The sequence below is a fragment of the Grampus griseus genome (assembly GCF_964374135.1).
Source record: "Grampus griseus genome assembly, chromosome: 19".
In the NCBI taxonomy this organism is placed as follows: domain Eukaryota; kingdom Metazoa; phylum Chordata; class Mammalia; order Artiodactyla; family Delphinidae; genus Grampus; species Grampus griseus.
Window position 1 is genome coordinate 15,940,496 of NC_139013.1, and position 60,948 is coordinate 16,001,443.

The window sequence follows — 60,948 nt, forward strand, 5'->3', positions numbered from 1 at the left end:
AACATGAACGGACAGTGATTAATTTTTTAAAAATCCTTTCATTCAATACTGCGCCACTGGTACTGTTGTGACAGTGTTGCGGGAACGCTGACACCCTGTTGCATGTGCTCAGCATCTTTGCAGCATTGCCGGCAGCCTCGCGACCTATGAAACCCTGATTGACACTAGATAAGCCCTAGGTCCCACAAAGGATGGGGAGTTTGGGGTGAGACAGCTTTGGCTTGAATCTCAGCTCTGCCATCTACTGGCCGGTCGCCCCGATCAGGCCACTCAGCTTCCTGGGCCTCCGAGATGAACTTCTCATGTGTGCAAAGAGGGGTAATGGTCCTTGACTTGCCAGGGGCTACGGGACTCTGTTCTGAAGTGGGCACATGAGCTTGTTGAAAAGAAAGCTTAGGGACTTCTCTGGTGGTGCAGTGGTTAAGAATCTGCCTTCCAATGCAGGGGACATGGGATCGATCCCTGGTCTGGGAAGATCCCACGTGCCACGGAGCAACTAAACCCGTGCGCCACAACTATTGAGCCCGCGCTCTAGAGCCCAAGAGCCACAACTACTGAAGTCTGTGCGCCTAGAGCCCGTGCTCTGCAACAAGAGAAGCCACCGCAATGAGAAGCCTGCACACTGCAACGAAGAATAGCCCCCGCTCGCCACAACTAGAGAAAGCCCGCGCGCAGCAACAAAGACCCCATGCAGCGGAAAAAAAAAGAAAAGAAAAGAAAAGAAAAAGAAAGCTTAACATCCCATGCAGGGATCGAACCATTCCAGCAGAGGAAGCAAGTGAGCAAAGCCTTGGCAGCAGGAAGGCAGGCGGATACCCAGCCAGGAGTTCAAAGGAGAGATGAGTGGGAAGCTAAGAGGTTGTCTAAGACTTACGGGGCACATGGGACATGTCGGGCACTATGGGCGCTCACCATAATTTCCTTATACTGTCATATCCGTTTTTCAGAGAAGAGAATCGGGGCTCAGCAAAGGTGAACTCACTTGTCTGGGATCACACAGCACATCTCCATCACAAGATGGAGATAGAGCTGGGATTCGGACCCAGGTCGATTCAGCTCTGTCGGGTACTGGGCACCAGTAACATTTCCATTTCCTCCTATTAAACGGGTGAAGGGCAGTCCCTGCCCCCAATCACGTTGTTGTGAGAATGAAATAGGTCAATATGCACAAAGGGCTGAAACCAGTCTTCTAGTCATCACAGGGTCTCAGTGAGGAGAGTGCCCTGCAGGTCCCATGCTGTGCTGGGACCCAACAGCCCCCCCCCGCCCCCTCCCCGCTCAGGAGCACCCACCATCGTCAGCGAGCATGGAAGCCCCGTTGCTAGGGGACGCAGACTTTGGGGACAGAGAGGGACCTGAAGCCCAACGCCCAGAGGGTAAGCACAGCGACACAGGCCTTGGAGCCCGGTGACCGGCTCAGCAGGGGTGGGGTGGGAGGCACAGCTGCTCCTCCCCTCCGGCCGACTGAAGGCCTTGAGTACCTTGGGTACCAAGGACTGCAGGGGAGATGAAGCAGCCAGAGGTTTAAGAACTGGGTCGACAGGAGTCCAGAAGAATCCTGGCACTGGCCAGCCTTCCAGCTGCATGGCCTTGGGGAATTCTGACCTTCAGTTTCTCCTCAAAGGGGACGACGATAACACGTAGCTGCTTCAAGGGGCGACCACAAGGGCTCAGCAAAATAACACGCGCAGGGGATGCAATCCTGGCCCAGAGTAGGCCCTTAATGATCATTTGCTGCCACCGCTCTTATTATACAGGAGGGTCTGTGACTGAAAACGTTCGTGAGCTGGAGGTATGTGTATGATCAGACATTTCCACCAGATCCGCAGGGGGTTCTCTGACTCTACACCTAAGAACCCCTGGCTTGGGATATAGGTTTAACGGGGAAAAGCGTGAGTCAGAAGGGTGGGCATGTATGGAGAAGGCGGGGTGCCCGCACAACCCATATGCGTGATCACGTTGGATGCCGCGAGCGAGCAGAGACTGGGAAGGAAGGTGCCCAAAGAGGAAGGGTTAGCAGGTGGCCACCACCTTGCCCTGGAAGATGGTACTCCAGGAATAATCTGTCTCTGCTGACTACGGCCACACGCCATATTGAATATACGGACTGTGCCCAAAACCTTCTGGCAAGCTTGTGTGGTAGGGACCATTGTAGGTGGAATCATTTGGAGACAAGTGCCAGAGGCCAGGCTGGAGCTGGGGAGGAAGCAGGGGCAATGGAACTACAAAGGTGACATTCCAGAGGGAGTTGCTGGAGGAGGGGGAGTGGAAACTGCGACTTGGGAGCTATGACCCGAGTGACGGCCGGGTGGGGGTGGGGTGTTGGCGGTGATGTCCACAGAAGGTTGGGAAGGGCTCTGGTTGGCAGTGGAACAATGGGCTTCATTCCCAAGACAGTTGGCTTTTTATATGCATCCGTCTCATCTCTCTGGCTGTACCATTATCTGTTAATACGCTTGGTGTCCTCTCGGTCCTACCCCCCGCCTCCCACTGAGCCACACGGCCGTGCATGTAACAACGGCTTGATCAATGTATTCTGATGTCATAACATAGGATGAGGTCAATGGGCAGCACAGAAGAGTGGAACCAGACCACTGTATTTGAATCTCAGTTCTGCCGTTTTCTGGCTGTGTGACTTTGGGCAAGTGACATAACCTCTCAGGACCTCAGTTTCCTTCTCTGGAAACTGGAGACAGTAAGAGAACCTCCCTCATCGGATGTAACAAAAACGAAAGAGTGGGTCCCTGTACAGAGCTTCCAACATTGCTTGGTGCCTAGCGACGCTCCATAAGGGTCGGAGGTCATGGTTATTCTTTTAGTTAATGCAAAGGGGCTGTGGCCACAGGATTCAGAAATCTCCTTGGTCACAAGCCCACACCAGGATGTGGGGATACCGTATTCTCAGGTGGGGCTTTTATTTTCTTGCTGTGGGTTCCGCTTTCCTCCCTTCCTCATCCTTATCTGACCCCTGGCTGGGATGCGTGGGTACCTCCCGGTCACCTGGGTGTCCCCCATTGAGCCGTCTATCACAGGGGTGGGTGGACAGGAGTCAAGCCCGGCCGCCCTCCGCAGGGGCAGCGGATGCAGGAGAGTACTCACACTCCACGGATAGGTTGAAGGCGGTGGCCCTCTGACCGTACTGGTTCTCGGCCACACACCAATATTCTCCATCATCCTCGGGCACGACGGCGGGCAGCTCCAGCTGCAGCTCGCTCTCATAGATGACCGTGGCCAGAATCTGCTTCTCCTTGAAGATGGTAAGAATGGGATCCGGGTTGCTCTGTGTGGAGCACAAGATGGAGACTGTCTCCCCCTCCACGGCCACCACTGTCCCGTTCACCGTCGGCTTCCAGGGTGCATCTGGGGGGCAGGACAGGGGGCCGATGGTCAGAAGCTCCCACCCCCAAATGTGACCCCCGACGCCCTAATCAGGGCACACCAGCTCAGGATGGCTCAGGTAACCCCAGGCCTGGGCGTCTCGTTTACAAAGACAGGGGTTCTGCAGCGACAGCGCTTGTGTTTGAATCCCGGCTCTACCCCTTCCCAGCTGTGTGTGGACCCATGTCGAAACCCCTCTGGGCCCCATTTTTCTTATCTGGAAAATGGGCTTAATAATATTCCCAACCTCATAGGGGTCACTGAGAACCAACTGTGACAAGCACTGTTTTAGCCTGAACAAGGTTAGATGAAGATCCCTGCCCGTGTGGACAGATGCTGTATAAGGAAATCAAACATATAGTTGGCAAGACGGGGATAAGTGCTTTGCAGAAAAATAAAGGTGGGATGGGAAATCGGGGTAGTTGACGGTTTTCACTAGGATGGTGAGGGAGGGCTGCAGTGAGCCTAGAAGGAGGTGAGTAGGAGCCAGCCGTGGGGAGGCCCCAGGGGAAGAGTATTTCTGGAAGGCACTCAGAAACTGCTGAGTAAATGTTGGCCGGTGCTGTCATTTTTATTATCCCCAGCCCTGGGCACTTTGCCTCAATAAATATTTGTGAATGAATGAATGAATGAATGACCTCTCCTTGGCTCCTAGTTAAGAATCCTGTCTGACGGGCCCCCTCTCCCTGGGGCCCCATAATGTTCGGGGGCTGGGAGAGGCCTGGGTTCTCCTCAGCCCTCCCATCAGAACTGCAATGGGGCTTATTTTAAAATGCAGATTCCCGGAGCCAGGCCCAGCTCTACCCGCAGGAAACTGAATTTAACAGGCTTTCCTGGGTGGCAGGGATTGCCTCTGCCTCTTCCCATCTTGTCCTAGCGAGGAGAGTGGTGCAGAGTAGGTGTTCACCAGATACTCGTGGGGAAAATGAAGGAACTCCTTAACCTGCAACTTCCTCTCCATCTCCACCTCAACCACGGGCATGGTCCCGACCGCGCCCCCACTGGGCCCCCAGCTCCGCCCCGGGAAGGGGCGGCGACTCACACATGACGCTGAGCCCCACGGTGCGGTTGTCCTGGCCATAAGCGTTCTCGGCCAGGCAGGCGTAGACGCCGTCCTCCGCGGGCGTCACCTCGTCCAGTTCCAGGGACAGGCTCTGCGTCACCGCCTCCCGGAGCACCGTGCCGTCCCGCATCCAGGTCAGCAGCGGCGGCGGGTTGCTGTCGGCCCCACAGAGCAGGCTGACGTGGGAGCCCTCGATGGCCTCCACCGAGGAGTTCATCTCCACAATCACCGGGGGGTCTGCGGCACCGGAGACACAGGACGTCAGCGGGCACGTGCCGCAGACCCCGCCCCCGGCCCGCACCCCGGCCCGCACCCAAGCTCACACTTGACGTCCAGGCTGGCGTAGCCTTCGAACTGCAGGGTGGTGTTGGGGAAGGAGGCCTGGCAGCCCAGCCGGTAGCCGTTGGCCTCCCTGGTGGGCACGAAGTGCAGCAGCGACACCTGCACCCAGGTGCCCTCGTCCTCGCGGAGCCGCCCCAGCACAGCCGGCTCCCCGAGCCCCTCGTGGCCCAGCCAGCTCAGCTCCGGGTGCATCTCGGGGCAGTTGTCAGGCACCATGCAGCTGACCTCCACTTCTGTGCCTGCCACAACCTCTGGGGGGACCATGATGTTGGGGGTGTCTAAGTGAGACGGGGAGATGGAGGGTGAAGGAAGCAGCATCGGACCCCCACGTTGTCCGACTCCAGTCCTGGTACCCGCTCCCCTCCCCATCCTTGGATGCAGAATTCCCTACAACCTTCTCTCCTCCTGGGTACCCTTCACCCAGAAGCCCTCCGCAGATCCAACCGCAGATGTAATAATAACGGAAACAACAATATAGTGGTCTGAGTACTTTACTGTGTGTAACTTGCCCGTCCTTCCAGCCATGCCGAAAGTAGAAAGTGGGTAATGTTATTTTGCCCATTTTGCGGATGAGGAAACTGAGGCCACAGCGCGCATGGGATAAAACTGAGCTTCAATTCCTGTCGCTCTGGCTTCATCGTCTCTGCTCTGGACACTACGTTATATTCCTCAAGAAACCTCTCTCCTTCCCACGTTTGCTTTGGTTTAGCTTCCACGTGCGTGCGTGCGTGCGTGCGTGCGTGCGTGTGTGTGTGGTGTGTCCTGGAGCTGTCTGGCTGTGCCTAGCGGCGGAAGCGGGGCCTCTCTGTGCATCAGGGCTGTAATCTGGCCCCTCATGTAGACTCAGAGCTGATGGCAAACCTGAGTCTAAGGGTTCCATGCCTCTCGGGGCCTCTCAGAAATGAGGCAGTAGACCCTACTCTAATTGCCCAAACTGGCCCGGAGCTGCATTTTATTTGACCTAAATTTAGGGTATTTTTTTAAAAAAATATCTGAATCAGCAGCTGATGCTGAAAAAACATAGAAAAATACAGTTCCCTTTGAAAATTCGGGAATTCCCTGGCGTTTCAGTGGTTGGGACTCTGTGCTTCCACTGCAGGGGGCACGGGTTCGGTCCCTAGGATCCCGCATGCCGTGTAGCACAGCCAAAACCAAAACAAAACAAACAAACAAACAAATGGAAAACTCAGAATGCTTGACAGCAATGACCCTGCCTTCTCACCCAGCACCACTTAGACGGAGCTGGGCGTCATGTACCAGGCACTGCTTTGCCCGCTTGACAACTGTTCCCTCATTGAACTTTGAGTGCTGTTCTTAACCCTATTTTACAGAAGAGGAAAACAAGGCCCAGAGAAGTTAAGTAACTTGCCCTCAGTAGCCCAGCTAACATAGGAATCCAGAGGCCTGGCTCCAACCCCTGGGCCCGCTGCCTTTACCCCAGGTGTTTCTGGAAGAGTAAGACCACTGCTTTCCTCTGAGAGCCCTGCTTTGCCTGTTTCAGTCATCTGCCTGGGCCGTGTGGGCGGGGGGGGGGGGGGGTTGCACCCCTCCCCCCAGCCAAACCAGCAAGTCCCTGGTCCTGCCAGCTAGACCTCCCTGGAAAGGTGCCAGGAGGACTTCCTGCTCCCCCTGCGCCCCCTGCATGGACCCAGCCCCACGGCATCTGCACAGCCCCCGGGAACTCACTGATGATGTCCAGGACGCTGTGCTCGGAGAAGGTGTACTGGTTGTAGCCCCCCAGGTCCCCGCGGAAGTAGTACTTGCCGCCCAGCTCGGGGCTGAGGTTGCTGAGCAAGAGGGTGCAGTTGCGCAGGCCCAGGGCCCCCAGGAGGCGGCTGCGGCCCTGGAAGCTCTCGTGGACGACTTGGGTGCGTGACTTGAAGACCACCGGCGGGTAGTTTTTCGGGTAGGGGCTATTGAAGTACCAGACGCCGTGCACAACGGCCGGCCGCAGCTCGTCGGGGAAGTCGAAGCGGCAGGGGATGGAGACACACGTGCCCTCGAAGGCCGAGATGGACGAGGGCATCCAGGCCCCCCAGTGACCCCCGCGAGAGGCTGTGGGCAAGCAGGACCGCTGAGGCTGAGGGACACGTCCTGCCCGGATGCCCCCAATCCCCCCGCTCCCATCACCTTCCACTGCCCTGTGGGGCGGGGGCGGGGTCCAGGGACCCACAAAATCAACCCCAGCCTGCTCAGGGGCCAAGACCCCAGGAGCCCCAGACCCCCAGGCATTACCTGAAATCATGATCCAAAACAGAGGCAGTGCCGTGAGGAATATCATTTTGTACAGCAAGTGAGCAACAGCTGGATGGGGGAGAAGAGAGGAGAGGGTTAAAGGCCAGGGGAAGTGAAAAGGGTGCTTCTAGTAAGGCTTTAGGAAGCAGCCTGTTCAGATGTTAGCCACTGCTGCTATTATTATGTATAATCACAAACACATCTATGGGCATCAACCATGAACCACCCCCAGTACTTTACGACACAGATTCATTTGATCTCTTTGAGGTAGGTGCAATTATTATCCTCACTTTGTAGCTGCGGTCCAGAGAGGTTGAGTAACTTGCCCGAGGCCACACAGCACATAAGTGGCAGAGCTAGGATTCAAGCCCTGTCTGCCTGTCCAGGTCTGCAGATTTCACCACCAAACTGTCCTGACTCTATGTGGTAGTGACGTGCTAATAATTGTCTTCATCACCATCCTGCCCTTGGGGATCTCCAAAGAGTAAGGATAGAGCCAAGTCTGGACCAGCATCAGGAAGCAGGGCAAGCCAGGAGGAAGGGGAATTTGGAACCCTCCCCCTCACCTCCGTCTCCCTGAGTTGGGAATGTCTTCTGGTCCCACTTGAAGCTGTCAGCCGGCCAACCTGGAACAAGAGTCAGACAGGCGCAAGGAGGTGGGGGCCTGAGGGTCCCCTGCCCCTCCCCGTCCACTTTCCGGATCTACTGTGAGTAGATCCTGCAGGCTGCCCACACGGTCTCTGTGGCCCATGGACGCTTGGGACCCTCCCACACAGCCTGAAAGCTACTCTGTGGTCACCTCCCGAGGCAAACTGCGATGGAGGAGAACTCTCGGGAAGGAAAGGGAAGCAGCAGAGCTCTGGGGGTGGGGGGAGGCAGGGGCAGTGAACGCGGTGAGGGAGCACATGTCCCACGGCTGAGGCCTGGGGGTGGGAGGCAGGGACCCAGCCCCATCAATGACTGGGTTTCACATCATCAGCATTCCCAACATGCCACGTGAATTCCTGCCGCCCTCTCCCACCCTACAGATGGCCCCTGGCGTCCCCACCCTCCAGAGGCGAGAGCCCGGTACAAAAGAGCCCTGTTCCCTCAGGGTGAGGGTGCCTCGTCCTGGGGGGCTTCTGGGGTAGATGGGGGTGAGGGAAGAGCTGGGCGAGCCTGGCTGGGCTCTGAGTGGAGCCAGGAAGGACCAGGGATTGGGGTTAGTGACTCCCTGGCACCCAGCTCCTCTGTGGGTCGCCTCAGGGCTGGACCCAGTGTTTCCAAGTGGCTGCTCTTCCTGGCCTTTGACACTCTCTTCCCACGGACAGACGCATGCGGTCAGACACATGCAAATGCCCCCATGAAACGTGACGGATCTGGACGCAGCCAGAAGAAGCAGCCTCGCACCGTAACACCCGTCAGGGCTCTGCACACGCCGACAGGCACCGAGACCCCCGTGCGGCAGACACACACACACCTGCGTCCTCCTGCCCACCACACACCGGGACGGGCATAGGCATGGCAATCGGGCATACACACGGACCTGCCTGCGTGCCATGCTCGCAAAGACACTCGGACCGGCTATGGACAGACCCACTCAGACACATGCGGATGGACACGCGGCAGATGCCACCTTTGCACCTGCGACGGGAAGGTACAGGAGGTAGACACAGGTGAGGGCCACGGGGCCTGGGCAGACGTGTGAAACAAGTGTGTAGACCATGCAATCTGAATGGGGGTGAAAATTGGTTCTTGGGGTGGGGTCCAGAAAAATCTTAGTTATTACAGTGGTTTGTGGCTCTCTAAAGGACCACGGTATATAAACATATACAGTCTATCCGTAATATTAAGATCTCACGGGGGGAGCTGGATTAGGAAAAACAGGTCTAAAAGCTTTCCTTAGTGGGGTGTAAATAAAGGTGGAGAAACACGGATGTGGATTACGACTCACTAAGAGACGTGCACGTGCATGTGCACACGCGCCCCCGTCAGGTGCTCAGGTGCTGGAACTTGCTCACTCACAGCCCCCTGTGCCCGCACCCTCCCAGATGGCAGGAGGCAGACGTCTGATCACCTGGGCATCCCTCCACTCTTCACCTGTCCCTGGATGACTTCCACCCATCTGCCACAGACTTAGGAGCCCCAGGGCAGAACGTCCACCAGAGGGGTGCTGAGGAGGGCTCTTCATTCTTTCTCTCTGTGGTTTCTTCCCAAGGCCCCGTCACTGTCCCTGCCGCGGTCCCAGCCCACGCCCAGAGCAATCCTAAGCAGCACCCTCCCCCACCCTAAATTAGCGGCAGCTCCCAGCCACCATCCACGGCCCAGACCGCTTCGTACTGCACATGCCCCAGGCGGCCCTGCCCAGTGCTCTCAGCCCCAGTCCTCTGTTCTCCTCCCCGTCCCACAGCCCTCTCGGCTGCAGTACTCACCTGATGCTCTTGCTTCTGCACCCTCTGCTCCGCAGGCCCCGCTCGCAGTCCCCTGGCCTCCCAGGGTCTAGGCCCCCACTGACCAGCCCCTCCCCTCCCCCTGGGTGCCAGGGGCCGCCTGCCTCCAAGGCCCAGCTCCTCCCTGCCCCCGGGGGAGGGGGGCACAAAGGGCCCTTGTCACCGCTGCTTGAACTGGGCAGCCTGATGCCTGGGTTCTACGAGCTCCTTCCTGGAGGGGCTGGGGGCGGCTGCCTCACTCATTCCCCCCTCCATCACTGCGTACCCTGGTTCTGGGTCCCTGGGAGGATGCTCTAAGATCTCTGGAGTCTCAGGCTGAGAAGCAGAAGGCATTGTCCTCAGCGTCTAGGGGATCTTGGTGGCAGTGTTAGGGATAACCCCGGGCCTGAGAGGCCACAGAGGCCGGTGTGGCCAGGAGGAGGAGGCAGGACATCTCACCCTCGGCTCCAGTCACATCCACCCTCTCTAGAGGGTGTCGCGTTTGGTACCCACATCCTGGTCTATTGTCTTCCAGCCACTTCTTGCCATCGGAAACAACCTTATGTGTTGACTCTCTCCTCCCGTGATAACATGATCTCCAGGAGGACAGGCCATGGGCTGCTTATGCCCAACCTAGCCTGCCGGGAGGCTGGCTCCTGGCAGAGTTAAGATTCGTCAGCACAGAGTGGGTGCACGGGTGTGATCCTCAAATGCCCTGAGCGGAGGCCTTGACGCCTCTTCCTTCCTCCTAGAAAGCTCCCCTGCCCTGTCCCACTCCCCGCTCCGCTGCTGGCCGTAGCCTGTGCGGCCTGTTGGCTCCCAGCTTGGACGCTGCTTCCTCTGGAAGCCTGCCCGGCCCCTCTCACCAAGCCAAGTTCCTCTGTTTAAATGCTGCCCGGTCCCTCTGTGGCCCTCAGCACGCCATTTGCCAACCTGCACCCTCAGTGAGCTGCTTCCCCACTGGCATCTGAGCTCAGGTCTCCGCCTGTCTGTCTGTCTGTCTTGTTCACCACTGTATCCCCTAGAACAGTGCCTGGTGCACAGAGGGTGCTCAGCCAGGGCTGTGCTGACTCTCTGAGCTGGGTAGGGACCCTCTGTGTGCAGAGTCCACGGTGATCCTCCTGCCACCCCAGCCCCTCCCATTGGTCATGACCTTTGCATGGTGATGGTGGTGTGATGAAGCGGAGTAGTGGTTTGATCATGAGCTGTTTAGTCACACTGGGGCATCTTCTGTCCTCCTTCAGGCCAGGGCAGTAGGGAGGGAGGCGGGGAGGGTCCTTTCTCCCAAGGGAGAGCCCGGCCCCGGGGGTGAGGGGGGGAGATGCAGAGGGTGATGGGTGGGGAAATCCCTCAGACTGGGGATGGAGGGGGATGGGGAGTCCCACCCCCACCTCGGGCTTCATGATGTCAGACTCTGCCCGTGCCTTTCCCAGTCAGGGACAAAGGCCCACTGAGAGTGGGCTGGGGCTTGAACGCCAGGGTTCCAGACCAGAGCGTGGCGTGGTGCTTGGGCTCTGGGAGAGGACACGGAGATCCTAGGGGACTCATGTCACAGCCTTCAGCATCAACGCCAACCGCCTTGGGGTCTTGTGCCTGAGCATTTTAGGGGGGCGGGTCTATCGTCTTTCCGGGTGTGAACTGAATGACGGCTGTCCCTGGGGGCGGGATGTACACATGAGTGAGTCCCACAGAGGGCTCTATCGCTGGGATCTGCACTCGGGTCTCCAGCCCAAGGGAGGACTGGGGGACCGGAGAGCATGTGCCAGGAGAAAGGAGAGGTGCTACTCAGATCCCGCTACCAGTGCTGCCTGATCACCGGGCCCTTCCAGGCGAGGCAGGTGTGTTAGTTTGCTAGGACTACTGTGACAAAGTCTTACGAACTGGGTGGCTGAAGAAACAGAGTTTATTGTCTCACAGTGCTGGAGGATAGAAGTCTCCATGTCCACATGGTATTTTCCCTATATGCGGGTCTCTGTGTCCAAATTTCCACTTTTTATAATCATACCGGTCCTATTGTATTAGGACCCAACGTAATGACCTCCTTTTAATGTGATTATCTCTGTAAAGACCCTAGCACCAAATGCCACACAATCGCACTGCGGATTAAGACTTCAGCATATAGATCATTCTAGTCTATTCTATTCTATTTGATTCTATTCTATTCTATTCTTTCTATTCTATTCTATTCTATTCTATTCTATTCTATTCTATTCTATTTGATTCTATTCTATTCTATTCTATTTTGCCATGCGGCTTGTGGGATCTTAGTTCCCCGACCAGGAATTGAACTCAGGCCACCACAGTGAAAGCACCTAGTCCTAAACACTGGACCACCAGGGAATTCCCAACGTATAAATTTTAGAGGGACATAGTTCAGCCCATAACAGCAGGAGTTCAGATTTTTATGTGAAATACCTCTATCTTTAGATATTAGCCCAATTTTTGTCTAAAACATTGTGCAGACCAAGCAAAATTGATCTCAGGGCAGAATCAAGCCTTCCCAGGCCCACTCGTTGCACGTGCTCTTGAGGGGTAGTGGGTGGTTGGTCCAACCCAGAGGCGCTCTCTGCCCTCAGCCAGAGTTGGCAGCTTCAACAGCAGGAGTCTTCAAACTGTGGCCCCCAGGCCAGCAGCAGCAGTATCAGCTGGGAGCTCGTTAGAAATGCACATTCTAAGGCCCCACCCCAGACCTGCCAAATCTGCATTTTACCAGGCCCTCCAGGAGAGTCGGGTGCACGCTAATGTTTGGGTGCCTCCGCCTCACATCACTAGGACCACCTGAAGGACCGGCTAAGGTGAGAGAAGAGCACTGGTATCATCAAGTGCAATTAGCAATTTTGGGTTTCCCACCTCCCGGTGTTTATTCATCAGGAGGGTCTGAGAGGCCTCCACCTCCTCTGTCAATACGAATCCTTTGCATTGATGAGGTATTTGACAGTTTCCACTCACACTCCTCCCTCTCTGAGCATCTCAACAGCCCAACGATCTGAGTACTGTAGAGGCTTCTGTCCTTTTACAGATGAGGAAGTGGGGTTTCAGAGCAAGAGGAGGATGCCTGTGAGATCCCGCAGCTAAAAGGACGCCAAGCTCCCCACGTCTTCCTCTCCCCATCCTTCGGTCTCTGTTCAGGAAAACCTCTCCCAGAGAACCAACCTCTCGCGGCTTCCGAGGCAGAAGTCGGTAGTGTACGGGGCTGATCTGGCTACCAGCTGGGTTTGGTTTGGCTCCTAGGGTGTTGATTTTTAAAAAATCAGATTCCTTTCATCAGTTGTCAATATTTTAAAGATCAGGAAATTTCACATAAAATAAGGATTGCCACCTTCTCTTTTTTTTTTTTTTTGCGGTATGCGGGCCTTTCAGTGTTGTGGCCTCTCCCGTTGTGGATCACAGGCTCCGGACGCGCAGGCTCAGCGGCCATGGCTCACGGGCCCAGCCGCTCCGCAGCATGTGGGACCTTCCCGGACCGGGGCACAAACCCGCGTTCCCTGCATCGGCAGGCGGACTCTCAACCACTGCGCCACCAGGGAAGCCCGCCACCTTCTCTTGAAAAGGCGCTCTAGCCATGTGTCGCCTGCCTGTGGGCACGGCAGCTATGTCTGGCAGCCCTCTTTAGATGGGGCCCCAGGCCTCCTCACTCCCTATCTTTATGCAACATTGAGGCCAAATGGCCGAGGCCCTTTATCGTCACGCTAGCGCAGAGGTGTTCTCATGGGCTAAGATGATAGTGAAATGCATCTTGCATTTCTTCTATCAAAAGTGGGGAAATCAGATAAATTGAGAGGGATACAGTTTTCAAGAAGCAAGGGAGGGAATTCAACCGCTTGTGGAGATGAACAGTATTGTCCTACGTATCTCCTATGCAAAGTATGTTGTTATTGAGAGAATATAAGTGAAGATGCTCCTGTGAAACAAATCCATCACATCTCACTCATTTGTGTCACCTAGTGGTCCCTGAAGGCCAGTGGTTCTCAAGTGTTTTGGTCTCAGGACCCCTTTATACTCTGAAAACTTACTGAGAACTTCAAAAACCTTGTGTTCTAGTGAGTTATACCTATAGGTGCTTAATCTATTAGAAATTGAAACAGAAATTTTTAAAGCACAAGATACACAAGCACACAATCTACCAGACGTCAGAAGGATGACGTCCTCACACGTCATGGGGCCTCGCTGTCCACTCACGAGGGAATGAGAGTGAGAAAGACGGGAAACATCTTAGTAGTTTCCACCTTGTGGAGCCCTGGAGCAGTCCCCAGACCTTACTCTGAGAACCCTTGCTAGGCATGTGAATTTACCCCTGTAAATTGCAGAAGATTGTAAGGAGGAAACTTTAACTTTCATTCCCTGCTGTTGCAACATAAATTCGACGTTTTCTGAAGTGGGGAAAGATGGGAAGAACAGAAACCAACTATCCCTCAACAAGCTTCCTTGCAAGCCCCAGTACACACCAACCCCGCACACCCCACCGAGCACTGGCCCTCCCAAGACAGGGGCCACAACGAGCCTCTGGCATAGGCCTTTGGCAGGGAGAAAAGACAATGGACTCTGGTTTGGAAAATAAGAGCTAGAACCGGACATTTTATTCCAAGACCGTTCACTGAGGGTTGGAGGGTAGCAGGAATAAATAAGGGACTGGGGGCAGGGCAGCAGGGGCTGCTCTATGTTCTGCAGCATAACCCACATGTTGCTTTAAAACAGCAGCCGCAGCAGAACATGCAGATGGGGATGTGGGTGTCTCGTCTCAGCCTCTGGAGCACGGGCTGTGGGAAAGAAGGGCAGTGAGCGGGGCGTAGGCATGGGAAGGCGTGGGAGGCTCTGAAGGGAGTGCCAGGGGACCTCACCGTCAAGCCAGCTGCAGCTCCTGCTGTGTCCTGGGTCTGGAGGTCTGCGAGCTGTCTTGTCTGTGAAAGCAAAAGGGGAATTGAGGACGGCAGGGCCCCGGCAGAGCTCTCAGTCTCGCTCCTACCGACCAGCTCCTCCCCAGGGGTTGGGTCCGCTGGTTCAGCTGGAATCCTAGGAGTGGCCTTACGTTGTGGCCTTTCCGCACCTTCCCACGGGTGGTTCTCCTGCCTACAAACATCCCAGATCTGTCTTCTCTCTCCACAGCTGCTCACTCTTCCGTAGCACTCTCCGTGGCCTGGAGGCCAGTCCCTGCCTGTATCTTGTCCCTTACAACCCGTTCCGCATGGGTTATCCGTCAGATCTCGGCTTAAAAGCCTGCAGGGCTTCCCCTGTGCTTAGAGGAAGATCAGCGTTTGCACAGTTGCCCACGAGACGTGGCATGGCCACCCCTTGGTCTCCTCTCGAAGCACCATCTCCTTCCCTTACCAAGCCCTCTAGTCCTCAGGTACACCATGCTTGCCCCACCTTGGTCTTGGCTGGCTGCCCCCTTCTCTTCTCCTCCCTGTCATAGGTCAAATAACATTTTCTCACAAAAGAGCCAGCCCTTGATGCCAGCTAAAGAAGCCAACCCACATCACCACTCTTCCACCATCTTTTATGTTATTCACGAATAGCATTTACTGAACACAAGTGTTCACTTGTTTTAAGTTCACTGACTAATTTCCCTGACCAGGATGTAAGCTCCACGAGAGTCTTCTCTCATCTACCTTGTTCACTGCTTGGTCACCACTGTCTAGAAGAGGACTTAACACAGAGTAGGCCCTCAATAAATAACTGTGGAATTAGATCAGGGCCCCCAGTCCCTGCTACTCAGTACCCCATCTCTGCACTTCGAGCAGCTGTCTGTCCCCCTTTGCTTGCCCTGAGCTCTGGCCCGTGCTGGGGTCTCCTGCTGCCCTCCGCTGTCCCCTCCCAGGGGCCTGGCTCTCCGTTGCGATTCTGGCTGCCCTCCTGGGCCCAGACCCTGTGGGCTCTCACCTGGGGTGGGAGAACGAAGCCACTGGTCAGGCTGACCAGGAGAAGCAGGAGGCAGGTGGCCCGGATCTGCGCGTTCAGTGCCATTGTGCCGTCCGTCTGGCTGTCCTTCTGTTACGTCTAGGACTTGCTCTGGTGTCTGGGAGCCCAGTTACAGTTGCTTTTATGGGGCCTCCTGGGGGAGGGGGGGCGGGGATGCTAAGCCCCCTCCCCTTTGGCCCAACTCATTTCCAAGAAGGTGGTGGCGCCGAAAAGGCGGGAGAGATAAGCGGGAACAGAGTGACAGGGAACAGGGTTGTGTCACCCTCAGCCAGCAGAGGTGTGTCCAGGAGGTGGGACAGACGCGACCACAGACACACGCCTCTTGCCAGCCACCTGGGAAACACTTTCCCCAACATGACATCACCCTGTTGATTTCAGAAAAAATTCCACCTTTTGCCCCAGCAGCTGAACTGGTCGATGAGCAGGAGTGAGGCACCCTCCTTCCCCACCCTTCCCCGGCCTCCTCATTCACATGCCATATGGCTGTCACTTGCCGGGCAGGGAACACCGTGACGGCCACGTGCAGGAGTCTGTGTCGACAGGAGCCCCCAGAACACGTATGGGGTCTTTTTTTTTTTTCTTTGATGTGGACCACTTTTAAAGTCTTTATTGAATTTGTTACAATATTGCTTCTGTTTTGTTTTGGTTTTTGGCCATGAGGCCTGTGGGATCTTAGCTCCCCGACCAGAGATGGAACCCGCACCCGCTGCATTGGAAGGCAAAGTCTTAACCACTGGACCTCCAGGGAAGCCCCACCTGTAGGGTTTTTCAAGTGTCAGAAACTTAAGATGTGGCCCTGGTATCTGGGAAATGTTCCTGCGAACTTTGGGCCAAAAAAGACAGTGGTGACGGTAATAGCTAACATCTGACTGCACCTCATGAGCCGGCAGGTGTATTGCCTCACTTTTGGGTTAACTCGGCCTGTGCCACCTATCCTCTGGGCAGCTCCTACCTGACCCATCCTGGGCTCTGCTCTGTATTCCGGGTGCTAGCTGCCTTCTCAGCCACTGACCCCAGGGGCCAGGCTTCCTAGATCCTGCTCCTGAGAGAGGAGTCCACCATGCCCACCTGAGACTTACTTTCTTCACTTTTCAGGAGAGGAGCTGCAGGCAAAGGTGAGGGCGCTGCCCAAGCTCGGCCAGCCAGAGGCAGTCGGGACTTCAGCCCGGGCAGCCTGACTGGGGCCTGTGCCCTCATCCCCAGGCTTTCCTGCCTCCCAGAAAACACAGGAGGGCACGGTGGGTCTGCCGGACCTGGCCCATATGGCTCAACGAGCAGCTTGTGCGCGTCCCATCCCAACTCCAAAGTTAGGGGCATCGTGTTGGCACCTTGAAACCCACTGATGTGGGAGTCCTTACGCCACAGACGTCGGCAAACACTAACCACCCAGGCTTTCCTTCAGAGGGCCGGCTCCCTGCCCACCACGCGAAGGGGAGCTGAGCTGAGGCTGCCCGACTGCAGCAACCTCACTGCTACCCATGACCTGAACCATCTTAGAGCGCACACGGCCCAGGAGAACAGCAAACCTTGACTCCAGAGATGGCCCCTTGGCCATTTTCCCTCTCCGACTCACTCTAGGGCCATCCAGTGTTAACCCTACGAACCTGGGGATGGTGCTGTCAAGGAATGAACTCTTCTTCCTGGCCCCAAACTGCTGCCAGGGCCCACTCAAAAAGAGCACAAAAGTGGGGGGCCCTTGGGAAGTAATGCTGTTCCCTGCCATTTGCCTCCCCACTCACTCTGTTAGGCCCCTCCAGCTGCACACAACCTCACTCTCAGACAGAGGAGGAGAGGAGACGGGGCCCTTGGAAGGAAGAAACCAGCTGGGGGCATCTGGGATGGGCGCAGCGTGGCGAGCTCAGTCAGGTGACCAGGCCTAGATGCTGGGAGTGGCTGGAGTTGCACGGGGAGACACAGCAGCATCACCCAGCACTGCCAGGCATCACTGCATCTCAACTCAGGCCAGGTTTCATCATCAACCAGGGGCAGGGGTCACAGCACAGGCGCCAGAGTTGCAGCGCAAGGCGACAGGCTGACGGGCCAAGCCTGGCTTCCTGGCCATCTGCCCTCCCTGGGGGTGGGGGTGCTCAAGGCCAGGCCCCACCATTGGCTGATGCAGAGGGGAGGGCGTCAGCCCAGAAGAGCAGGGCCAGGAGCCAGTCCTGTTTAGGAACTGGTGACACGAAGACCCCAGCCTCTCCTCCAAACACATGGGACATGTCCTTGACCCTGGCTCCCCCTGTCCCCCACACCACATATGCAACACCTGGGGCCTCCACGAGGCCATTCATTCCTTAATTCCTTCATCCACACAACCAACAGACTGGGTACCAGGCGGTACTGGATGGCAGGGACCAGCACACAGCCACCAACACAAGAGGGAAGCCCTGCCCTCAGGAGCCCTGCACAGACCCCAGACTCCCTCCCCACACCTGAGATGGACAGATACACAGACAGACAAGGCGGGGCCACATGGGGCCAGTTTATTGCAGTTAAATACCTCTCTCTCTCTCTATTTTTTTTTGTCCATTTTTTTCCATAAAGAAAATTAGAACACACTCACACACCCAAAGGGGAGCAGGGTTCCAGAAACAAGAGGTGGGGTGGGACATGGCCTCCCTGCTTAGGTCCAGGCCCCAGGGCTGGCCCCCCAAAGGCTCCCCTCCTTCCCATAAGCACCCTGTCTCAGTACCTCTAGAGTCCAAGGAGGCAGTGGGGTATGGCAGGGGCTCTGTCCTCCTTCCTCTTGCCTCCAGGTGAGGCCACTAGAAGTGCCAGGGCTGAGTAGGGGCCGGGAGAAGGGAGACAGACAGACGGGCAGGGAGGATATTGTTTCCAAGTTGAGGAGAGCAGTGGGTGCTTATCCACAGAAATTCATTATTTCTCCCCGTTTTTTGTTAAAAATCTACTATAAAAAACGCAGCTGGGGGAGGGGCGTCTGTCCCTCTCTGTGCTAAGGGCTGGGGAAAGGGACGGCAGGGGCCCGGAGGCGGCCCGCGCCGCACGCTGCGGACGGCGTCACTGCCGGGCGCTCTCGCCCACCATCTCCAGGTTGTGCTGCTGCAGCTGGGCGCGGAGCACGGCGTTCTCGTTCTTCAGCTCCTCGATCTGCCAGACACGACGGGGCACAGGCAGCCGGGGCTGGCTCCCCGCGTCCTGGGGTTCCTGGGCGCGCCTCGCCACCCGCCCAGGCCTGCCGCTCACCTGCTGCCTCAGGAGCTCACTGTCCATCTGCAGCCGCTCGGCCTCCTTGAAGGCCTCCTGCATGCGCTGGTTGGTCTGGCGCAGCTCCCGGATGTAGTCGCAGGCCTTCGACAGGATCCCTCCTTTACTCTGGGGGGTGGGCATGAGCGTCAGCACCGCCCGCTGGCCGCCGCCCGCCGCCCACTGGCTCGGCCCCGGGCGGCTCCCGCCTCTGGTGGCCAGGCAGACTCTCCGCAAGGGGTCGGGGATAGGCCGCAACAGCACTGAGGGCCGGAGGGCACTCACCGCTCCTGTCTTGCTATTATCTGCATTACAATCTGGAATGATTTTTGAAAGCTGGACGATCCAGTTGTTGATCTTGTCCCTCCGCCTCCGCTCCACTGCAGCAAGAACAGCAAGAACGAGGCTACGTTCACAGCACTCCCTCTGTGCCCAGGCGATTCACCTCCTAAGGCAGGTGCCATGAGAGCCGAGGCCACCCAAGGTCACACCGCCAGCAAGTGCGGGGCTCCGATCTGAACCCAGGCAGCTGGCTCCAGCCCACTCCACATCGCTCCTCAAGAGGAACCCTCAAGTGCCACACGTACCTCAAGGCAGAATCGACAGCTGGGGGGCTGCAGGGTTCGCTTTACCCGTCCAGCGTGTTTTCAAAAATCTGATTCAACATTTAAAAATTAGGAAACTTCACCTAACAATTGGCCTCTTTTGAAAACTGGAGTTGTGGCCACAGTGGGCACGTGTTCTTGGCAGGCAAGAATGGGCCAGAGCCCTTAACACAGGACCCGGGCACCCTTCTCCAGTCCCCACAGCCCCTGCATTTGATTCTCCATGGTGCTCAGGTCTCCCCACAGCTCTGGGCTCCATGATCCTATTTCTCTTTTCATCTTTAAAATCACGGTCTGACCACGTCTCACCTCCACTGGAAGTCCTTTTCCAGGGCCCCCGCAGCAAGTCTCAGCTTCCCTGGCTGGCACTGCGGCTCTCAGGGGCCTGGCCCATCAGGGCACTGGGTCACCCAGGAAGAAGCGCTACGAACCCTCTCTTGAAGGCCAGGTTTGACAAACTACTGGCATATTTCACTTGAAAAGTCCAGATTTGTGATTTATTTCATAAAACACCACAACCTCACTCTGTCTGCTGAGTTGCAGGGAAGCTGCCCCCTTCAGGCAGGACTCGTATGTGTCTTTGCCCTGTCTTCTCATCTGGCCTGTCGTGACCTATTACGGCGGCCTGGGGTCTGCCTGCATGGCAGCCTGAGACCCCTGGTTTGGGGCTCACTGAACAAAGCTATCCCAGCCCTTCGTACTAGGCAATTGCTGGGGACACACAAGAAAGCCCAGCTGCCCCTGTGACTCTCACCCACACACTCTCATCCCCCTGCCAGGGCAGCCCATGGACAAATGCAGGTGGTGTCTATAGAGGAGCGGGGACCGTAGGTGGGACCTGGCAAGGAGGGCCAAGGGGTATTTTCTCAGGGTTGGGAGACTGGGGGAGGGGTCGGGTGAGCGTGAGAAAGATGGGGTGGGCCAGAAGCTTGCTCCTGACTCCTCTCCTCCGCTGAGGCCAGCCCCACCCCCCGACCCGACTCTCCCTCAAAGGGTGGGCCTGGCCACTAACAGGCACATCCAGCTGTCTTCTCCGGGCACTTGCTTTTGCCCACTCGCTGCTGACCGGTCCTTCCAAGAGCCCCCCACTTTGGCCTCGGTGACAACATCCTCCCACGTGGACTCGCTTCCTCCCTCCCTCTCCTCTCTTTCCGCCGAAACCTCCCCCTACCACGGTAAGATGATGCCCAGTATTGAGCTTCACCTGACCCTGGCCCTGGGGTCAGCGAGTGCACAGACCTGGGCCCCATCACTACCATGGTGAGTGAACTTTCCCAGCGAGGACGACCCTGTCTTACGGTCTTTGGGGACTCTGTGGTCCAAAACAGCAGCGGAGCTAAGGGCCTGCCCAGGTCTGGCAGCACTGGCCACCACGTCCCTCAGCAGCGCGCTCCACTCTAGGGGTTCAGCTGAGGAGCTCTAGAGCAGATGGCTGCCCAGTTCCTTCCTCTACCCTCCCGCAGCCCGACATTCCTGAGCCTGGGCTCCGTGCTGCAGCTGCATCCCACACACACTCCTCACTTCAAGCCACCGGGGGCAGGGATGCGGGGGCGGGGGACAGCAGTTTGCATTTGCTTCTTCAAAATTTACCGCCTGCCCTACTGTGTGCAGGGCACTCCGCGAGGCTGAAGTCCATGGTGGACTCAACCTCTGTCCTGCTGGCACTCACAGCACCAGCGTGACATGCACGTGAACAGGAGACACCGACGCCACAGGACTGTGTGTTGTAACTGAAGACTGTACCGAGTGCCTGGGGAACGATGCATTCTGCATGGAGTGAGGTGGGGCATATCTTCAGAGAAGGATTTAGAAAGGAAACATTTGGGCTGGTTTCTGAGAGGAAGGACATCAGGCCAACAGGCATCAAGAAACCCAGAAACGGTGATATGGAAACACCTTGGAGGGTGCAGGGGGTGGCGCAGGGTGGCAGGAATAGATTGCAGAAACAGGCTGAGAACCCCTGAATGCCCTGCTAGCAGGTCTGGACCTTGTCTTCTCTTCCCCTAGGGGTCTAGGCCCTCGAGTCTAGGGCCTTTCTTGGCAATGCGGTCAGGCCTGTGGCTTGGGAAGACCACTTCGGCACAACCGAAATGGAGGAAGACCAGTTAAAACCAAGGCCATGTCCGTTTCTCAGAAGTCTTAAGTCACACCCATACAACATTTAAAACACAATTTAGAAGCAAAATCTGCCAGGACTAATGGGAGAAATGGGCAAATCCACAAATGTAAGACATCAACACTCCTCAGCAATTGACAGGACAAGTAGATAAAAAAATGAGGATAGAAAACCTGAACACTGTCAGTCAACCTGACCTATACCACCGACGGAACACTCCACACAAAGCAGCACATACACTGTCTTTTCAAACACACACAGAAACTTTCACCAAAATAGACCGTATTTGGGGCCGTAAAAGTAAGTCTCAACGAATTTCAAATAACTGAAATTATATACATAGAGTATGTTCTCTGACCACAACAAAACTCACTTAAAAATCAATAACAAAAAGATAGCCAAAAAATCCATAAACATTCGTAGTTAAACAACACACTTCCAACTAAGCCATGGCTCAAAGAAATCATAAGGAGAACTAGAAATATCTTTAATTGAATGACAAGAGAGCACAACCTATCCAAATGGGATAGAGCTAAAGCAGCATTGGACTGGAATTCGCAACTGTAAAGGCTTAAATTGAGAAAAAAGGCAGGCTTAAAATCATCTTGAGAGACAGGGGAAAACCCCCAGCAAATTAAACCCATATTAAGCAGAAGAAATAAATTAGTAACAGTATGAGTGGAAACCGATGCATAGAAAAAGCAACTCAAAAATCAGACTTCATATAAAGACCTAGATTTCTGGCTCCTCAGAGGTTCTGGCAGTAGTGGGCCCAAATTCTGACACGGCAGCGATGGCTGGCACCATGCAGTCACCCTTCAGGCAGGACAGACACACAGACCCCAGTTCTCCACAGGGATCACCACTCCCCTTTCTGCCACACTAAGTATCCTGACTCCCTCAGGCCCCTGAAGCATCTGCGGCCCAGAGATGGGCCCCTGTGGTACCAAGAAATGTGGGAAAGAGGGAAAAAGGAGACAGAGCTGATTTGAAGTCCACTTCGGCACAGCGTCTCAGGGTTTGTGGATGTGAGGGAACAGGGCAGAGCCGAAATGGCCTGGCTCTCAAGTCCGGCTGCGGTAATCAGGACAGGGGTGCCTTTTGCTACTCTGGAAAAGGGAGGCTTTGGGAAGGAGGGACAGAAGGTTCTGTCTTGGACAAGTTGAGTGTGAGGTGTTTCAAGGACAACCAAAAATGGAGATTCTGAACGGGCACTTCAAAATATGGGTGCAAAGGAGATCCAGAGAGATGGAGCAGAAAGACAGCTTTGTGCAGTGCGGGGGGCAGGGGAAGCCCTGGGAGGGCATCAGGGGGCAGTCTCTCCTTTTTGGAATCACATACTTTTCTGGATAAAGCTCGCAGACGCACTCCCGGGAGAAATGACAAACACCGACAACCGGGGATAGGGTCTCGGGGATACTGACCATCCCTGGGCCTGATGTTTCACTCTCCTGAGACCGCTAGAGGAAGGGGCTGGACCTCCAGAAACGCTAACAGCCAAAGCACTTTCCAAACCTCTCCCATCGTGAAGAGTCACCTGGGGAACTTGTGGAAACACGGACTCCCAAGCTCCCCCTCCGACCTACCCATTCAGCACCTCGTGAGGACAGCCGTGACTGTGAAGCCCTGCCCTCAGGAGCAGGCTGGAAAGGAGAATCAGAGCAGGTAGAGCAGAAAGGAACATTCCCGAAAGGAGGGGAACGGGCAGGGTCAGATGCTTGGAGCGCAGACAGGAAAGGAAGCCAGTGGATTTGGCAATGAGGTCATCACGAGTGACCTTAAATAGAGCCGTTTTGATAGAGAAATGAGCCAGACTGCCAAGGGTACGGGGAGGCCAGGCAGAGGGTGGGTCAAACACTGCAGGTTAGGAGAGAGTGGGCAGGCCACAGCTGGAGGGCAAGGGCAAGGTCGCAGCGAGACTGATTTTTACAGGATGAGGAGAAGTCACGACTTTGGAGCTGGATTAATCCAGTGAGAGGCAGAGTGCGAGGAGGGTGGAGGGTGGCTGGCTGGTCTCCCGATCGTTAGCTGTGGTCTTACCAGGCGGCACACCACCCTGCTGGGGGCTCACGACTCAGCGCGCTGCACCCTCACTACGAGCCTCTGGGGTAGTCAGTCGCGTTAACGCGTTCTTAAGAGGACTGAACAGGCGCGGAGGTTAAGAACCAGCCTAAGGTCATACGACCAGTAAGCAGTAGAGCCAGGACTGCCCAAGGTAGACAACTGGAGACCCCTGAAACCCATCACACCCAAAACCAAGCTCACACTCAACCCTCCCCTTTAAATGAACCTGACCCCGTCATGAAAGCCTGATTCACGAAATCCTGATTCTGCAGCCTTGTGCTCCTCCGCCCCACAGCTCGGGCCCCCACAAGCCCCGTTCAGGCCCCGCCCTGTCTGAGGCCCACAGCTGCAGTCAACTCTCGTTTCCCTAACCTCTGGTGCCCCACCACCCTCACCATCCAGCCTCCACACACAATCCCTCTGCTTACTTCCCCTCGAAGCAGAATAAAAACCTAGGAATGGGGACCCCAGAAAGGCCTCTGACAAGGTCCCACGTGATCTGGCCCTGGCCAGGCCACCCACGACCCCACCAACTTCCTCTTATCTTTCCTGAAACCTGCTCTTCTTCAGACACACCAAGTCTGTTCCAGCCCAGGCCTGGGTGTTTGCACTTGCTTGTCCCTCGCTGCCTGGGACTCTTCCCATTCAGGCCCCTGCTCAGCCGTCACTCCTAGAGAGGCCTACAGAGCACACTGCCGCCATAACCCTCCATCTCCTTACCCGGGCTTATCTTCCTTCACGTGACACATGACTTATGTTCCCTGACGTCTTATTGTAGCTTTCTGTAGTTTCTGTCTCTCCCACCAGAATGAACACCCTGCAAGAGCCAAGGTGTCTGTTCCATTATCTGCTGCTGTATCTGAGGCCTAGAACAGGGGCTGGCACACAGTACGTATGTGCTGAATGAATGCCTGAACTCACTGAGCAGCTTAGATCACAGCCGCATAAGCCCACCTCCCAATCAAACACCTTCAGGACTCTCAGGTCCTCACCCTGACGTTCAAGGCCTTCCTTGACCCTCCCAACTCTCTCCTCCCAAGCACTCCACATAGAACCTCTGCTTTAACCAAACCAGCACCCACGAAGCAACCTCACTCTACCCTGCCTTCCTGTGCTTCCCTCTGCTGGACAGGCACTCCCAAAGGCCACTTCCCTGGGGGAAACGTCACCTGATCCCCAGTGTTCAATCAAACAGCCTGAACTACTCTGAGTTTCCTGGACACTCCAGACTAGTGGCACGGGGCATGTACTGCCCAGCCTAGTATACACCTTCAGGAAATATCCGCTGAATGATGGCTATTTGGGTGGGAGTGTCCCCTGGACATGCTCTGGCCTCAGCCAGAGACATGGACTTCTCGCAGTTTCATCTTCAGATGTACTCTCTCTCAGACCAGAGCTACTCCTGGAAGCTAGGCTGGCAGAGGCGTGGGAGGGCTTGAGCAAAACAGCTGCTTCGTGGGAAGGCAGGTCCAGGTGAGCCAGACCAACCCAACTTTCCAAAAGGAGCAGGAAATCCATACATGAATGTGAAACTTGCCATTTAAAATATTAGTAATTAATTCAAAGTCACTAGCCAGGATGTTAAACACACTGCAGCTCACACCTCCTGCCTATTTGCTCACGACAGCGAACCTCCACATTTCTGCTTTTCCAGCATTCGACAAGCACCTCTCACGTACTTGTCGCATGCCTGCTGATCTGTGACTCCAAGCACCGGGCCAGGCTGTGCCCGTGAGGCCCAGCAGCTCCACCCTGACCTTACCTTCATTATGTTGAGCTCTCCTTCTCTCATCCCGTGGTGTCCTGGTTCCGTCGATTTTCCTAGAAAAGAAAAAAAAAAATAGGTGCATGTTACCTCCAGCCCATTGGTCCAAACGTTTATTAAGGAGTCAGACTTAAAAATGATCTTTGCAACACGTATCCATACGCAGAGAGAGAAAGAGAAAAAACGAGAGAGAGGAGAGAATATGGCATTTTCTTTACTTAAACTAAAGAAACAAAACCCGACCAAAAAATACACCAACTGCCTGCCGTGTACTCAACTGCCTGGCTCCGATTTCAGAAACACATTCCCTTCCTTGGGCCCCCACACCAGGCCCTCCCAGTGTCCCCTACTCCTGGGACCAGGTCTCCTGCACATACGGGGAGTAGGGGTGTGTCCGGGGTGCAATTGTCCTCTGCGTTCCTGTCTGAAGCACATCCTGGGGCGTCATCATGACATAGAACTGGCCTGCAGGGAAAGCAGGGGTTAGTGCTAAAACTGGGGACAGAGTCAGACCTGGCCGGGGGAGCTTCCCTCCCTGCTAGGCCTGTTGCCTCCCCTGCCTTCCGCCCTGGCCCCTTCCTTCCTTTACCTCCAGCCTGCAAGCTCTGGTCTGTGGTCTGTACGGACACAGCCGTGGTATCTCCCACACTGGACGCTGGGAAATAGGCAAATCGTGCCTCCCCACTGACAGCCTCAGCTGCCGGGCTGCCACCATTGCTGAAGGGATTTTGGATTACAGCCTAGGGAGTAGGAGGACAGAGGCCACCCTTAGCCATCTTTGTTCCCCAATCCATCCCCTAGTTGCCATATTTGATGTTTACTGCATTCTCTAGGGAGAGTGGGGAACCCCTCTGTGTGTGCCACTCTGCCCTGTGCCTCACAGCCCTGGAACTCGACAGATACTCAGCAATCACTTAGTGAAGTGACCCACTTTTAACTCTTAAGAGACTTTCCTGTTACCGTGATGCCCCTTTCACAAAAAAAAAATATTCCAAAGATCTTGCCCCAGGTTGCACTGTGCAGAACAGAAATTTCACCTGAGGGCCTGAAGGCAGCATCTTGGTCCCACGTGCCCCACCCCCTGGGGCTCCCCCAAGAACAGAGGCAGTGTCCCTTCTCCATCCCCCCAGGGGGTTGCTGGGCACCTACCAGTGGGAAGGGCGCTGCGGGACCTGGGGGCACAGAGGCAGCAGCGGGGCCGGGGCGCTGGGTGGCCCCATCCACACCCACCTGGGTCACAGCCTGCTGCCCCCCCGCGAAGGCAGCCGTAGACACGACGCTGACGGCGCCTGCTGTGTCGCCCTGGCCGTCCAGCTGACCATCAGTCACCTGGACTACGCGGTATGTCACCTGCAGGGGGCAGCAGAGAAGGAAGACCCGCGCTGGGGCCCGGGTAGGGGCCAGGTCCGAGCCCCTCCCAGCCCGCCCACTCTACCCGGGGCTCAACCCTCCACTTGCCCGCCGGTCTCCGGGCCCGCAGGCTCACCTGTCCTCCATTATTCTCTGTGCGGAATTGGTACTGGATGTTGTGGTCGCCGAACGCCGCCTGCTGGACGCTGGCGATGGCCACCGCCGTCTGCTCCTCCGCCCCAGGGCCGTCCCCGCCTGCGGTCGGAGGAGGGTAGGGGGGATGGTCAGAGGTGGCGCGGGCCAGAGCGCTCCCAGTGCCCTCCCGGGCGCAGGTCGCGGCCCCGGTGGGCCCCGCGAGCACTCACCTTCCTGCAGCTCGACGCCCTCCTCTGCCTCGGGTCCCTTGTCGTGACTGCGGGGAGGACGGGAAGAAGAGGGGGTCAAGGTTGCCCACGCCCCCGCCCCTTCGCCCAGGTGCAGGGCCCCCATCCCGCCCGCCCCAGTCTGGGGCTGCGGCACCGCCAGGTCCGGGGGCCAGGGATATTCGCGCGGGTCCTCCCTCCCTCGCGGCCTCCATTTTGAGCTGGGCCCGGCGGCCGCTCGGGATCATGGCGGCCCGGCCGCCAGGCCGAAGGGCCGGGGCCAGGGCGCGCGGGGGCGCGGATCGGCCGGGCTCCCTTACCTGGCGGCGGCAGCAGCAGCGGTAGCCGAGGCAGCAGGATCCAGACCCGGGTCCAGCATGTCCATGGGGGGGGTGGGGGCGGGGGGGGCGCCGGGCCCGGGGGGGAGGGGAGGGGAGGGGAGGGAGGGAGGGGAGGGGGCGGGCGGCCGGGGGGGCCCCGAGCCCGGCGCTCACGCCGCGCGGCAGGAGGGGACGGAGGAGACACGGGAGCCGCTCGCGCTGATCACGGGGACAAACAGTGGGGTCATGTGAGGAGGAGATGCCGCCGCCGCCGCCGCCGCCGCTGCTCCTGCAGCCGCCTCCGCCCTCTCGCCCGCCGGCCGGCTCCCGGCGGCTCTAGGCTCCGGGACGCAGCGCAGCCGCCCCCCGCCCGCTCTTCGCGGCCCTCGGGCCTCCTTCCCTGAGTAGCCGCCGCCGCCGCGACTTTTTTTAACCCGGCCCGCCCTGGATGGCCGCAGCCTCTCCCCTGGGTCGCCGGCTCGCGCGTCCGCCGCCCGGCCTGGCCCAGTGCGGCGGCGGATCGCTGCTGCAGCCGCCGCCGCCGCTTTCTATTTTTTCCCCCTTTTTTTTCCTCCTTTACTTGAGCTGCGCGCGCGCGGCGGCGGCGGCGGCGCGAGCCCGGGGCCGACGCGCGCGGGGGGAGGGCAGCCCCCGGGGAGCGCGCGCGCTGTCTGTCTCCGATGGAGGGCGGGTGCGCGGGCCCGGGTGTCGGCTGGGCGCGAGGTCGCCGTCGCCGCCAGCGCGGCCGCCGCCCCGGCACCCGCCGGCGGGCCGCCCGAGTGGAACGCGGGCCCGGATGGAACGCCGGGGAACCCGGAGGAGGGGCTCTGGTCGCCGGGAACAAGGCAGGCGGCGGGGTTTGGAGACAGAAAAGTAGGTCGGGGGCGGGGGGAAGAGTGGATGGGGTGGAAGGGGAGAGGAGCGCGCACGCGCGCCCCCGGCGGCCGCGCTGTGGTGCGCGAAGGCGGGGGCCCGAGGCGCATGCGCACGTCTGGGCGGGTCCGGGGGCGCGCACGCAGGGCGGGGCGGAGCCAGCGTGGGGCACGTATTCCTGGCCGCCGAGAGACGGAGAAGGCAGAGCTGGTCCTTTCCTCCTGGGTCGGGACGCAAGTCCCAAGAGAGAACTGGACATGCGGCCTTTTGCAGACACACACAGCAGCTGTCCGGGCTCCCCACCTCGCGCAGCAAAACAAACGCTTTCCTCCAGACTTAGGACTTGTGATCATAAGTTTTATTAGTCTTAGGAGGAGAATATCAATAATTCCTCAAATTTAAAAAAAAGTACAAAAGTTACATACAAAACGTTGAGATCAGACGACTAAACTTTCCCGACTCAGGCCCAAGTTCTGCAAGGGAAAAAGAAAGAAGGATGTGAGCTGGGGAGGACAGGAGAAGAGGGTCCAGGAAGGCTCTTAGAGCCAGGTAGGGCCGTTCACTCACCTTCTTAAGCCTCCGCTCCCGTGAGGCCTGGGAGTCAGTCTCAGAGTAAGGGGGAGGCGCTGGAGGGTAGTAGCCTTCCTCTTCTTCCTCCCTGTAAGGTCTCCTTCTCTCCGCTGGCCCCTTTTTCCGCAAGGCCTCTTCTAGTAGCTGCCCATCATATTGGGGGTCCCCAGACCTGGAGCCATCACCTGGAGGGTCCCGGGAGGGGTGGTAGCGGGCCCTAGGGTCAGCATGAGGGCGGCCTCTAGACCTGAAGTCATCATAGTAGGGATCCCGGGAGTGTGGGAAGTGCCTTGAGTCGTCTTGGTCTTGGTCTTGGTCGTAGAGGTCATCACGGCTGCGGCTTCGGGGGGGTGCACAGGCCCGGCCTCTCCTCCCACCACTTGGGGGAGACCTCCCTGATTCGGCGGAGCCCGGCCGGGCGAGGTCATCTAGAGCATCCACAGAACGGGCTCGGGGCCGCCCGGCCCCCCAGCCACTCCCTGGCCGGTCCAGGGGGGGCTCTTGTTCCCACCTCCTCGAACTCCGGGGGGAGTGGTGACCCCACTCCTCATCCCGGATCGGGGTGAGGGCAGGGCCCCGGGAAGGCCGGGATCTCCAGTCGTCCTCATGGAGGGAGGTGACTTCACTCATGGCTGTGGGAAGGAAGGTGTCACTGGTGGGAGGAGGTCAGGACCTAATGTCAGGAGCCCTGTGGTCCAGCAATGTCACCCACTTGGCTCATATACTCTCAAGGGGGCCCTAGGCTTTTCATCTATTTAGTGATGATCGTACACTTCACTGTGGCCATGGTAGGGAATGAGGGATTGTGTCCAGGATTTGGAGCAGGTATCAGGGAGTCATGTTTCCCCCAACCCCCGCAAGAATCCCTCAGACCCCAAGGCTCCTCACCTCGCTCTACACGGCCATTTGGGGGACCAGGTCGAGAAGAGTCAAAGTTGGCCAGCTCCTTCTCCATGTAGTACAGGACCCGCATGGAGTCGTCCTGCTGGTTGGCCTGAATCCTATAGCCACTACGGATTTCTGGGGACAGGAGTTGGAGGTGATCAGTTCCGGGAGGTTGGATGCTGACCCAGCCCCCTCCCCTATAGGCATGTCCAACCTCATAAGGATTGGTTCTCACCAGAGGTCACGTTGCTGTCTGTGTCACGAAGCAGGGGTACCTGGGAGCTGTGGCCACCAACTGGGGGAGACTGGCTGTCAGGAGGAAAACCCTGCATTCCCAGCCCCCAAGCCCCCCTTCCAGCCCCAGACCCCTTAGTGGCCAAATACCCAGCCTGGCCCCTGCCCCAGCTGCTCCTGGCTCCCCCCGACCTCACCTGAGCTATTCCTGTCGAAGTCTCCAGAGTACCCGTTGTACAGAGGGCCCATGGGAATCATGGCTGGGGTCTTGGCAGGGGAGAGGTGGGCATAGGTGCTGGGGGCGTAGATGCTTGGGACGCCTGAGGTGGCAGCTTTGCCTGCAGCATACACTGGGGAGGACACGCATAGCATGAGAAGGCCCCCAGGGGCCACATGCCTTCTTCCCACCCCACCTCCCGCCACCCCAGGCTGAGGAGCTTCCCTAGGTGCTTGGTTGGTTTCTGCAGGGTCCCTGAGGTTAGGGGACATCAGCTTCATGGAGTCCACACCTCCTGTGCCATGCCTCACAGAAGTTTCAGGATGGGGGGGGTGCATATTGGCAGCTGGCGGCCCCGATCTGGTAGGCCAGTATGTTTTAGACAGTTTGATGGTTTGCCAACATCTGACAAGGTTTTACATCAAACTCTCCTGCCAGCTTATCACAAGATGCGGCCACCCTGGACCTGCATTCCTACAGAGCAACAGGGGCAGAGGCGCCCTATAGCCGGTAAACAAGTATTCCCTTTGGCAGCTGAGCCCTTGCTCTAGAAAAATGGATCATCTTGCAGGGGGAATCCCATGCCTACTCCCCTCTCACGCCTGCCCCGTCCTCCCCACAGGGTCTTGCAGAGCCAAAGGTGATGGGACTCAGTCTGAGGCAGGATCTTGGGAGCCTCAGCGTTCACTTGCCTCAGCGAAGCAGCAAAGCGTCTCCTCTAGTGTTTCCCACTTGGGGGCCGCACCCACCCCACCCCCGCCTGGTTCTAGGCTTGACAGCTCAAGGGCAAATCCTCCTCCTCTCCCTGCCACCTTCCTCCCCAGGCAAGAGGTTGGGTTCTGGTGGCTGCTTTGAGGCAAAAGTCATGGGCCTGGGCAAGTCACTTCCTCCCTGGGACTCCAACAGGAAGATGGAGTGGGGAGATGGGCTCAGAAAGCTCCCTTCACCTCTGATTCAGTTGGGAGGCAGAAGGCTCAGTGCTCAGCCCCACCCCACCCAGCCCTGAAGAAGCCCTTCGGCGGCTCAGCTGATGTGCCCTTTTATAATTAACTGTGGGAGCTGCTGCTCCAGGACAGCTCAGCAGGACTGTGGCTGTGACAGAAACGACAGGGCCTCCGGCAGGGAGTTAATGGGACCTCACTTTGGGGTAACAGGGTCTCAGGATGGAGGAAATGGGGCCCTGGGCCTGGCATTTGCAGTCCTGGTCCCAGCCTTAGTTAGTGGGGTAACTGCGAACTTGTTTGCAGCCCTTGAGGATTCCACGCGACCTGTGAAATGACCAACACCCACTGCCCGAGCAATAAGCAAGAAGCTCTCACTAAAAATGATGAGAGGGAGAGGGGATGGCCAGCACGGGCCTCCAGAGAGCAGTGGATTTCTTTTTTCAGGGCCACGATGAAGCAGGTTGCCCACCGCTGAGTTCAGTGACCGTAAAGTTAGCCAGCATGGATTGAGATGCGGCCCCGTGCTGGGCCTGCATACACAGTGCTCCCTTGATGCTCACGACGCCCCCGTGACGGCAGGACCTTGCAGAGAAGGAAACCAGCTGCTCGTCTGAGGTCACGTGGTGTGAGTGGCAGGGCTGTGATTTACCAACGCTGACAGCAGCAAGGTCCAACAGCCAGTGGGCGGGGAACACTCTATGTAGGCCAAGCCCCGCAGTTAATGCGGGACACACCAGTTCACCGGATCCCAACTCACCCTGTACAGCGGGCTCTACCATGGCCCCATTTTACAGAGGAGGAAACTGGGGCTGAGAGGGGAGGTCATTCACTGGGCTTCCCAACAGGTAAGGTGTCCAGCCAGGACTCAAACCTCTACCTGCCCAAGCTTGCAACGACTGCCTATGATTTTACCTGGACCATGTTACACTGCAGTTATGGCACGTGGAAGCCTTAAATATATGGATGCCAACACACAGCCATCTGAGCTACATGGGTAATTCTTTCCACCACCTTGGCCTAGAAATCAGCGGGTGCCAGGAGAGGGGCAGGTCCGTCCCTCTTTTGGTCTCCCATAGTCTAGGTGCTCCTAACACGTAAAGTTATTTATTTCTATCTACCAACATCATCTGTTCATCAAGTAAAGATACGGTGAACTTGACAATGATGAAGGAAAAGGTGAGGTGTCCTCACTAAGAACTAGTAGGGAAGTGTGCTTTCATGGCCCACTTTCAATACAAGGAACAAAAGAGCAGATATGTCTGAATATAAGAAAGTAGCCAGTGTAAACTTCCATGTCAGAGTTGATGAAAATAGTCATGCGAACTTCCCAACAAGTGAGTGCAGAGGTGCTGGTTCACCCAGATGCTCTCTGGAAGGGAACCGGCAGTGCTGAGGTCCCTGAGGAAGGGGAACGGGGCAGCTAGAGGAGGGAGACTCTCTCTTCCTTTCCACCCCTGTTTTGTTTGCTGCTTCTCCCTCCATCTCTGGTCCCACATCTAATCCCAGGCCTGCAGGTGCCCACTCTGAGGCACTGGATGTGTCCTTAAACGGCATCCGTGAGAAATCCGGAGTGCTTGTGTGGATGTGGGTTGTTAAAAGATGCTTGAGTTTGCTGGGGCTGTCAACCTTGTTTGGTTTCTCACCTTTTTCACTTACATTTTGTTTTTATTTTTTTTTGGCCACCCCACGTGTCATGTGGGATGTTAGTTCCCCAACCAGGGATCAAACATGTGCCCCCGGCAGTGGAAGCGTGGAGTCTTAACCACTGGACCACCAGGGAAGCCCCCAAGAATCTGTTTTTAAAGGGAGTTTTACTTTCCGGTGAATAATGTTTTGTACTATTTGAATTTTTTTTTTTTTTTTTACCACGTGCATAAATTATACATTCAAAAGCAAAGACTCAAAATAAATGAAAGGTGAAAAATAAGTGAAGAGCTGAAGTATGTAAATGATAATCTAAAACAGCAGGTCCTCCTTGGCCCACTTTCTCCCAAATTGCTCCCCTTAAAACCTCCAGACCGGGACTTCCCTGGTGGTCCAGTGGTTAAGACTTTGCCTTCCAATGCACAGAGTGCGGGTCGCGGATCTGAGGGCCCACATGCCTCAGGGCCAAAAACCTCCAGACCGGTGAGTGGCACCGTCCCGGGAGGCAGGCAGACGGCCACCTCCTCTCCTTGGACTCAGGAGGGAGGCCAAGCGGGGGCGGACAGGCGAGGGGCGAGGGACACTTACGGGCCTCTGGGCAGCAGCACTTTTCGGGGCAGCAGGGGCACCTGACGTAACAGCAGCAGGTGTGGGGGCAACACTGACACCAGCAGATGCCCAGCAGGAGGAAGACAAGGAAGGCAGCCAGGCAGACCACGACCACGAACAGCCAGTCTGCGGAGAGACAAGAGCCGGCCCTGAGCTGGGAGGCCGGGGAGGGCACAGGGATGCGGGCACCGGGGGCAGTGCGGAGTGAGGGTGGGGCAGGGGCCCTCTGCAGAGCTCTCCGGGAAGCTGCAGCTCTCGCTGGAGTCTCCGCGCCAGGGGCTGGGGCGCAGCTGCAGAGGGACGCCCGCTCCTCTACAACACGGGCCGGCCCCAAAGTTAGGGAGCTCGCCCCAGGCTCATCTGGACGAGGCAGTGAACACAAGGCGACCCGGCCAGAGCAAGATAGGCTGTAGCCTTGAGAGAGGACAGAGAGCCAGCTGCCCAGATCCCGACCCCCAGAAGGGCACTGCAGGCACCAGTCACAGGAGCCCCCTGCCTACACCCCAGGCCCCTCGTCAGCCAGCCCAGCCCACCCCACGGCCCAGAGCCAGGTCACTAGATGCGCCGGAGTCGGAGTCAGGCGGCGTTTTTAGTGGGGTCTGAGCGAGCGGCGTTTAGGGCGGGGGAGAGTACTCGGACAGAAGCGGTAAGTGGTACATGGGGGACTCCACCCGCCCTACCTTCCATGGGCCCCGCCTGAAAACCGGGTAAGAGCTCAGCCACCCCAGAGGTCCTGCCTGGAGGGACAAAAGAGAGACAGATTATGCTGCCCCTGCCCTGAAGCCCAGCTCCGGGGTCATCAGGGTGGAGGTATGCCCTGCAGAAGAGGTGGGGTCGGTGGACTAGCAGGGTCCGAGCATGTGGTTCCTCCCCCATCCCCCCATCCTATGTGGGTGCTGTTTTCCAGAAGATTTCCATCACGTAATTCACTCACTCTCTCCCACCATGGAGGATTCTATTGCCCAGAAGGGTTCCAGGATGTATCCCATGGGTTCTGAAGGATCGACCTTAGTTTGGGACTCCATCTCTTCCACACACACAGGTCCTATTGCCCCAAAGGGTTCCATCCCAGGTGAGAGGGGCAGTCCCTGTTCCACCAGGCACAAGAGGCACAGTAATGCTAGGGCCCATAGAAATGTTTTATTTTAAAATCTGAAGAAAAAAATACGACAATACTGAATATATAACAATGACTTGTCTTTATAACAACACAATCATAAAATGTGTTTTTTTAATCCAGAGGACGAGGCCCTTGAAGGCGAAAGTGCCTACAACCCATAAAAGTCACAGTATGGCCCTGGTTCTCTGCCCACCGGGGTCCCCTACGCAAGCTTCATGGCACAGCTAGTGTCTCGTTTAGGTGCCGCCCGGCACTCTGTGCCCCGCGAGTGCTGTATCTCAGGGGCATCGACACACCTGGCTGTACACCAACAAAGCTCTATCCAGAGCTCAGCACCCCATGCCACATGCCCCCAGGAGAAGGTTCTAGCATATAAACCAGCGGTTCTCAAAGTGTGGTCCTGTCTGGGAGGCCAAGCCGCTCTCCTGGTAACACTAAGCCATCGTTTGCCCTCCTCACTCTCCTTCGCCAGCGCTCTCCTGGTAACACTAAGCCATCGTTTGCCCTCCTCACTCTCCTTCGCCAGCGCTCTCCTGATGACACTAAGCCATCGTTTGCCCTCCTCACTCTCCTTCGCCAGCGCTCTCCTGGTAACACTAAGCCATCGTTTGCCCTCCTCACTCTCCTTCGCCAGCGCTCTCCTGGTAACACTAAGCCATCGTTTGCCCTCCTCACTCTCCTTCGCCAGCGCTCTCCTGGTAACACTAAGCCATTGTTTGCCCTCCTCACTCTCCTTCGCCAGTAGAGGTGCAGGCAGGGGAGCTTTCCACAGGCTCCATCACATGTGATGATGTCATGTGCTCTGATGGTAATCGACTGTGTGCCGGATTCAATTTATAATATGTTAAACAACTATAAATATAACCCACAGAAACGTAAACAAAATTTCTTTGAGCTCCTCAATAATCTTTTACGTGGGTCCTGTGACTAAACTTGAGACATGCTGATGTAGATTGTGCATTTTACCAAAGAACACACAGATTTCTCTGGGTCACTGGTGCATGCATTCTGTCACCCAGACATGAACTCTGTTGCATGATCTGAGCACCCTGGGGCGTGCTCCCCCATCCTGTGCTCGTGCACACATGCGTCACCTTGCATCATGCATGTGATGATGGCAACATCTCACATAGAGCACACACCACGCGAGACTGTATGTGTCGGCTGAGAACAGAGCATCTGGCCAACGGCAGCATCCCTTCCACACATGGCGGGGGGGTGGGGGCTCACAGCCGGGCGGAGGCTGCTGGCGGGTACCCCAGCCTCCCCCTGAGCTTGTAGAGGCAGCCGAGCTTAAGGGGAGCAATAACTACACAAGCCACACAGTGCCATCCCAGCAGGGCAGAGGGCCGGCTTCCCGTGCTCTGGCAAGGGACTCCGGGGTGAGAGGTGGCTCTGGGGGTGGGGCAGAAGCCTCCTCTCAATTATATACGCCATCAACCCTCCTCGCTCACTGCCCATCAACTCTAACCGTTTCTGTATTTTTAAAAACGGAGACTGGGAAGAGGTAGAGTCCCCATTTCTCTCCACTCTTAGTTCTGGCTCTGGTTTATTTGAAATGTTGCGGCGGGCGAGGGGTCCCTACCCTGCCTGGGGTGCAGGGTACAAATGAGCCCAAGTGACTGGTGGTGCTGTGAGGGGAGAACAGAGCAGACGACAGAGCCCAGAGAGTGAGCCGGAGGGCAGAGAGCAGATACAGCAGTGGCAGAAGAAGCCCCCGACCCTGTCCCTCAGGGCCCAGCCCACTCACCGAGGACGATGAGCTCTGCGTAGGCCTCGTTGTTCCCCTGGAGGTCCTGGGCTGAGACCACAGAGCAGTAGTACACACCGCTGTCCCCCCAAGCCGTCTGTTCAAAGGTCAGGTCAGCATCTGCGTCAGGAGGAGACGCGTGAGGGCACCTCGGGGGAGGGGTGCCTGATGCCCGCAGCCCCTGCCATGAGCACATGGGGAAGGGGGCTGCAGACAGACGAGTGAAAATTGAATCACTCATACCAAGGGTGCTCTACCTTTTAGGCTTGGTTCTAAACACTTAATGCGGGGAATTTCAAGAAGGTTGTCAGATGGCGCTGTTACCTTCCCTGTCTTGTAGAGAAAAGAAAGAGGTCTGGTGAAATTACTGATGAGCTGTACAATTGTGGCAAAAACTGCGGTGGTGGGGCTGGGACGGTCTGACTCCAGAGCCAACACTTCAGACTTACGCCTTCCTCTGTCGCATGTCCCAAAGCAAAAGTCGACTCCCCAAGACACGACCCACCACAGAGCCTAGTGCAGACCCAGGGGCCTGGGGCCTGGATAAGGAAGCAAAGATAAACAGGCCAGATTCCAGGAATCAGGAGTCACGCAGGCATGAGAAGGCGGGGATGTGAGGGAGAGACTTAGACTAGTCTCTTAGACTAGTTCCCTCGTCCTCCGGCCACCATTGGCACCCCGCTTCCAGGTCAGGCCCAGGGCTTGGGGACGCTCTGTGAAGCAGCCCGGGGCAAGGAGCCTGTTAATTACACCAGAAAAGAAAGTGTTTCGCACATCCAGTTTCCTCTCTGCTCCTCAGGCCCTAATTAGTTAAATCCCTCCAGCCATTCACCAGGGCAGGACAGGGTGTGAGATGGGGCTGCGGGGCAACTCCACCTTAGGCCCCCCGGGAGGACAGGAGGTAGGAACAGGCCAGAGACAGCACCCCCAGAGGCCCACAGCCTTTCTCCCCAGCTGCTCTGGCTCCCTCAGACCTGCCTACCACCTTGCCCCACGGACCCCTGCCCTTCCCCAGGACAGTTCCGAGGGCAGCCACTGCGTGCGCCCCAGTCCACAGCACCTGGGCATCAGTCAACTGCCAAAGGAACGAAAGACCCGGAGCCTCCTTCATTCTTCGGAAGGAAGCCCTCACATCCATAGAAAAACCTCCTCTCGATGTCTATCTACACCATTCCAATCGCCTCACCCTGGCTCACAAGGCCCTTGCAGTGACACACGGCCACTGGTCACCACACCAGCCTCATCCCCCCAACTCTCCCTCACTCACTAGACTCCAGACACACTGGCCGCCTCACTGTCCCCCCACGTGCTGGGCTCACAACTGCCTCAGCCTGCACTCCTGCTGTTCCCTCTGCCTGGCTCTGTGTTCACAGACCCTCGGGGGGCTGGTTCCATCCTGCTGGCACAGCTCCCCTGCCAGACTGCCTAATTGTATCAGCCAGCTTAGGGGCTGACTGGCCATGATCCCATCTCCAGGAGGAAGCGGGCTCCAGGCAAGCAGAGCCTGGTCTGTCCTGGTCGCTGCTGAGTCCTCCGGGGCCTGGCCAGGATCTGGGAACGAACCCCTTCCCTCCGCATGCTGACCTTCCTTAGTGCTCTGGGCATGTGGCTATATCCGAATAGGCGCCCGATAGTCATTCAATATGCGACACACGATTACTGAATGCATCTGATGATGTTCCAGGCAGTAAGTGAGGCACCTGGTGGACTGAAGAGCAACGGTTCTCAAAGTGGGATCCGTGGGACCCAGGGTTCCGCCAGGCCTTTGCAGGGGATCCCTGAGGTCAAAGTTATTTTCATAATAATCGTAAGATATTTGCCTTTTTCACTTAATCTCATGAGTGTAGTGCGGAGCTTTCCAGAGGCTGCACGTGTGTGTTATCACAATACATCGAACGCAGAAGCAGCTTTGAGAAGCCAGCTTCTATTCAGCCAGACTCTGAGATGTGCAAAAACATAAAATCAATGCCATACATTTTCATTAGAGTTTTTCATTTGGAAAATACGGTTATTTTTTCATAAAAGTATGTTATTTATACTAATCTATAGTTTATTATCATCATTTAAAAAAGTTTTTTATCTTCTCAGTATATTTTTTCATAAAAGTATGTTATTTATACTAATCTATAGAGTTTATTATCATCATAAAAAATTTTTTTTATCTTCTCAGTTTTCTAGCTGTAAAAACAAAGCTCTTTGAGGACCTCAGTAATTAAGAGTGTAAGGAGGCCCTAAGACCCACACGTTTGAGAACCACTGCTGTAGAGGACAGGTATGAACCCCTGCCCTTACACGGCTCAGATCCTAACTGGGAAAGAGTGACAAATAAAAAATTTAAACATATCGAGGATCAGATGGTGATAGCAGTAATAGAAGGCAGACAGGAAGTGCCTCTGTTGTAGAGGTGGGGACCGTGCAGAGTTTAAGTGACCCGAAAGGTAGGGTGACCCTGGGCGCAGACACTCCTTCGTGGTCACGTATCCAGCCCCCAGTTATTGATCTCTTACTATGTGCTGGGTCCCTCTGCCTATGTTCTTTCATGGAATTATCCTAAAACTCTAACCTACATTCTCCCAAATCCTCCAGATTCTCCATAACACCCTCTTGGCCCATCATTTTTTCCACTTGTATCTTTAAATCAGACTCTAAAAATGCCTCTCCAAAACCAGAACCCAAGAGGAGGGCCCCGCCCAAAGCTGGAGGGGGGCGGGAAGGCAGCCCCTAGGCCAGCAAGAGCTCCTAGGCCAGAAGCTAAACTCTGGGCTCCTGCGGGCCGGATCTGGGTCTCAATGCGTTTTGTTTGGCCTGCACAATGTTTTCAAAACCCATGAAAAATACCACTTTCCGGCTTCTTTTGATCAGTTCTAAGGCCTGGGCCCACCTCCTTCCTGCAAGGCGCACCCTGTTCCCAGTCTATGTCTGGTCCTGACATCACCTGGGCTGGGCATTGCTCTAATTGTTTTAGGTGCAAGGAGAAAATGCCGGGCCTCCACTTGGGAACAGGAGCTGGGCTTTCCTCCACCTCCCTGGGCCTCTAATTCCTCATCTGCACACAGCAGAGGCGGCCCTGGTGATCTCAGGAGGGGGTCCCATGAGCTCTCAGGTCCAGTGCTACTGAGTTGGGGGCACATGGGCCCCAAGCAGCCTGAAGAGGTAGAAACAGGGCCCCAATCCAGGCGCCCACATCACCCAAAGGACGGAAGAACGGAAGGGGAAGCGGGACCCTCCCAAGCTGAGGGACACTGCTCTGGTTTTCCCAGGATGACTTTCACTTTTAAAATCTGGGCTGTTGGTGACCCTAGGAATTCCAAAGAGAACTCTGCTTTTCTCCATCCTCAAGGCTGAAATGGAGGAAGCTCCCATGGCTACTGGGCTTCCTGAAAGGACATACACACAATGGATGTTTACAAATCATGGCCTATATCAAACATGGGCCCAGGTCAAGGCAACTTGAAAGACCTGGGCCTGTGGGGCCTCTGGAGCAGGAAGAATCTGCCCCAGATAGAGCCTGAAGGTCACTTGAGTTCTGGACTCAGCAAATGGGGCACAGTTCCAGCCAGTCTTCAAGGGCACTCTCAGGACTGAAGCTGTCCTGACAGGGCTGTCCGGTCATAACCTGGTCCAGGCTGGAGAAGTCCCTGGATTATGGGGTAGGGGCCTACGCAGGTTGAACCCGCAAGAAGCCGTTTATCCACAAGAACAGCAGGAGGCTTTGGGCTCGCTGCCCGTGGAAATTCAGAGCCAGCAGGGCCAGTCCCTCCCCAAAACAAGACTGACATGCTGGGTCCCTGCCCATGGTCTAGACAGAGGGTGGGGAGGACTGTGTTCCAAGGCCTGGTCTCTTGGAGTTGGTAAAGGGATGCCCCCTTCCCTCCTCGGCCCCCATGCCCATGATTGAAACTCTAATCCTTGTTGAAGCAGGTGAGCCTTCGTCCCTCACCCACTGCTGCCCATCACCCTCCTCTCTGACGGCTAGATTCTTTAGGGCACAGTCCCAGTTCCTCTTCAAATCATATCTGCAGCGGTTTTGAGCGGTGAGCCCCGAGTCATTATCACATATCACCCAGGTCTGTTTTCTTTGTAGCACTTTGCAGGACTCTCTGAAATTCTCTTACTCCTTCTTTATCTGCTTGTTTGTTGCCTGTCTCATCCCACGAGAACATCACCTCCTTGAGGACAGGGATCTTGGCTGCCCTGATCACCCCTGTAGCCCCAGCACTGGTTACCATAGCTTCTGGCACTTAGAAGATGTCCCATAAATACCAAATAAATGGATGAATGAATGAACGGCTTCCCCACTGCCCTTTACCCGGTTCCAACAGGCACCTCCTATCAGCAGCTAGCATTATGGTGAAGGACAAGGGTTCTCAGTGCTGCCTGATTCAAATCCCAGCTCCAGCCCTTCACTGGCTGTGCACCAAGACAAGCTACTTTATCTCTCTGTGCCTCAGCTGTCCTGAGTGTAAAATGTGGGCATAAAGCACCTGGCAAGTTGTAGGCTTTCTCCATTAAAATCCCTCACCCCTTTGGTTCACTCCTGTTACCTCCTCAGTGAGTTCTTTGCTGAACTCCCTGGGCAAGCAAAGGGGTTATTAGCTTGAAGACTAGACCCAAAGTGTCTGACTTAGACTCCCACCAGCTGTGTGACCTTGTGCAAGTCACTTGACCTCTCTGGGTCTCTGTAAAGTGACAATAACAGAATCTACCCACTCAATTATTGTGGTCTAAATGAGTCAATCCATGTCAAACTGGATTAGAGCCCGGCACACAGGAGGCTCTTTAAGAGTTGTTACTTATATAAATTCTACTTATTATTGCTGATGCTACTAGTATTATTATAGAACCCCGCCTCTCTCTCCATTACCCACTTTTCTTTATCTTCAAGCACTTGATAGTATGTGTTGTGTTTATCTTATTTGTCTCCCTCACTGGAATTCAAGCTCCAGGAGGGAAGGGATTTGATGATTTTGTTTACTGCTGTATATCCAAGGCCTCAGACGGTGCCTGGTATATGTTAGGTGCTCAATAAACCTTTGCTGTTAAATAAAGCAATGGACGGATGGGTAGAAGAAAGGATCCCTCCCTCTGTCAATCCTTTCAGACACTGGCGCTGACGAACTTCCAGGTGGGGACTCCAGGTTGGGCATGAGGAAGCCAGCACCACCACCCAGTCCAGCCCCAGCCCACCCCCTGCCTCCCCCCTCCCCACCCCACGTACTTCCTGTGATGGTGATCCTCCGGCCCTGGTAGTAGTCTCCCAGGGTCACGGCATTGCCCTGTTTGGTGGCCACAACCCTGACGGTGCGCACGCTGTCCTGGCACTCCACGTAGGGGTTGTAGCCCGGATTACCAGCCGCCAGCTGGGCGTTAAGCTGGTTGTCAACACTGGCTGGGGAGAAGGCGTCAGCAAGGCGGTCCCGGCAGAAAGACTTGTACTTCCAGATCACGATGGGCGCCATGGGGGTCGTGGTCGACTGGTAGGAGCAGGGCAGGGTCACGGGTTGGAATAGGATCACCACGTGGTAGGGGTCTGTCACAGTCACCTGTATGGCGCTGGCAGGGGCTGAGGGCAAGGAGAGTCAGCAGAGGGACCGCTGTGAGCTCAAGGAGGTGCTTCAGCAGGAAGGAGCAACATTACTTGTCACCAGCTTGACATTTACAAGTGTACGGTTTTACAAAGCGCCTGGCACACATTGTTCCTTAATCCCCAAGACCGGTGAGATAGCTCCGATAATCATGCCCATTTTACAGACCCAGGGGGCTGAAGCGGCCGGTGCAAGGTCACATTGGCCAGATTTCTTGGAACATCCTGTCCACCCCTCTTCCCAGAGTGTGACCTCGGAACCGCCCTTGCCCCCTCTTCCCTTGCCCATTCTGTCATGGAAAGGGCCTCTCTGTGGCCCGTGCAGGCAAGCCCAAATGGCCCCCCACAAAGCCCACAGTGCTCAAGGCCCCCCCTCAAAAACAACCACCAAGTGTTCCAAGTTACTCCGGGTTCTGTGAATTTGGAGGGGGGGATTTTGGAGTTGTTTGGACTGCTTTGCATACAATGGTTAAAGCCCCCCTGTAATGTCTCCACCAGCCTCCCACCTCAGCCCACCCAAAAGCATCTCAAATGAACACGCCCAAAGTGCCTGCTGAAAAGTAAAGTACCTCTGATACCCCCACCCAAACAAACATCAGATCCAGCAGAAGATGGTTTCCAAACAAGTCCTTGAGTCCCTTCCACCAGACTCCTACGCACAGATACTTCGGACATGGTTGGGTTGGGGGGTGGGGAGTTTCCAATACCGCACCCACCCAATGCCTGGGCGCTGTTTCTTGATCTCTCCCCCTAGGAATCTTCTACTCCAACGCTCAAGTGCCTTCTCCCCGTTACCCCAAGACTTAGAAATCTCGGCGGGCTACCGAGTCCTCATCCCGGCCTTTCCCAGTGATCGGTGGTCCTTCACCCCTACCCCACAAAGGGTCCCATTCTCCTTGCCGCTCCCGGATTCGCTATCCCGGGAGTTTCACTTCCTGCTATCTCTGAACAAGGGCGGGGGAGCGCTCTCAGGCACGAATAGAGAATTCCTCTCTGGCACACAAGGGATCTCCGGAGACTTGGGGATCAGGAGGTCTTAGTCTCTGTGCTCCCCCTCCCCCAGTTCTCCTGCCTCCTGGGCAGTGGAGAACTCCATCCATCGCCCTTCTACAGTGCCCTCCCGCCGTTCCGCGGCACCAGGGACCCCGCTCTCCGTACCTGTGCACAAGGTGCTGAGAAAGAGCCACACGAAGACGACAGTACCCCAGCCCGGGGTGGCCGGGCAGGAGCCCAGCCGCCCCCAGAAGGGCCGGCGGGCCAAAGGCGCCATCTCGCCGGTCTGGGCGAGTTGGGCCCGAGCGTCCCCTCCCAGGTACCCGGAGGGTAGGGGGCGCGGTGCGCACCAAGACTGGGAGGGGTGCCTGCTCCTCCCCTTCCTCCTTCCGTTCCTTGTTCCTATTCCAAGCCCACCCTGTTCTAGGATTTTAACTAGAGGACATATCGTGGACGAAGAGCATGCTTCCAGCTTTCGGGGAGAAACTTGCTTGACCCGCTGTGGATCTCCGAGCCACTCCACCCCCCGTGGCTCTGGGGAATGGCTCGGCCCAGGTACACAGGGTGAGAACACAGGGCAGGGCTAGGGGGTGGGCGGCGGGGAGGGGCTCCTCCACCTCCCTCCCCGGAAGTGGGCTGACCCAGGTGCGTTCCGGCCCCCGAGGGTCGGAACCAAGTGACCAGCCTGCCGGGAGGGCGCCTGCAGACTAGGGATCCCGTCCGGCCCCCTTCTGCTCAGGTCATGCCGCGCGGGGTGTGAATCACCGAGAATCGAGACTCAACTGGAGTGATTCACCTGTTGAGGGAGGCGGGCGCCGCCGCGCACCTGTTCCCTCTCCGCCCACACCCCTCTCCCCACCTGGCGATGGACCCGCCTAGGTACACCCTGCGGGGAGGGGCGAGTCTAAGCGTGCCTTGGGCTGGACGAAGCTTGCTTTTAGCGCCTGATTTTTCCGGTAGACCTCGGGGTCCTCGCGTTCGGCTGGACTGAGGCGATGCGGTCCTCGCGCGCTTTACACTTAGGCGATATAAAGAACCAAGCGAAGTTTTCGGAAACCAAGTGTGCCTCCTTAGGGATGCCCGAGGGGAGTGGGGCCCAGGAAAAGTTGTAATTCTACTTTGGAAGTTTTCTCCGCCTCCCCGCCCCCCACAATTCCTAACTTTTGGTTTGGCCCCCGGGCGTTCATCGCCCCAGGTCTGGCCTCCGGAAACTATGGCTCTTAAAGGGGCCGAGCGGAGGCGCAGGACTAGGGACGGTTTCCGCCTAAGGATTCGTAGGGAGCGGGGCCACCTGCGTCGAGGGCGGGGTGGGGCGAGGCCAGGCACCCGGAACGCGAGGCGCTCTACGCGGCTCTGCTGTCCTCCGATGGCGGCTAGGGGAAGTGCATCCTGGGGAACTCTGGGAGCTTCTGAGGAGTCCCCCCGGAGGTCGCAAACTGGTTACTGGCTGGCGGGTTACGTACCCAGGGATGTTTTGTTCGACCGCATCCTGTTAAAACCCAAGTTGGATCATGCCCCTCTGCTCAAAACCTTCCCGTGTCTCCCCCTCCCAGCAGAAATCAAAATACTGGGAAGTGGCCTGAGCCCTCTCTGACGTCACCACTCTCCCCCTGGCTTACTCAACTGGCCAACTCAGCGTTTGGGAATGTGCCTCTCACCCTCTCACTTCAGGCCTCTTGCCCTCACTACTTCGTCTGCGGGAACACCCGTCCCTCAGATGGCCACCTGATCCTCCCCTCCTTTAGGGCTTTACTTAAAGGTCATCTTTGCAGTGACACCTTCCCTGACCACTTTTTATAAAATTTCAACCAGGTCACATTCCCCCCCCGCCCCCTCCCCCCTCCCCCCCCCCCCCCGCACACACACTTTTTTGTTGTGGTAAAGTATACATACCATAATAGTAATCATTTTAACCATTTGCAAGTATACAATTCAGCGGCAGTAATTACATTCACATGGTTGTGTACTCATCACCACTATCTAATCTTTTTCATCATCCCCAGTATAGACTCTACTTATTAAACAATAATTCCCCATTCCCACCTGCCCCCAGCACCTGGTCACCTCTTTTCTACTTTCTTTCTCTATCAAATTGCCTATTCTAGGTACCTCATTTAAGTGGAATCATATGACATTTGTCTTCTGTGTCTGGCTTATTTCACTACACATGTTTTCAAGGTCCATCCACATTGTAGCATATATAGCAATCAAAATTTCTGTCCTTTTTATGGCTGAAATAGTATTTCATTTTATGTATATACCACATTATGTGTATCCATTTATCTGTTAGATCCTTGAGTTGTTTCCACCTTTTAGTTATTGTAAATAACACTGCTGTGAACATTGGTGTACAGATACTTGTTTTCAATCCTTTTGGATATATACCTAGGAGAGGAATTACTAGGTCATATTGTAGTTCTAGTTTTAAACTTGAGGAATTGCCAAATTGTTTTCCATATCGATGCACCTTTTGTATTCCCACCAGCAATGCACAAGGGTTCACACCTCACCAACACTTGTTTTTTTCTGTTTTCTTGATTATAGCCATCCTAGTTGGTGTGAAGTGGCATCTCATCAGGGTTTTGATTTGCATTTCCCTAATGACTAATGATATTGAGCATCTTTTCATCTACTTCTTGGCCATTTGTGTATCTTCTTTGGAGAAATGTCTATTCAAACGTTTGCCCATTTTTGAATTGCGTTGTTTTGTTCTCTGCTGTTGAATTGTAGTTCTTTTTATATTCTGAATATTAATCCCTTGTCAGATATATAATTTGCAAATATTTTTTCCTGTCCTGTCGATTGTTTTTTCACTTTCTTGATAGTGTCCTTTGATTCACAAAAGTTCTTAATTTGATGAAGCTCAGTTTATCTATTTTTTCTTTTGTTGCCTGTGTTTTTGGTGTCATATCTATGAAAATGTTGCCATATCCAGGGTCATAAAGATTTTCTCCAGTGCTTTCTTCTAAGACCTTAATAGTTTTAGCTCTTAAGTTAGGTCTTTGATCAATTTTGAGTTATTTTTTGTATATGGTATAAGGTAAGGTCCAACTTAATTCTTTTGTATGTGGTTATCCAGTTTTTCCATCACCATCTGTTGAAAAGACTGTCCTTTACCCACTAATTGATCTTGACACCCTTGTCAAAAATCAATTGACTGTATATGTAAGGGTTTATTTCTGGGTTTTCTATTCTATTACATTGGTCTATATGTCTACCCTTATGCCAGTACTATACTGTTTTAATTACTGTAGCTTTGTAGTAAATTTGAAGTTGGGAAGTGTGAGTCCTTCAACTTTATTCTTCTTTTTCAAGATTGTTTTGGCTGTGCAGGGCCCAGTGCAATTCTATATGAAAGATTTGCTTCCATTTCTTTGAAAAAGGCTGTTGGAAGTTTGGTAGGCACTGTGTTGAATCTGCAGATTGCTTGGGTGGTATTGACATCATAACAATTTTAAGTCTTTCTATTCATGAACACAGAATGTCTTTCCATTTATTTAGCTATTCTTTAATTTTTGTTAGCAATCTTTTGTAGCTTCAGCATACAAGTCTTTCACCTACTTGGTTAGATTTCTTCCTAAGTATTTAATTCTTTTGGATGTGATTGTAAAATGAAATTGTTCTCTTAATTTCCTCTTGGTATTGTTCAGTGTTGGTGTATAGCAACACAATGGATTTTTCAGTGTTAATCTTGTACCCTGCAACTTTGCTAAGTTTGCTTATTAGTGGATTCTTTTTGATTTCCTATGTGTAGGATCATGTCATCTGAGATTAGGCATAGTTTTACCCCTTCCTTTCCAATTTGGGTGCCTTTTACTTCTTTTTCTTGTTTGATTGCTGTGGGTAGGACTTCCAGTACAAAGTTGAATAGCAGTGGTGAAAGTAGACATCTTTGTCTTTTTCGTGGAGGAGGAGAGCATTCAATCTTTAACCATTGAGAATGATGTTAGAAGTGGAGTTTGTTTTGTTTTGTTTTTTTATAATACCCTTTATCATGTTGAGGAATTTCCCCTCTATTCTTAGTTTCCAGGAGTTTTTGTCATGAAAGAGTGTTGGATTTTGTCAAATGCCTTTTCTGTATCAGTTGAGATGATCACATGATTTTCCCCCTTCATTCTATCAACATGATGTATTACATTGGTTGATTTCCTTACACTGAATCACCATTCATGCATAAATCTCCCTTGGTCATGACTTCTGCCATTTTGCTATTTGTTTTCTATATGCCTTATAGCTTTTCTGCCCCTCATTTTCCCCATTACTCCCTTGTTTTGTTTAGTTAATGTTTTTGTAGTGAAATATTTTGATTCCCTTCTCATTTCCTATTGCGTATATTTTATGGCTATTTCCTTTGTGGTTACCGTGGGGATTACATGAAGCTATAACACTTCAATATGAATTTATACCTGGTTAACATAATTTTTTAAATTATTTATTTATTTTTGGCTGCGTTGGGTCTTCGTTGCTGCTGCAGGCTTTCTGTAGTTGCGGTGAGTGGGGACCACTCTTTGTTGCGGTGCGCAGGCTTCTCATTGCAGTGGCTTCTCTTGTTGCCGAGCACAGGTTCTAGATACATGGACTTCAGTAGTTGTGGCACACAGACTCAGTAGTTGTGGCTTGTGGGCTCTAGAATGCAGGCTCAGTAGTTGTGGTGCATCAGCTTAGTTGCTCCATGGCATGTGGGATCTTCCCGGACCAGGGCTCAAACCTGTGTCACCTGCATTGACAGGCGGATTCTTAACCACTGTGCCACCAGGGAAGCCCTATACCTGATTAACTTTAATAGCATGTAAAAACGCTGCTCCTATACCTCTCCATCACCTCCTTTTTATTATTGAGGTCAGAAATTACACCTTTATACATTGTTTTCCCAGTAACAAAGGTTAATAATTATTTTTATGTCTTTTCTTTTAAGTCATGTAGAAAATTAAAATTGAATTTTAGTACAATAATACTAGCTTTTATAATTGCCCATGTATTTATCTTTACTGGAGATTTTTATTTCTTCATACAGTTTCAAGTTACTGTGCAGCATCCTTTCATTTCAACCTAAAGGACTCTCTTTTGCATTTCTTGCAGGGTAGGTCTAATGGTAACAAACTCCCTAAGCTTTTGCTTATTTGGATGTGTTTTCATTTCTCCCTCATTGTTGAAGGGCAATTTTGCCAGTTATGGAATTCCTGGTTGAAAATTTTTTTCTTTTAGCACTTTGAATAATTCAACCCATTGCCTTCTGGCTTCCAAGTTTTCTGATGAGAAATCAGCTGATACTCTTAATGAGGATCCCTTTATGTGACAGGTCGCCTCTATCTTGCTGCTTTCAAAATTGTCTTTTTTTTTTTTTTTTTTTTTTTTTTTTTTTTTTTTTTTGCGGTACGCGGGCCTCTCACTGTTGTGGCCTCTCCCGTTGTGGAGCACAGGCTCCGGACGTGCAGGCTCAGCAGCCATGGCTCACGGGCCTAGCCACTCTGCAGCATGTGGGATCTTCCCGGACCGGAGCACGAACCTGCGTCCCCTGCATCGGCAGGCGGACTCTCAACCACTGCGCCACCAGGGAAGCCCCAAGATTGTCTTTTTGTCTTTGGCTTTCAGCAGTTTCATTATAATGTGTCTTGGTGTGGATCTTTTTGTGTTTATCCTATTAGAGTTTGGTAAGCTTCTTGGATTTGTAGATTTGTGTCTTTCATCAAATTTGGGAGGTTTTCAGCCATTATTTCTTCAAATGTAGTTCTTTCTGTGGCTTTCTCTCTCTCATCACCCTCTGGGACTCTCACAATATGTATGTGGTTCCACTTTATGGTGTTCCACAGGTCCCTTAGGTTCTGCTCACTTTTTCTCAACCTTTTTTTCTTTCTGCTCCTCAGACTCAGTAATTTCAATTGTCCTGCGTTCATGTTCATTGATTGTGTCTTCTGCCTGTTCACATCTGCTTTTGAACTCCTGTAGTGAATTTTTTCATTTTAGTAATTGTATTTTTCAGCTCCAGAATATCTTGTTGGTTTCTTTTTATATTTTTTACCTCTTTATTGATATTCTTATTTTGTTCATACATCATTTTGCTGTATTTTTCCATGTCTTTGTTAGCTTTTTGAGCATTTTATGACCGTTTACATCTTTGTCTAGTGTGTCGGCCGCGTGGGCTTCCTCAGGGATGTTTGTTTGTTCTCCTTTGAATGGGTTACTTTCCTGTTTCTTTATGTCTTGTGATTTTCTGTTGAAAATGGACATTTAAATCTTATAAGTGGTAACTCTAGAAATCATATTTTCCCCCTTCCCAGGGTGTGTTGGGGGTTGTTATTGTTGTAGACTATGTCTGTGCTGGGGATCAGCTTGAGGTGAAAGCTTAAGGTCATCTCAGATCTTTTCTGAGCTCACATCTTTCTCTGGGTTTGTGCAATGACTTTCTAAATCCCCTCATATTGTGTGTGTATCAGTTGTTTTTGAAAGTCCTAATCCCTAAATGTCTGGCTCCCAATAGGGGGGAAAGGGGAGAAAACCCAACTGTCCCTTTAAATCTCTGGGAAGCCACTTTAGCCAGTGGGTGTTGAAAAAATGATGACCTGCCTCTGTGTCTGTACATCTCTGATCAGAAGCCGTAATCTGCAATCAGAACACAGAACCCTGATATTTGGAGGACAAGGTCCTTATTGCCCATCCCTCAATAATAACACCACCTGAGCGCTTTATATACAACATCTCAACAAATCCTCATAAGAGCGCTGTGCAGCCAGTACCATTGAAATCCCTATTTTGAAAATGAGGAAACTGAGGTTCACAGAGAGAAAGCCATTAGACCAGACCTTCAATTCAGGAAGAGGCTTTCAGTTCCATAAAATATGTGAGAAAGAAAAACAACCCTTGGTATCTGGGAGCTGACCTGACACAAATAACGGGGTATTGGTATTTCTAGGAGCCAGCCTAGAGTTCACAGCTAGGTCACTGAACATAAACAATTTCATAGAATGCCAACATCACACAAAGTCTCTCTGTGACTGTGATGAACCAAGACAAAAACAAGACCACTCCATAATCACGTCTGAACACAGACAAACAGAAACACTGTCCAAGCCACAAAAGACTAAACATCTCCCTCTCCCATTCTTCTCACCTTCCAGATAAGATAGAATTACTCTCACTTCCTGACAGCACCCCATTCAGAGAAAATCTCCACTTCCTTGAACTCATCCCCAAATCACATAAGACAAGCCCAAATTCTGTAAATCTGTTCTCACACTTTCTTACTGAAATGTTGTACCATTCTTATGGTGTGTACCTTCCCTCACTGCAGTTAGTCAACAAATCCAACTTTGTTGAACCACAAGTGTGTTCCTAGTCTTTGGCTGAAGTGCACTGGCACCTGCCAAGTGTGTACCCATCTCAAGGCCTTTGCATGTGCTGTGTGCTTAGTCCAGACTTTGCTTCCTCTGGCTCATCTTACGTAGTCTGCTCAAATGTCACTTTTTTTAGAGAGCCCTTCTCTCTCCATCCCATTTAAAATAGTCACTGTATTAGTTTGCTAGGGCTGCCATAATAAATGCAGCCGTAACAAATGACTGGATGACTTAAACAACGGAAATTTGTTTCTTCACAGTTCTGGAGGCTGGAAGTCCAAGATCAAGGTGTTGGCAGGGTTAATGGCCTGCAAACAAAAGTAATGTAGATCCCTCCCAGGTCAAAGCATTTGACTATCCTTCCTTATTCCATAGCAGCTAATGATGCTGCAGGTGGTGCAGCCTCCACTGGCCATGGTATTTGAAGGGACTGTGTAGAGCAGAGCTCTCCACCAACCCACAGTAGACATGTAAGATGAGAAAAAAAAATGTGTTAAGACACTGAGATCCCAGAATTCTTTTGTTACACAGCATAATCTAACTTATCCCAATTAATACATCCCCCACTAGAGTGGAAGCTCCAAGAGGGCAGGGACTTAGCCTGGATCCTTAGTGCCTGTTGAAAGATGAGTAAACAATACTTATTTATGGAATAATTGGGTATGCCAGGCACAAGGTGAAGTTGCTGGGCATGGATTATTCTAATAAAAGGTGGATCTAGAAATGAAACTGATCCCAGAACCTGGGACTGAAGCCACTTGGCCACATTCCCACTAACTAACCACTGTGTTAATCCAAACCTGGACCGTTCCAAGAATTTGACATCAGTAATCTCTTGAAAGCTTAATAACACCATAGTTTGTGATGGAAAGTTCTAATATCCCATTTTACAGATGGGGAGGTGAGGTTTAACAAGTCTCAGCAACTCGCCTAAAGGTCGTGTAGCTCACATAGTGCTCACCACAGTCCTGGTGCAACTGATACTTCCTAACCGTGGATGCTGCGACAAACATGGTGGGTTACACCAAATAAGCATCCTCTTCTATATCTCTCCTGCATACAAAGCCCTGATTTTTTTTGGAGTCTTCAATGACTTCTATGGTCAGAGAAGGTTACACTTCCCCAGTCCCGGAGAACAAATTCTGATTGGCTTAAGCCAGTCATGGAAATTTTCTTTACTTTCAGAGATTGATTTTGATCTGAACATGGGACCTAATTCTGGCCAATGGAACTTTAGGAGAGATCTCATGGGAGGATTTGGGGAATGGTTTTAACTTTATGATATAAAAGAATACTGCTTGTAGGAGACATTAGCTGCAGTAATTATTACTGACTGCCATTTTCTAAATGTTTCCTGGACATATTAGAATTCCATTTCCTTTGTTGGGTTGGTGAACTGCTAGTGCCATGTAACAATTTCTGGCCAATGGTTTGTGAGCAAATAACATGTGTCATTTAAGGCCAAGCATTTAATTACAGACATGAAATCCTACAGAGCTTTCCTCCTCCTTTGGCATAAAACTGGAAATGTTTGGGATGGCAGTTGCTCAGTCATCCTGTATCCCTGAGTGATTGTAATGCCAACCCACAAGGGACATGGAGCATGAATGGGAAGTAAACTTGTTTTATTGTAAGTCATTGAGATTTGGATGAAGTTTATTATAATAGCAAATAGCCTACCTTGAGTGATACAGAAATTAGTATCAGGAGTGGGGTGCTGCTGTAATAAAAAAAAAAAAAAACACATGGCATTGGCTTAGATACAGAGCAAAGGGAACAAGAAAATTATTTGAAGCCAGAAGGATGGAGATTATTGCCTGAAATACTTTGGGAGGCAGATAACATACTTAACGAACTTGCAGCTTTAGGGGAAGCAGTTGGAACACAGGACACTAGGAGTGAATATTGGCCAAAGATGGCCCCAAATCAGGAAGACCTTTGAGAGTCAAAGTCCAGTTAGAACTCAGATTTTGTCAAGGATAAAATCAAGGATTAGCACCGATCAAATCATTATTAACCATTGTTAAGATCTCTGAATAAACTAAGGTACTCCCAGGAAACACTTAAGATAGTCTGAGGTAGACAAAATGGCTTAGAATATGGCTTTCCATGGATGCCTGATCGATTCTAAGGTACCTGCAATGAGGGAGAGGGAGAGCGAGAGGTAGAGAGAAATGAGGAACATCTTGAATAGAACTGTGGATGTGGGGGGTTTGTACATGGAGTTAACTGGAGACTTATAAGTATCCTTAGGTCCCACACTTTAGGAGACAGAAAGCAGGCTGAGAAAACTGCTCATGTGTCAAGGAGGGCACATCTTCCAATGTCACCTGAGATGTAGCCAAGGAAGATAGTGGAAAAGGGGGTAAGTCCCTGGAGAGTGAAGACATAAGCTACAGCGAGCAAAGATTTGGGAAGCTCCCCACCCTTAAGGAGTTGATTTGGTACTAATTAAGGAACCCTCCCCATCTATAAGATAGGAAGTCCTTACAGTATCTTTTCACTAGATTTTAGAAATGATACAGACCAGTGATTTCTGCGTGTCTTCCCTTATTCCCCTTTCCAATTGGGCATTTTGACCCATTCCATCATTGTATATTGGGTATGTGGAGGGCAAATAATTTGACTTTTTAGTTCACTCGTTCTGACATAGGTTCACTCATTGTGTTTCCTGCCCATCTCTTGCGGACATTTGAGTCTTTGACTCTACAGCCTACACTAAGCTATTTGATGACATGAACTGAATTGGACTCCTGGAAGTGCAGTGGATCAAGGTCCATTCCACTGCCCAGGGCTGATGCCGAGTTCTGTGGGTGACTTCACAATGCCCCAATGGTTCCCAGCCTCCTTCTGTAGTCTGTAGGTGGCCGTGTTGGCCACCTTGTGGCTGCTTAGCCTTTCTCTCCCTACTTCGTGGGCCCAGATATTAGTCAGCTGTGCCTACAAGAGTCTCTGCCAGCAGGCCCTACTCTCAGGCAATGATGTTGTCCTGCAGTGTGACCATCTCAAGGCACGCTGGTACTTCTCTTCCATTCTGGGGGAGGATCTCTTGTTGCTCTCCTCAGTGCCTAATATAAAGAAACTGCCTGGGGGCAGCCTCCAATTGACCAACCCTCAGCCCTCCCAGACAGGCCTCTATCACTGTGAGGACAATGACAGTGCCCTCGTGGTAGAGTATGAGATTGATTTCCAAGATGTCACTACCCTACACATTACGCACAGAGGCCTGGGCCAAAAGCCCCTGCAGAATGAGACCCTGAGTCTGGGTGGCAAGGAGCTCATCTTCACCCACTGGGATCCCAGGCAGGACTGTAACCGCTGTGGGGAGCCAGGTGAGCGCAAACGCCTGGGGTACTGCTACATCGAGGAGCCCCTGGAAAAACCCATGCCCTGTTGGCTCTATCTGCAAGAGAGAAGGTGCAGTAGAGACGCATGTGGCCTGAGATGCAGGTGGAAGCTGACCTGTGGGTATCACCAGTCCCAGCTCTTCCCAAAAATGTTATACACGGTTTAGCAGGGTGCAAGTGTCAGACGTAAAATATTAATGCCTTGTAAAATTCATGGCCCTGCTATTCCATTGTGAAGCAACAACAAGGCAGATCTGAAACTTCCAGAACTTCTGCCCCCGAGGAGAGGGAAGCGCTCACCCCTCACATCCCAGACACCATTGCCAAAACACCTAAGGCTTCATGTGGTGCCCAGAGATGCAAAGATTCCTGCAGAAAGGGGAAATGTTCATGGAGAACTAAAGGGGGTCCATTGGGAAGCAGAAGCAGAGAATAATAACAATAATAGCAAACATTTGGGGATCTCCTAGCCTGGTCAGAACCCACACCCTTTGCAAACGTTATGTCCTCAGAGCCACCCACGAGGCTGGGGTTACTATGAACTTCTTTTTGTAGCTGAGAACACTAAGGTACAGAGGGCTCAAGCAAGCTGCCTGAGGTCACATAGTGAAGTTGGGAAAGGGCCAGCAATGGAAGAGTGAAAGGAGACCTCTGGGCGGCCCCCAGCCCTGCTCCCAGGAAACCCCCAGGGCCCTGTAACCACAGCAGCCCATCGGGTAGCAGCTGGAAGTGGATCCAATGCCCAGGCCTGTCTGCACAGCACTGAAGGCCGCCCAACCCACACCAAGGCTGTCAGTGCCCTACTGTGCAGGGCAGACCCTAAGGTGACCCCAGTGATTCCCAGCTCCTGGTGTCCGTGCCTCTGTGTGACTACCCACACCTTCCGTGTAGATGGTACCTGTGACTTGCTTCTAACCAGTGGACTGTTATGAAGGTGTTGGGTGTTGCTCCTCCTATTGGGTTACGTTACCTAAGACTCTGTCTCAGCCCGCTAGAGCAGGAGAGACTTGCTGGCCCCATGAAGTAGGCAGCTGTGTCGAGGAAACCCGCTTGGCAGGGAGCTGTGGGCAGCCTCCGGGAGATGCAAGGGTTCGCCCTTTGAGAGTGACAGCCTCTATCACACAGTCGCAAGGGAATGAATTCTGCCGACAACTCGAATGAGTTTGGAAGCAGATTCTTCTCCAGTTGAGCCTCCGGATGAGAACACGGCCTGACCGACACCTGGACTGCAGCCTTGTAAACCCTGGGTAGAGGACTCGGCCAAGCCACGTCTGGACTCCTGACCCACGGAAACTAGGGGATCGTGAATGTGTGCTGTTTAAGCTACTAAACGTATGACAATTTTTTATGCAGTGATAGGCAACTGGTAACACCCAGCCATACGCCCCAGTCCACCATGAAGTCCCCTGAAGCTTCAGCTGTCACACGGATGGCTCCTGGAGGCACCAGTGACTTCCTAACTCCCCTGAGAAGCCTGCTGAGCCAGGTGTGGTGCAGGCTGGTAGCCAGGCCGTCAGTGCTCCCAGGAGAAATCCATATTCATGAAGGGTGGGAGTGGGAGGGTAGGCATCCATCTTCCCCAGCCCTTGACGGTACAACTCAGAGGCACATTCCACACCTTCTCTAGGAGGGTCCCCAGTGATCCCAGTGTGCACAGCGACAACCAGCTCATTAAGGCACCTTTTATCAGCTTATCCCCTGCCCCGCCTCACTGTCTCTTACCTCTGCTTCCTGAGAAAATATTCTTCGAATATTTTTTCAGCCCCACGTTCCCTCCCCTCTCCTGGGACTCCAAAGACATGAATTTAGAGCTGCTGTTGTCTCACAGGTCCCTGAGACTTGATTAATTTTCCTCCAATCTTTTCTGCTGTTCAGGTTGGAGAATATTTACTGATCTGTCTTCAAGTTCACAGGCTTCTTCCTCTGTCATAGCCATTCTGCTGTTCAGTCCATCCAGCGAGCCTTTTACTTTGGTTATTGTATATTTTAGTCCTAACATTTCCATCTGGTTGTTCTTTATAGGATCTTCTATCTCCTCATTGATATGTTCTATTTTCATATTTGCTTTTAGGGAATCCTTAACTGAGACACCAACGTTGCTAACTCAGTGGCCCCCATGAGCCACGCAGGAAACGTAAGTCAGGGAAAAGGCCTTGGGAGGCTGCTGCGATGTAAGGGATCTTACCCCAGATTGATGGGCCCGGTACTTCTGAAAGTTCCGTGTGATTCTAGAGATCGAGATGTTTGAGTGAAACTATCCAATTTATGAATGTTGGCTCAAAAATGTTTTCAAACACAGTGCCAGCCAAATGAGACATATCTGCAGGCTGAATTCAGCCCATGGCTGTTAGTTTGTGAGGTCTTGCTTCAACCTTGATTGGGGTCAAGTGTATATTTCCATTTTTGATTATTCATTCAACAGATATTTGCTAGCTGGAGTAGCCAAGGACAGCTTCTCTGAAGAGATGACATTTCAGATGAGCCCGAATAACAAAAAACTGGGCAAGCAGGGATCTGGAGGAAGGGTGTATTAGTGTCCTATAGCTGCTGTAATGAATTACCACAGACTTAACGGCTTAAAACAACACACATTTATAATCTTACAGTTCTGAAGGTCAGTAGTCCAAAATGGGTCTTATTTGGCTAAAATCAAGGTGTCAGCAACTGGATTCCTCCAGAGGCTTGAAGCGGAGAATCCTTTTGCTTAAAGCCAGCAACACTGTATTTTCAGATGTGTCTCTCTCTCTCTCTCTGACTCTCCTGCTTCCCTCTTGGAAGGACCCTTGTGATTATATTGGGCCCACCCAAAAATCCAAATTAATCTCCCCATCTCGAGATCCTTACCTTAGTCACACCTGCAAAGTCCCTCCCACCATGTCAGGCAACACATTCACAGGTTCTGGGGATCAGGAGTGACCCTCTTTGGGGGGCCACTATCTAGCCTACCATAAGCAATTCCAGGCAGAGGTAGCATTTATAAGGGCTCTAGGTGGGTGTCTGCAGTGGATGGAGGACTACCAAGGAGGTAGCCAGGGGCCAGATCGTGTAGGGCCCTGTGGGCCAAGGTGAGGGCTTTGGACTTTATTTGAAGGGAGATGGGAGCCATGGGAGGCTTTTGAGCAGTGGAGGGACATGATCTAACATTCATAGAAAAAGGTAATTCTGACAAGGCAGAGCTCCTTGCAGGTAGGGGTGGGGGCAGCCCACAGGTTGGAGCAGGGAGTAGCAGCCACTCTCCGTGTAGCCAACTGGCCAATGAGAAGCTTTCATCACCTAGCAGGAGAAAGGCCACCTCTTCCCCACACCTCCAAGTGCAGTGTAAGACACGACATGCCCCGTATTCCATCTTTAGCCATCTTCTTCTACCTTTTCCTTTCCATATTATAATTTTGAAAAGACAATTTTTAGAGCAGTTTTAGGTTCACAGCAAAACTGAGGGGAAAGTACAGAGATTTCCCACATACCCCTGCCCCACACATGCATGGCCTCCCCCATTATCAGCATCTCCCACCAGAGGGGTCCATCTGTTACAAATGATGAACCTACGTTGACACATCATAATCACCCAAAATCCATAGTTTACATAACGGTTCAATGTTCTGGATTTGGCGTGTAGTGGTAGCTCTATTTTTCACGGGAGGAAACCAAGGGCCAGAGAGGTGAATTCACTTGCCCACGGATACAAAGTTCGTGTATCAGTTACAGCTGCAAAGCAAAACATACCCCAAATCAGAGATTGAAAATAGTAAGCATTCATTATTGCTTACAAGTCTACAAACCAACTGGGTAGTACTTCTGGTCTCAGATGGGATCGATCGTTCGTGCTTCTCTGATCATCAGTGGGCTGGGGTTGGCTCTGCTGATCTTGGTTGAGCTTTCTCCCATGTTTGGGAGGTGGCTGTCTGTAGGCTGGACCAGGTGCCATTAGCTGGGGAAACTGGACTGTCCTCCACGTGGTCTCTCATTCTCCAGCAGGCCAACCCAGGCTTGTCTACAAGGTGGTGGCAGGGGTCCAAGAAAGTGAACAGAAGCCACAGGGCCTCTGAGGTCCAGGCTCAGAACTAGCACATGACCAGGGACTGGGACAGGGTGGCCTTGGCTTGCCATGTGACCTGAAGGTCAGGTTTGGGGGAGGCCCCTGGGCAAGATATCAGTTATCTACTGCTACATAAGAAACCACCCAAAACTCAGTAGCTTAATACAACAATTATTTATTTCTCTCTTCAGTCTGTAGGTTGGTAGTATAGGCTGGGCTCAGCTGGGTAGTTCTTCGGGCCTTGGCTGGACTCATTCATGCATCTGTGGTCATCTCTGGGTGGGTAGATGGCTCTGCTTCAGGAGGGATAAATGGCATTTGGTGGGGGAACCTCCAGTCTCTTATCTTCCAGCAGGTTAGCCCGGACATGTTCATAAGGTCATGGCAAGAGTCCAAGAGAGCAAGCGGGAGCTGGAAGGCTTTTTGAAGCCTAACCTTAGAACTAGCACAGCATTACTTTCACCGTGTTCTATTGGCCAAAACAAGTTACAAGGTCAGCCCAGATTCACGGGGTGGGGGAATAGACTACATCTCCTGATGGGAAGAGTGACAAAGTCACATTGTAAGTATGTATATATAAAGGAGAGAAGTATTACGACCATTATGTAATCACTTTACCAAGGGCAGTAAGTAATACAGCTGGGATTCTAACCCAGGATGACTGCTTCCACATAGCCTTCTCTTCTCAAGGTGTATCACTTCTGTCCTTTCTTTAGCTTCTCCACCTCCTCTAATATCTTCCCTATCTGTTATTTGAGCCCTTCAATAGCTTTCTGTATTAGAACACATTTAACTGCAAGTAACAGAAATCCAAGCAAAGTGGTTTAAGCTAAGAAGGAACTTATTGGTTCTTGGAATAAGAAGTCTAGCAGGTAGGTCCTGCTTCAGGCACAGTTAGATCCAGGTGCTCCAAAGACATACTCCAATATTATCTTCCTTCATCTCTCTATTCCACCTTTTTCTGTGCTGCCTTAATCCTCAAGCAATGCTTCCAAAGAATAGATGAGGACCACTCCAGAATCACATCACAGCAGCTTAGCAACCTCGATGGAAAGAGAGCAGACCTCCTGTAACAATAGCAACAATGGAGCACTCGCTGTGTGCCAGGTGCTGTTCTAAGCACTTAGCAAGTATTAACTTATCACTCCTCACAACACCCTATTAGGCATAATCATCATCCCCATTTTACTGATGAAGGAACTGAGGCACAGAGAGGTTAAGATCCATGTCTAAGGATACATAGGTAATAAGTGGTGGGGCTGGGAGCTGAACCCAACCAGGTTGGCTCCAGAGTTTTTGCTCTTAACTACTTACCTAGTCTGGTGGGAAAGTAGTAATAACAGCAAACGCTATTCACAGCAGATACTCTGATACTGTCTGGAACATCAGAATATAATAATAATAATAATATCCATGTAATCCTTCCAGCAACCGTGTGGGGTAGGCACTGTTATTATTTCCATTTTACAGATGGGGAAATTGAGGCACTAAGAAGATAGAGAACCCTAAGGTCACATGTGGGGCAACTGAAACTTGAATCCAGAGAGTAGGATCCAGAATCTGTATCTGCTGCCTTTAGGTCCCACTCCTGAGCCAGGGGTGAGGTCAGCCTCTGAGAACTTGATGTAGCGAGATGGAGGGAGGCCCCAGGACAGCCCAGCGCTCACCAGCTGGGTCTGCCCCTCCCTCCTCTCCCCTCCACCCGCCGCCTGGCACAGCCTTCCCAGAACCCACGTGTGAACAGACTGACCTAATGCAGGCTGGGCCAGAGGGCTGAGTCTGGACAAACAGGCAGTGGCCAAGAGAGGCCGTGTGAGGCAGTCCCGAGGTGGGCGTGGGGTGGGAGGGACAACACCTGGTGTCACGGGGCAGCTGGGGGCTGGAGCCCACGACTTTGACACCCGTTAGACCTCTGCAAAACAACCCTTGCCCACCGACTGCCCTGACAGGGAGGCTGGCCAAGATGCCAAGTCATATTGAATGCATTTATGAGAAACTATTTATAGCCTTTTGATTTTGCCGACTGAGAACCGGGTAAGTGTAGGAACATCCCAGGAGCAGAATCCGGGTGAGGCCACCCGTCCCTTAGCAAAGACAGCGAGGGCACTTGGCCATGCGGGCTCTCATATTCTCGTGACCACCTGTGGTCCTGGGGAAACCGAGCCTCTCTCATCCTTCATAGGTGGGACGTGGCAGGGCTGGGAATGGAATCTAGAAGGACTCAACCCACCCAGAAAACCGCCTTGGCTGCCTGGTTGGGACCCTGCCAACAAGTCCTCTGAGGACAAAACTCTTTCCTCAGTTGTCCCTGGGAATCTTTGAAACACTGTAGCACCTCACACTTGTTTCTTTCCTCACCCACCCCTTCCTCCCCACACTCTCCCTTCCTCTTCGAGATTAAAATGTTTTCCTCTTTCTTCTTTATGTCCTTTTATCAAGGCAATCGTCATAACACAGTAGGGAGCATTAGAGAGAGAGATCAGGTGTGCCCTCAGCCCTCCACAGACAGAAACTCACCAGCCTCAGCGGACTCTAATCAATGCTATTCGTAGCCCCATTTCACAGATCAGGTGAGTAATCCACCCACATCGGCTAGAGTGCCAAGTGGCTCCCCCAGGCTGCGTCGCCTGGTGCATTTAGGATTTGCCACCCTCCTGCCGCTGACGCTCTCAGCACTTGCCCCAGCCCGGGATCCCGTCACTGTGGCTGATACTCAAGGAGGCACCAGAAATGAATCAAGAAACTGTGCAGCTTTGAAGGAAGCGGACGTTTGGTTTATTCTTACTCTGCAGTGATCATTGGTGGCCCCCAGTGTGATTGCTCTTCAGGGGGGTGCGGGGAAGTGCTGCTCCGTGCCCCAGTTTCCCCCCCATCCTTATTGTTGGAAGGAACAAATGCACTGATAGGTGTATAGGGCTTAGAACAGTGCCTGGCCCAACACGCACTTCATCAGTGTTTGCTGTGGTAGCTGACGCCACTGTTATTCAACCCTGGCTTTGGAGAGCTTGGGCAGGACACCGGACGAAGCCCTGTGGGTTTGCCCACGTGGACTACTCCTGGCCACATGCTTCCAGGCTGGGCCTTCCCGGCTGTCAGGCTGTCCAGCCTCCAATGCGGACCTCCAAAACTCCATCATCAGCTCTCGTTTTCTCACCCCCTCTTCCCAGATACCATCAGTGCCGTGTGGACGCTCACACGAACGAGAGGTGCAGACACTTGGGATCGCATGAGCGGAGGCGGCCAGATTCTGAGAATCATAGCTTCCGGGCCTCATTTCCCGACGGCCGCTGTGGCAGTGCCCTGTCCCCGCCCCCTACCCCGCCCCCGCCCCGGGGCTTCCCCCTCCACCGCTTCCTCCCTCCAGAGGCGAGCGAGCGGTAGTCGCGGCTTCTGCTGTTCCTCCTCTGTCATAGTTTTCACGTCTCTTAACAAGATGTTTACGCCTCTGGCTTTTGATTCATCAGTGTTACCCGCAATGCCATTCTCTGTCGACTTCCTGCCCTGGAAGATGAGGATTTGATTCCTACCACCCTCTTCTGATGTAATGATACCACTCAACCTCCCGGGGCTTCAGTTTCCACATCCGTAGATGAGAATCATAACTGTACCTCGTAAGTTTGCTTGAGGAGCAAATGAAGTCATTCACGTGACATCCTTAGAACAGGGCCTTGGCTGTTGTTATA

The 60,948-nt window shown here is 53.4% G+C and overlaps 5 protein-coding genes and 1 long non-coding RNA gene across 11 annotated transcripts in view; 2 read left to right on the forward strand and 4 right to left on the reverse strand.

The window, feature by feature from the left end:
• MAG (myelin associated glycoprotein) overlaps window positions 1-7,064 on the reverse strand; it is a gene marked incomplete at its 5' end in the record, with an annotated part of 11,560 nt that extends 4,496 nt beyond the window's left edge. For 2 of the 3 annotated variants that reach the window (XM_082677055.1, XM_082677054.1), the window contains 5 exons: window positions 3,100-3,360; window positions 4,421-4,678; window positions 4,765-5,061; window positions 6,470-6,838; window positions 7,019-7,064. In XM_082677055.1, the coding sequence (XP_082533181.1) occupies window positions 3,100-3,360; window positions 4,421-4,678; window positions 4,765-5,061; window positions 6,470-6,838; window positions 7,019-7,064 (1,231 nt within the window). The remainder of the gene's footprint in view (window positions 1-3,099; window positions 3,361-4,420; window positions 4,679-4,764; window positions 5,062-6,469; window positions 6,839-7,018) is intronic. The other variant, XM_082677056.1, reaches the window with a different exon arrangement.
• Window positions 7,065-13,972: 6,908 nt separating this feature from the next.
• HAMP (hepcidin antimicrobial peptide) lies at window positions 13,973-15,461 on the reverse strand. The gene is made up of 3 exons (XM_082677151.1): window positions 15,304-15,461; window positions 14,265-14,324; window positions 13,973-14,183 (listed from the first exon to the last, which is right to left on the reverse strand). Exons 1-3 carry the CDS (start codon window positions 15,385-15,387, stop codon window positions 14,082-14,084), a joined length of 246 nt encoding a protein of 81 aa, XP_082533277.1. The 5' UTR covers window positions 15,388-15,461; the 3' UTR covers window positions 13,973-14,081.
• A 2,337-nt stretch (window positions 15,462-17,798) lies between these two features.
• Window positions 17,799-27,230, reverse strand: USF2 (upstream transcription factor 2, c-fos interacting). Of its 2 annotated transcripts, none has more exons than XM_082676228.1 (10): window positions 27,129-27,230; window positions 26,812-26,858; window positions 26,583-26,701; window positions 26,327-26,446; window positions 25,686-25,836; window positions 25,474-25,561; window positions 25,094-25,152; window positions 18,832-18,926; window positions 18,547-18,675; window positions 17,799-18,450 (listed from the first exon to the last, which is right to left on the reverse strand). In XM_082676228.1, exons 1-10 carry the CDS (start codon window positions 27,191-27,193, stop codon window positions 18,361-18,363), a joined length of 963 nt encoding a protein of 320 aa, XP_082532354.1. In that variant the 5' UTR covers window positions 27,194-27,230; the 3' UTR covers window positions 17,799-18,360. The 2 variants fall into 2 exon arrangements, with proteins under 2 accessions (XP_082532354.1, XP_082532353.1); XM_082676227.1 differs by having other exon boundaries at window positions 26,246-26,446.
• Window positions 27,231-27,776: 546 nt separating this feature from the next.
• LOC309836537 lies at window positions 27,777-32,985 on the forward strand. The gene is made up of 3 exons (XR_014298165.1): window positions 27,777-28,001; window positions 30,346-30,417; window positions 31,296-32,985. It is a non-coding gene; the product is annotated as an uncharacterized lncRNA (long non-coding RNA).
• Window positions 28,338-43,084, reverse strand: LSR (lipolysis stimulated lipoprotein receptor). 3 transcript variants are annotated; one of them, XM_082676633.1, is made up of 10 exons: window positions 42,717-43,084; window positions 41,193-41,537; window positions 35,975-36,094; window positions 33,785-33,841; window positions 33,084-33,230; window positions 29,888-30,040; window positions 29,692-29,751; window positions 29,460-29,591; window positions 28,569-29,203; window positions 28,338-28,474 (listed from the first exon to the last, which is right to left on the reverse strand). In XM_082676633.1, the coding sequence occupies exons 1-10, from the start codon at window positions 42,826-42,828 to the stop codon at window positions 28,439-28,441; spliced, it is 1,797 nt and encodes a 598-aa protein (XP_082532759.1). In that variant the 5' UTR covers window positions 42,829-43,084; the 3' UTR covers window positions 28,338-28,438. The 3 variants fall into 3 exon arrangements, with proteins under 3 accessions (XP_082532759.1, XP_082532760.1, XP_082532761.1); XM_082676634.1 differs by lacking the exon at window positions 33,785-33,841; XM_082676635.1 differs by lacking the exons at window positions 33,084-33,230; window positions 33,785-33,841.
• An 8,897-nt stretch (window positions 43,085-51,981) lies between these two features.
• FAM187B (family with sequence similarity 187 member B) lies at window positions 51,982-60,646 on the forward strand (the record flags this gene model as incomplete). Its single annotated transcript, XM_082677802.1, has 3 exons — window positions 51,982-52,014; window positions 52,746-53,299; window positions 60,433-60,646. The coding sequence occupies 3 exons, from the start codon at window positions 51,982-51,984 to the stop codon at window positions 60,644-60,646; spliced, it is 801 nt and encodes a 266-aa protein (XP_082533928.1).
• Between the last annotated feature and the right edge of the window lie 302 nt (window positions 60,647-60,948).

What these genes read in the sequence shown, in the direction of transcription:
- HAMP (XM_082677151.1), bottom strand. Translation starts at nt 15,387, where the DNA reads ATGGCACTGAACGCGCAGATCCGGGCCACCTGCCTCCTGCTTCTCCTG. An exon ending in GCTTCGTTCTCCCACCCCAG is followed by an intron (nt 14,325 to 15,303) that starts GTGAGAGCCCAC and finishes TTGCTTTCACAG; the next exon opens with ACAAGACAGCTCGCAGACCT. An exon ending in GAGCTGCAGCTGGCTTGACG is followed by an intron (nt 14,184 to 14,264) that starts GTGAGGTCCCCT and finishes TCTTTCCCACAG; the next exon opens with CCCGTGCTCCAGAGGCTGAG.
- USF2 (XM_082676227.1), bottom strand. Translation starts at nt 27,193, where the DNA reads ATGGACATGCTGGACCCGGGTCTGGATCCTGCTGCCTCGGCTACCGCT. An exon ending in GAGAGCTCAACATAATGAAG is followed by an intron (nt 18,927 to 25,093) that starts GTAAGGTCAGGG and finishes TTCTTGCTGCAG; the next exon opens with TGGAGCGGAGGCGGAGGGAC. An exon ending in GTGAGCTCCTGAGGCAGCAG is followed by an intron (nt 18,451 to 18,546) that starts GTGAGCGGCAGG and finishes CGTGTCTGGCAG; the next exon opens with ATCGAGGAGCTGAAGAACGA.
- LSR (XM_082676633.1), bottom strand. Translation starts at nt 42,828, where the DNA reads ATGGCGCCTTTGGCCCGCCGGCCCTTCTGGGGGCGGCTGGGCTCCTGC. An exon ending in GTGCTGCTGCCCAGAGGCCC is followed by an intron (nt 30,041 to 33,083) that starts GTAAGTGTCCCT and finishes TGTCCTCCCCAG; the next exon opens with TGTATGCTGCAGGCAAAGCT. An exon ending in AAATGGCCGTGTAGAGCGAG is followed by an intron (nt 29,204 to 29,459) that starts GTGAGGAGCCTT and finishes TCCTTCCCACAG; the next exon opens with CCATGAGTGAAGTCACCTCC.